Raw genomic sequence first — 71,709 nt, forward strand, 5'->3', positions numbered from 1 at the left:
TATTTTGGTCTGGGATATCCTATTGTCCAATGTGCCGATCCCATGCTATTGGACAGGCTCAAGGATATCTTGCATAGATTCTCTAAATCTACTGGTCTTATGGTTAATTACAACAGATCCCCTTTTGTTCTTATCAACTCTCTTAGGATAGGGCTACAAAACGAGCTCAACACCTAGGTTGCAAAATGAGAGTATGCCATTCACCTATTTAGGGTTTCCTATGGGCATCTACATGCGTAGAGTTGATGATCTATAACCATAGTTACCAAATTGGAGAAGAGGTACTCTAGCATTGCTTCTAGCTATGACGTGTTGGCAAATTAGTGCATTGGAAAACAGTTATATCTGCTCTGCCTATATATGCAATGTTCTCTATCAAAGTGACATTTACTATCACTAGCCATTTTGAAAAATATGGAGGATCTTTATTATGGTATGGCAAGAATATAAACAAACAAGAAAAATGGATGGTTAAATGGGATAATGTTTTATTACCCAAGGTTGCTAGTGGATTAGGTGTATTGGATCTAAGGTGGTAGAACAGAGCTTTGCTGATGAAAAAAGTTTTCAAACTTTCCAACCATCATAATACTCCCTATGTGTAAATCGTATGGAAAGATGTACTATAAAAATGGCTTTGTCCCAACGACCTCATCCAATGTGGGGTCATTCTGGTTGAAGGACTAGTTCAACCTTTTAAACAATTTCAAACAATTAATTGCATGCAAAACTCATAGTGGTGATGCGTCATTGTTATGGAATGATCATTGGCATGACGATACTCTTCAAGATAATTTCTCACAACTTCATTATTTTGCCAAGAATGAAGATATTATTTTTGTTTATGCAAAAAATTATAGAAGATGACAATATATGTGATATGTTCCGCTTGCCTCCTCTACCATTGCTCTTTAGCAATGTGAGGCATTGGATGATATTCTCAATGTAAGTGCTTTGAATGGTAGTATTGATTTTGGAGCTTCTACGGTGTGGGTATAGATATTCCAACAAAAAAGTTATAATGAAATCAACTGGGAATCCTCCTAATTCCATGACACCTTTTAGATAGATTTGGAAATCATGTGGCCTTTCAATATAGAAATTCCATCATCCTCAATGGGGTTCCTGGTATGAAAATCACACGTAAGAGATGGGTCAGACAGGGAGACCCAGCCTCTCTATTGCTATGTGTTTTGGCTATTGAATTGCTTCAGATTATGATTAATGAGGCATGGCATGATGATGAAACAAAACTACCTATTGATGAATGTTTTGGTCTGGGTTATCCTATTGTCTATTATTCTGACCTACTTCAATCAGACAATATCAAAGACATCTTGCATAGATTCTTTGAATCTACCAGTCTTATGGTTAATTACAACAAATTCTCTCTTGCTCCTATCAACATCTCTGATGATACAGCTGCGGAAGTAGTTCAACACCTAGGTTGCAAAAAAGAGAGTATGGCATGCACCTATTTAGGATACTAACTGGTAGTGCTTTGATAAATTCAAGGAGCACACAAATAGACAATGTATAACAATAAACAAATTGTTTAGTTTGAAGACCATAGTATTTTAGAGAACACTAGCAAGCTAGCAGAGATTAACGTTCATGTATAAGATGAGCTATGAGATAGAAGATATAATTAAGGTGATGCATATCATCACATACATAGATCATTTTGCAAAAGCCCGCTCTTGGCAGAAATATCATGGGAAACTAAATTGGAAGCCAAATGTTCATTAGCTATATAGTTAATCAAGGATGAACATGCTAAATTTTGTGGGACTTAGTTGCCCTCTCAAAAATATCAGCTATGATAGCAGGACAGGATCTTTTGAGTTTAGCATACCCTTCACTTGCCACCACATCTTGTACTCTATCTGGAGAAGTGATAAACTCAAGGCAAGCACTTTTGAGTTGGTTGCAATGATAACAGTTGGCTAGATCTAAAGTAGTAGTGACGTTCTGAACATTAAGATTCTTGCAAAGGATGTTCTCACATATCACCTTCATCCTCTCCATGGCATACCTATCTGCGGCCATGACCAAGTGCTTGACCATTTCTTCACCATTATCTCCATAAAGATGTCCCATGGAAGGTAATGAATCTGTGTAGATGAAGTGAAGCAATGCACTGAAAATAGCAGGCTGTATACCTTCTATGATCATGGTCCGCCTTATCCTGTCGCCCATCGGCCCAAAGAGAGCCGCTTTGAAGACCGGTGACCGCATTGCAAGCACAATCTTGTGTGCATGGAAACTCTCCCCTCTAACCTCGAATGTGATATTTGTTTCCTCCCCTGCCTTAAGTAATTCTCCAAGATTATTAGATAGGTTCGAGGGAGGCACTTGAATGTCAATGGAAGTCGTCGTTACTGCCACCTTAGATTCTGCCAGAAATGTGATAGAACATTCAATCATAAGGCTGTCATCCTGTAGGTACAAGGATGGTTGTAGGAAGTCTTTGCCTACATAGGGTGGCGGATGAGAGCGAAACACTATCAGCATCTTTTGGGAGAGCAGCACCAATGGCGGCAGCTTGTTGGCTTGGTCGACCAACCTGATCTCGAAGGACGCCCTCACCTCGGAGTTGGTGCTCACAAAATCTAGGGAAATGTACGCATAGTCCCCAATTTTCATCTCCATCTCCCCGTCGGGGTAGTACTCAATGCGCCAAAAGTATCCGCCGACATCGAAGGTGGCGGACGACAAGTACCTACCAACGCCGATGCTCCTTTGAAGGTTGTAGCTAGAAATCTTGAAAGTGTGCATTCCTCGGACCACGGAAGGGGTGCACAATGATGCCGACGCCCTCATTCTAGGCCTTTGGGGCTCCTCCGAGATTGGAGTTTGTGCAAAGAAATTCATGGGGTGGTTTCTGGATGGGGAGAACTGTTCTCAGGCCATCAAAGTAGGGGAGGTAGGTCCTAATTGGCTAGGGAGGGGTTGATGGTGATGTTAGCACGCATGGGGAAGGAGGTACGGTGGCACTACTCGTGAGGGAAAGGACGCGCGGCTATGGAGTATGCCTACTCTGGTCCAACCCTACCCCTATTTAGGGCTCTCGAGTACTAACGGTCGGTTCACAATCAAAACACGCTTTATCTGTGAATTAATGTTATGTGTTATCCCGAAATGCGCTTTAGTTGTCAATCAATGTCATCCCAAAATAAACTTTACACCCAATGTCCAGAAGGCCAAAATGCACTTTAGTCTCAACTGTCAGATTTGAGGTCACACATGCCTTAGCCATGAATCAATGTTATGTGTTATCTGAAAACACGCTTTAGACACGAATCAATGTTATCCAAAAATAACTTTACTCCCAATGGTCATATTCTCAATCAAAACATGCTTTAGCCATGAATTAATGTTATGTGTTATCCAAAAACGCATTTTAGCTACAAATCAATGTTATCCCAAAATGCACTTTAGTCCCATCGGTCAAAACGCGCTTTAGTCCCCACGGTCATTTTTGTTGCCTAAACGTGCTTTACCATTGTCTCGAAAGTGGTGGTTATGTGTCAAACAAAGCAAGACTGGTGGTTTACTGATAATCTAACCTTGTGATTGTTTCTTGTAATTCACTCGCGTGGATTTGGAGTTAGTGGTCGTTTGCGAGCAATGTTAAATTTCCAAAGTTTCCCAATAGTCTATTTTAAGTGGGAAATACGATAATGGAGTCACTTCTTATATGCAAAGATAGAAAAATTCACGTGGGTTGTTGGATCTCGAATGGATGGCCTGTATTGTGCTTGAGAATTTCTCTACTTGCCTATTTGAGAGTTACTCTTAGGATGTAACAATAGAGAAACTGTATGTGGGCCGATAGATCTTCAATGGATGGTCCAGATTGGCGAAGTGAGAGCTAGTAGGAGGCTAAAAAACCCAGAAAATTGAAAGCCACCGGTTTAATATAGCAGTATTTTTTTGAATGGTCACTTGGGATCAAGTCCCCACCTGAATATTTTCATTCATAGTTGTCTATGGGGATTTGAAGCCTCTACAAGATAGGTTCCAACACTACAAAAAAGACGCATCTATGATGATACGGCTTTGTCACAGTAGATCGTGTTTCTGTCACCTATGTACATCCATGACATTTTTATGACAGAATCAAGATAGTCATATATGTGTTGTCGGGGGTGTGTTCCATGAGAATAATCCCTTTGCTGGGCCGACTCAGGGGATCCTCGTCAATAATGAGACATAGGAGTCAACATGCACATCCATCATCGAATGAAGATGCTCTGTCGGTGAGCCAAACTACGTGCGGGGCGGCTGGCTCTAGCTGGTCCCGCTGTTCACTGCGCCACCTCATGCGGCGCCAGCGACCTTCTTGCATGGCGAACGTGAACCGGAGAGTCGAGGCCTCCACCGCTACGAGGGATCATGCATCGGGAAGGGTCAAGGAGCTCCTAACCGACGCTCCCAGTGTCGGTTTAGCTTACTGGCGCTCGAAGGTGATGCTACTGGGCCAGCCCAGCAAAACTTCAATCGGTCGCACGAGACACGAAGTTCGCTCGCGGATAGCATGCCCCTCCCCCCCCCCAAATAAAGTGGCCCTCCTTGAGGATCAAACTCGCACCATTACACCCACATACAAGTATGGCTAACCATGAGAGTCACTAGATGCTAGTGACCAATTGTAGGGCGAGCTATTTAAGAACAATTATAGCTGCACAATTTATTTCATCGTTCTACCATTAGCGCTTTGATTTTTTAATTATTTGAAAACATTTTGGAAAACATGATTTTTATTTAAACTGGATGTTTTTGAAAGTTCACATATTTCAAAAAAGTTTGCATATTCATAAAAAGAGCACAAATACAAAAAGTTCAGGTATTCACAAAAGTTCACGGATTCAAAAAGCTTGTCAAATTGAAGAAAGTACACTAATTTGGAAAAAAGGTCGTGAGATTTCAAAAAGTTTGCATATTTTACAAAAATTCTTGAAATTTTAAAAAGTCAACAGATTTTAAATAAGTTCATGGATTTTTGAATTAAAGAAGTCACATATTCGGAAAAAGTTCTTCAATTTTGGGGAAAAAGTTCACAAATTCAAAAAAACACTGGATTTTGAAAAAAATCATGGATTTGAAAAAATTTCATTGATTTTGAAAAAAAGTTCACGATATTTTAAAAATAGCAATAATTTTAAAAAAGTTCACTAGATTTTGAAAAAAATTCATTGTTTATGAAAAAAATGTTCATCAATTTTGAGAAAAAGCTCACGAATTTGAAAAAAGTTCATTGATTTCATTGATTTTGGAAAAAAAGATCAAGCTTGAAAAAATGTTCACAAATTTGGAAAAAAATCATTGATTTTTGAAAAAGTTCAACAATTTCGAAAAACAAGTTCACAAAATTTAAAAAAGTTATCCCTTTTGCAAAAGAGTTAATCGATTTTGACAGAAGTCCATCAAGTTTGGAAAAAGTTAGTGCATTTTTAAAGAGTAAAATAAAAGAAAAGCAATAAAGAATAAAGAAAAGATAAAATAAAAATAAAATGATGAATTGATCCCAAATAAAACTTTACAAATCCTTCTTCAGAAAAAAAATCCGACTGAACTGAGCTGCCGTAACACCTTGGATTTTCAGTCCTGAAAAATTATTTTCTCGATTTGGCTTTATATTAGTACGCATAAAACAATATACTAAAAAATAGTACATACCACCTAAAAAGTAGGATATATATTATCCAAATATTCTTATATATACTATATAGTACACGTACATACTCACGGTTTTGACTAATAGTACACATGCAACATACAAAACTCACATGTACTGTGTGTGTTTATTTATATATATATAATGGTTGTTGTTGCTTCTTCCTTATAAAAAACAAAGTTCTTAGCGGAAGTACCTTTCTACACCCAGGAGCAAATGCTCCTGGTATGAATAGTAAAATCAAAAAAATAGAAAAAATGTTCAAAAAATTCTGGAATTATTTTGCGACATACTTTCATAAATGTTTGTCATGCACGCAAAATTTCATCGTGAAATCACATTGGTGGACAGCGTGTAAAAAAACAAAATCAGAGCTCCAAAATGCTTTTGTAAGTAACATTTTTGGAGCATCGATTTTGTTTTTTTACCACGCCTTCGACCAATACGATTTTGCGATGAAATTTTGCAGGCACAACAAACATTTGTGAAAGTATGGCACAAAAAAAATTCAGAATTTTTTGAATTGTTTTTTAGTTTATTTGATTTTACTGTTCACGCTAGGAGCATTTGCTCCTGGGTGTAGAAACTGCACATCCAGTTCTTAGTTGCTCCGTTAGTTTAAGTATTTTGGTCACTTATACACACTTTTTTAACAAAGTAGATCTTCCATATAAACAAGGGTAAATGATTGCTTCTCGGTCGCTTTTCCCATGCTGGCGCATTGGACAGGTTCAATCGCAAAAAACGCGACATATGCACACGAGACCCACTCACCATAAGTGCTACCTTATCTCTTCCCCAATGCACCACATCCACTCTCCTTTTCCTGTGAACAATCTTTCTTCTCCCTCTCAGTCTCTCGCTCGCAGCGGTTGTCAACGCCATTGGTGGTGACGAGGAATGATTCCAGGAAATCGCTAACGGCAAAATCTGGCAGCAAACGCTCGCTCGTTTTGCCTCGTCCACCGGGTGACACGTATCTGCCCCAACCAGTGCCTCCAACGAAGATGGGAGAGCTGCAGCAGCGACAACTGTAGTCACGCGTTGTTTCGACAGGCCATCGGAGTTGTTGGAGACATCGCTGGCACTAGGTCGTCGTTGCCGGAGTCAGCGCATTAAGAGGGTGTTTGGTTGCCATCCTGAGACAAAAATACCTGCCTGTAGTGTGCCTGAAATCTGCCTAGACCCCGTTTGGTTGGTGGCCTGATGAATCTGCTGGTAGCCTGGCCTGGAACACATACGAGGATGATTAGCCTGGCCAGCTGTCCAGGCACATGGTTAGCCTGAACCAGGCCACCCAGATTGGACGCCTGGAGACGCAAATGCACTTGTCTGGCATCGAAAGTCGAGCAAACAGTGCTGATTAAAGAGATCAGAAGCTGGCCCACTTGTCTACTAGTAGTCCAGGCTCTCGCAACAAACCAAACAGTACCTACTGCAGGCAGCTTGGCCAGGCAAAATTTCTTCAATCTTCAGGCACACATCAGGCATCAAATTTTCTCAGGCACATCTTCCAGGGCAGCAACCAAACACCCCCTGAACGTTTGCAGTCGAGGACGACGCGTGCTGGAACTAGTGTCGGTAAGGCCAACTCCACCGCGCGACCCCAAACAGACGTTTGGTTTGGCCGGGTTTTGTCCCTTTAGATAGGATGATGGAGTCGTGACTGGGCCTGTCCTGGGATGCGGTGTCCGTGCGCCCAGCGCGCGGCCGCATCCTTTGGCCCCATCTTGTCCGCCTCCATATTAAAAAGAGAACAACGTTTCAAATACCAGCGGCCCTAGTCACGCCGGCAACAGAGTCAACAGCCTACACGTCCACGCCGGCAACAGAGCCAGCCTCCAAAATGAATAGTTTTGTTCGTCGACAACACAGTCAGCCTCCAAAATGAATGTGTTTCTCGCCGGCACACAGCCAGCGGCTCGCGCGGGCGGGCGGCACCCATGCCAGCCTTCAAAAAGAACGGCCACAGCCGATCGGACGACCTAGTTCAGGCCGCCGGCATCGAACATCTCCTTCTGCCTGGCCTCGAACCAGCTCCTTGTCTTCTCGCTCATCTTGGTCAAGTCCACGCTCATGATCGCAAGGGCCACCTCCTTTGCTTTGGTTGCGGCATTGGTGGCCTCGATGTCGAGCAGCCGCTGCCTGGCCGAGACATTGGCAGCCTCGATGTCGAGCTGCCTTTGCCGGGACGCCTCCTTCATGTCGATTTTCCTCCTCTTGGCAGCCTCCTTCATCTCAAGCTTCTTCCTTTGAAACTCTAGGTATTTGCTTCATTTGCTCGTCCTTGCTTTGCCGCTTTTTCTCGTCCCTCACATCCTTTTGAGACATCATGCCATGCAAAGTCTCATGCAAGGCCATGGATGAGGCATCACGTATGTCGTTCACCTTGGAGTTGGTCTTGCCCCCCTGCCTCTTCAATGCCTCGCCATCTCCACCTCCGGCGAACTTGGCCGTCTTCTTGCTTCTCTTCCTTTGAAGTTCACGGTATTGATCCTTGAACTTGGGGCAATTGTTGATGATCATCCAACAATGCACAAGAGTGAATGGCTTGTCATTGTGCCGTGCCTTGAAGGCTTCCAAAGATTGAAATGCCTACGCCACATGATCAACAACAATTGAACATGCAAACATATACAAGGCCGAAGTCTCATGGACGTAGCAAGAAAAAGACTAGGATAAGGATAGCATCGCGCTCGGCGGCGAACTTGGCCGCGACGGCATTGACCTTGATGACCGCCCTTCGGTTCCTCCTCTTCGCCGATTCCACGTCCAACTTGGCGATCTCCTCCGGTGTGCACTCCGACTGCGGCTTCCTTGGCGCCTTGGCCGCCTTCTTCTTCACCTTTCTGGGCGGGTCGACGGCCAGGCCGTTGGAATCCGGCTGAGCGTCGGCCATGGACGGGGGAGGGAGGGGGCGGCGGGAGGGATGTGGGAGGGTTTGGGGGAAATGGCGCCAAATGGGCGCGGTTTTTTTTTGCTTTGTGGCACTGACAGATGAGCCAGTGGAGGACAAGCGCGCGCGTCCCGCCCGTCCGCGCGTTGTCCGTTTCATCCCAAAATCGGCGCAAACTTGGGCCGGGGATGGGTCGAAAGCGGATAGAAAACAGACAAAAATCTGTTTGCTCCCGCGTGCTGGGCTGTCTGGTTTGTCCCTTTTACCCCAAACGGACGGGGCCGGACAGAATGGGGTCGCGCGGTGGAGTTGGCCTAATACTGGAACCGGCCATCGATGGAGCTGGAATCGGTCGCCAACAATGCTAGAGCCAACAAAAAAAGAATGGTGGGACTGACGGTGATGGGAGTTGCAACCGGTCAGCAATGCTGAAAATGGCAGTGACAAGAGCTGCAACCGACAGCTGAAAAAGCTGCAACCGACGTTTTTGCTGAAGATGCATCCAGCCCTGCTGTTTATGGCGGATTGCAACGTCAGACATGTTGAAACCATGGTCCCGTGATGTTGGAAACCAGCGGGCTGTCGTGCTGGGACGAGCGAGGCATTTTGTTGCAAGCTTCCTACCCGCCACGCTGGAACCGGATATGCGCCCTGCTAGACCTTGGGATGTTGCGACCGTTGTCGCGAGATGCCGGAGCCGACCGACAGAGGAGCTGTAATCGGCCACATGGGGAGACTGCAACCAACAGCAGCCTTGCTATGGCATCTTTTTCGTAGCAAGAGCCGCAATCGTGCTCGATGGAGCTGCAACCGATGAATTGGGGAAGACAGTGAGGGACGATCGTCGTTGCGGTGAGCACGTACCGCAAGGTGATGTCGGTGCTGCCGCTAGCTCAAGGGGTGAGGCAGTGTTGCAGGGCTTCGACAACGATTGATGTGATGTAAGCGGTGGTGGGACAGTGTTGCCGCTATACCCAAGCACATACGTAGGAACTTTGACACGGTGGTTATCTTGCTGCACTGGAGGATATGGAAAGAAAGAAATTCCAGAATTTTTGATCATGTGGCATACTCGCCGATCGGCGTCTTGGAGCGGATACAAGAAGATGTGGCCATGTGGTGGGCCGCCGGATGCATCGTAGATCTGCCAACTTAGCTGTTGCTGGGGCGTTTCTGTTTTGGAAGGCTGGTCCTCCGCAGAGTTGTATTGGGAACTCTGAGTTCAATCTAAGCTTCCTAGACTGTTCATGATGTAACTCTCTTCCCTATCTAATAAAGATCGGCCAACGGCCCTTCGAGATGTAAGCGGTGGCGGGAGGGGGTGCATCCGGCCCGCAAGGGTGCCACGCCCGGCGCGCATGGGAAGCCCTCGAGATGTCTCTCCCCAATGCCTCGATGGGGCGGTGGCAGCTCGTCGGTGCTTCCATGCTAGTGGAAGGATGCGCGGCGGAGCAGTGGGGCCGTATCGTGGCGATTTGGGGCGAGGACGGATGAGGTGGAGAGCAGAGCAAGGCGAAGCGAATGGAGCTGTGGAAAACTACGAGCACGTGGTGAAAGGGCGAAGAGATAATCCAACGATCCATGTTCCATCGTGCGGCGACCGGGCAAAATTTTGGCCGGTCGACCAACTCGACGCTAGTCACCCATAAACAAAACAAGGGGAATGCCAATCACCCAAAGGGCCTCACCGATGCTTCCGAACTCGAGAGCCCGCCACCGGCGCGACCCGAGCAAGCTCCTCTACAAGCCGCGGCCGCCGCCGGAGCCGCACCCGTTCCTGCTCCACCTCAAGTCGCTCCCTTCCCCGGTCGCCGCGGCGGCCGCGCTCCTCTCGGCGCCGCGCCGCCTCCACGACCACCCCTTCGCCTCCTGCGTGCTCTACCGCCTCGCCCGCGCGCGCCTCTTCCCGCTCCTCCTCCCGCTCCTCTCCGCGCTCCGCGCCCGCCGCGCCCCGCTCCGCGCCACCGTCTTCGCGGGGCTCATCGACCGCCTCGGCGCCGCCTCCCGCCCCGACGCGGCTCTCCTCGTCTTCTTCCGCGCCGTGCCCGCCTTCTGCTCCCACTCCAACGCCACCTTCCACGCGCTGATCCACTGCCTCGTCTGCAACGGCCGCGTGGACGCCGCCCGGAACATGCTCCCCCGGGCCGCCAAGCTCGGCGTCCGCCCCAACGCCGTCTCCTACAACATCATCCTCAAGGGGCTGTGCGGCCGGGACGGGTCCGCGGGCGCCCGCGTGGTGCTCGACGAAATGCTCGGCCGCGGCGTCCGGCCCACGGTGGTCACCTTCAACACCCTGGTCGGGGCGGCGTGCCAGGAAGGGGACGTGGGCGCCGCGGAGCGGCTCAAGGAAGAGATGGTGCGCCGGGGCGTCTCGCCGAACGCCGTGACATACTCCCTCCTGATGCGGGGCCTGTGCGACGCCGGTCGGCTGGACGACGCCAAGAAACTGATGTTCGACATGGAGTACCAGGGCTGCCAGACCGAGGCGGTGAACTACGGCGTGCTGATGAGCGCCTACGCGAGGCAGGGTGACGTCGACGCCATCAAGGGGCTGCTCTCCGACATGCGCAAGCGCAAGCTCGGGCCCGACGACGCGAGCTACAACGTCCTGATCAAGTGCCTGTGTGACAGCGGCAGGGTGGAGGAAGCGCACAAGGCGCTCGTCGAGATGCAGCTCAAAGACGGCACGGCGCCAAGCGCGGCGACGTACCGCGTCCTGGCCGACGGGTGCTGCAGAGCCGGCGATTTCGGGTTGGGGCTACGGGTTTTCAACGCCATGCTGTCCAGCGGGCATCGTCCCCTAGGTCACACCTTCAAGCACCTGGCGAAAGGGCTCGGCGAGGACGGCAAGGCGGAGGAAGCCTGCTTCGTCTTGGAGAAGATGGCGGAGAGTGGGATTTGGATGGATGCAGAAGGGTGGCGGTCTCTTGCTACATGCGTCTGCAGCGGCGGTGCAGGTGAGGTGAAGCTCGTCGATGAGCTAGCGTTGTCATCTTGACATTTCCAGTCCATGTGAGGCTTTGACAGCCTTCAGCTGTGGCATTTCCATTTGTCTATTCTCTTTATCTTGCTTCAGTTCCAGAAGCATTTAGTTGTGCAAGGCAAAATGCATAATGATATGGGTATAATGGCAGATAAAAGATGCGAGTCTTACTGCTGAAAGTGAAGTTCGTCAGTTTATTTCAAGTTAGAAATCTGTGTGCAGTTTATCAATCTTTCCATACCACTTTCAGAACTGTCGTTTTTTAAAATGGTCACCGGGGGAGGAATCGCCACCTGTATATCGATCTCATTTCGGAAAGAATGATCCGGTTTATGTAAGAAACCGAATCGAAAACCTTTTTTTCCAACCGGGCTCGCACCCCTTTCCACTAATTTTGCAATCAATGGAAATACATCAGTCTGTTTTGAATCAAAAACCATTGATTCAGTTTACATGAGAAACCGAAACCAAATCAAAAACCTTAACAATGCTGAGGGGCAAGCCTGGCTGGCCGAGCATGCACCAGGGAGAAGCGTCGCTTTAACGCCAGCGAGAACAAGTGATGGTGATTAAGTGATATGATCGTAGAGAATGTGGTGAGTGGACATACCTCCACCAACGGGTGGTCGTAGCCCAAAGAGAAATGTAAGTGAAGGGCACACACAACAGGGAGAGAGATGACAAGAATTGCTACTGAATGGCGTTTTGATGGAGAATCTGGAGAAACCTCGGAGAAGTTCACCGGGGATGGGAGGGGATGAAGACAAGAACAAGGCGAGGGGCTTAGCCTGGCGGCCTCCTCCGGTGACGGCAAGGCCTGGGAGGGTGGCGAGAGAGCAAGCCGGGAGACAGCTGCATGGTGTCGTAAATTCGACGACCATCATCTATCTACCAGCGCAAAATATGCTGTAACCAGCAAAGAACAACACACCCAACCAGTTCAACAGAAGGGCACTTTATATGGCCAGAGATACAAAGTAGACTTTGCACAAAAAATGTTCCTCGTATAAAAGTAGTGTAATCTGAGTATAAGGCAAATTGCCAACTACAGTATTTCTCATACAGAAGAATTCCCCATTAAATACGCTACTGTACAACCAACAAGGGCTCCGGCAAAAACCTGCACAAAAAAGGCATAAGTCAGCACAAACGTACACCTAAAAATAGCTGCGAGTTGCGGGTGTAACAAGTCTGAATGGCAAATTCAGTTTATTAAATTGGCGTGAAATATGAATCGAGCTACCTGAAATGGACTGTGTCCAAGAGGTTCCCGAAGCGGCCGGAAGGTAGAGATAATTGGATGTTCCGGTGATAAATCAGAAACTATTTGATTTAACAACTGCAGCAGAATTTAATAGACTATTAGAGGATGGAAAGGAAACAATAGACCATTAGGAACATGGTAGGTGAAAATATGAAACAATAACACATAAAAAAATATTGCTAGTAGGCAAAAATCACTGATGTGAACAATGGGCGTGCAAAACCATGAGCTTACCGCAGCTTGGCGGCCTGTGTGAAACCTAACTCCTGATGCATCATACATTACCTGTAACGAGAAATATATGCTTAGAAACCCATACTGAGAAAAGAGCTTATGTGAATATGAATACACTCATGACTGATCTTTTTTTTTAAATAAGATTTGAGAAAAGGAAAAACATAAAGTTAAACTGGCAGACGATTATGTTAGAGCACAGCTGCAGACTTGGCATGGCAACAATTAAAGTACATAAGTTACAGACCAGCTTGTGAACTCACAAATACAGTAGCTCCTATCACTTTATTATTCGAAATTAGCTCTTATTCCTAAGCTTTATAGACCTTTATTAATGGAATCACTTTAGGATGAAGATGTGCACATCCAGCGTCACTGCACAACTATAAAAGTTGACCATAAAAGTAGTTAACCACCTCATGAATGACAAGGCCATATTTTTGGAATTTTCTTATTATTCTTTCACTAAATCACTCTATCAAGCTAATAGACAAGACTATCTTTCAGCAAGGTGCCTTTTGGAGAAAATCCATGTCCATCCCCAGCAAAGCAAGAAGCAATCAAATGCCTACTGAATTGGGGTATTGATAAACATGTACTACATTTTAAAAGCAACAAATAATACCAAAAGGGAAGAGAATTCTTAACGGAGATGCAACTAGTCATGAGTATATCAAGTTATGAGAGAAAAAGCACTTTCTTGATTGCGACATTCACTTGCTTGAAAAAGGAAATGCATGGAACCTGGTTGGGTCAAGTACATACAACGGCAGCAAAAACCAATGCAAGGGCAAAAACAGAGCTATCTCCGCCTTCTTGTTGGCCAACCGCCACAGCCAAACTTGCCACGGCCGCAGAAAGAGATGAAATAACTCCGGAAGATGTAAGAAACTTCCTTGCATCCCACTTCTTCTCCTTTAACCTGCATGTCTAGGGCGAACAAAGCACAGCTTAACGAAACAGCAGCGCAACTGTCCAACTTGCTATTCAACTGCAATGGTTCTGAAGATACAGTAATGCGCTTTTCCTTTGAGCAGGATAGTCTTATTCAGTTATCAGCGACGCAATATACATATATGCGATACTGGTGTCCGGTTGTGCGGTGGAAATAGTTCTGGTTCCACTGAGTGATTTTGGAAAAGCAGTACTAATCTCTTGCAAGTTATTTTGGCAGCAAACGGGAAAATGTAACAGCTAACTCAGCCTGATTAACCGATCGCGCATGGGTTTTCCAAGGAATAAGACCATGTACTGAATTTCAGTGCAGACGGCACAACACAGATCGCATAGGCGTGCATCGAACCGATAAATCCTCGTCTGCGTACACAATCCTCCTACTGCAGCCAAGTTCATCCCTCTAGTCTCCGCCGTGAACGGAACCTAAGATTTCTGAAACGCTAAGCAAGCCGCTTGCTTCCACATCAAAAGAGGAAACCCTTTCGCTACGCTTTCTATCAGCAGAAAAAAAAACTACCGGATCGCAGGAGCGACACCCTGAAGAGATCGCACCGACAGCGAAGCGGAGGGCGCGTCGGATCTAGCAGAGCGGGCGGGAGGGGGGAGGAAGGGCGCACCAGATGGAGAGGACGTTGACGAGGTTGGCGAAGGCGAAGGCGAGGAGGGCGGCGCCGAGGGGGAAGTTCCCGCCGGCGCCCGCGGCGGGGACGCCCCCGCTGGCCCCGGCCAGGCCGGCCACCGAGGCCGTGGAGGGCGTCGTCCCGGCGGCAGCCCCCGCCGCGGCGGTCAACATCTCGGTGGCCCTCATGCCCGCCCGTCGGTGGTTGGGACGGTTGTTCACTCTGGCTGGCTTGGCTGGGCTCCCCCTCCGCGGCCGGCTCCGTGTTCCCCCTCTCTGGGTTCGGGATCGTCTGTCGCGCGTATGCTGCTCACTCGTGTGGCGGAGTGGGGCTTGGCTTGGGGCCGCTTCGGGGAAATATCTGGTGCAGGGTGCACCTGTTTTGATTTAGCTATTTTACAAATGTGTAATAGATGTGAATCTTTTTTTAGATAAAAGGTGTGAATCTTTCAGGACATAATAGTAAGAATAATATATCTATATCATACATAATATTAGTGATTAGCCCCACATTATTCTCTCACAAAGTGTGTTGGAGCTCAGGTTGCAGTTGACTATTTACAACCCATCTTTCTTCTCTTTCCTCGCCTATTTCCTCCACCTCATCATAAATCTGAGGTGGTAACTCTTAACTCTTATAACATGTTTATGTCATCTTATTATAGTTGCTCTCATAGTAGGGTACTAGGGTAGGATTTGTTTAAAAATGTAATTAGTTTACACGAGATGTTATAATAGTGTAGAATGTGCCAAAAAAAATCCACATATGGCTAGAAACACGTGGTTGGTATCCGGTTACACATCGTACTTCCTTCCTAAAATGTAATGCCCCTCGAATTCTAATCCTAATTTGGGTGAACAAAGTATGAGTTATATGACACATTATACCATTAGATTCGTATTCAAAAGATGTGTGCATCGCTCACATCGTGCAATTAAAATTTGTCCTACACACGTCTGTAACAGTCCGCTATGTGCACCCTTTTCAATCTTCTCTTGACTTATTTCCGTTGAAACTATTGTCCGCATATACTTCCTCCTCCATTATCCCTTTATCGCTAGCTCTCTCACGCTCATACCCCCCACCCCACCCTGTGTGTTGTGCCTGATGATCTCTCCACACAGTCATGGGTGACCCCTCCCCCCCCCCATCCCCTTGCACATGCATTGCTACCCGACGCTGCTCGCCTTGCATTACCGGGAGGAGGGGGTAGTAGGATGACACAACATGGGCAGGAGTGGTGATGCAAGCCTCTCACGAGCTGTTGCAAGAGACATCCACTTCAAGGGTCGCCATTGCATGGTGATGCAAGGGGCAGATGATGATGCTATGTATGGTGAGGGCGGGTGCTGCAAGCTTTGCGACGGTGACATTGTGTGATGTGACGAGGCGAGCATTGCCTGACAGTGTTGCAAATGACCGTCGTCGATGCTCCGTGCGACAACAGTGAGTGCTACAAGTGACAACGACAGGTGCCACAAGCTTTTGCGATGGTGATGTTGCATCACTAGTAGAAAACATGGCTTTGGTCCAGGCCGGGTAAGCCCATTAGTCCCGATTCACTCATGAACCGGGACCCATGGGGGCATCGGTCCCGGTTCGTGAGGCCAGGGGGCCGGCCGGGCCTCGGGGGCCATTGGTCCCGGTTCGTCTGGCCCCTTTGGTCCCGGTTCGTCTGGCCCCTTTGGTCCCGGTTCCAGACACGAACCGGGAACAATGTGCCTGGAACCGGGACCAATGTGCCCCACAACCATTGGTCCCGGTTGGTAGCTGGAACCGGGACCAAATGGTGTCCTTTAGTCCCGGTTCCAGCCACGAACCAGGACCAAATAGATGCCTATATATACCCCCTTGCCCGCGAGCAGAGCAGTGGAGTGCTCTGTTTTTTTGGCCGGCCGTGGAAGAGCTTTGTGGTGCTCTAGCTCACCTCCTATGCACATGAGGTGTTCGATGAAATGCCCGAGCCACACTTAAGCTTTCTCCTCTCGAATCTCCTTGTCCAATCTTCATTTTTCTCAAGATTTGTCTAGGGTTGGCGGTCCGTCATGTCCCGTCCCCGTCCTCACCGCCGTCGATCGCCCGCGCCGATCTCGCCGCCGGCACCACCTTGGTGAGCCTCTTTATCTTATCTTCTTTCTAAAAGAAAAAGTTCTTACTTGTATGATTTACATAGATACTTGTGTAATTTTCTTACTTTTATTATTGTTTGATATTATATAGTGCGATGGTTTTGGTATCCGCCTCCGTCGGCCCTCGTCCTGTCTCTGATTCGGATGTGGTATATATATTATCTTTTATAACTATTTGTTTCATTTAGTGTTTATGACAATTATGCCGATAAACGTGACATGGATTTTTTTAATCTAGGAGTTATGTGAACCAGAAATTCCAACCGACCCTATTGTCGAGAGGTTAAATTTAGTTGAAGAAGAAAACAATTACTTGAAGGAAAAATTGAAAAAAATTGAGGAGGAGAAGATGATATTGGAGTTGCATGTTGTGGATGTCGTCGATGATCACAAGATCAAGATGGATGCAATGCGCTTGAAGATTAGAAATATTAGAAAATATGCCATTCATACTGTGATAATTGCTAGGCGCGGACGAGCTCGCGCGCTCTCGGAATCTGTATGCGTTCGATCCGCTGGAGGCGCGAGGGGCCCGCTGTATTGTACGCGACGGGTGAGTACAGTTAATGTGCGTACGTAACGGGCAAGAGACGTTGGTGGCTCGGGCATTAGACGAGGATTTCACGGTGTTTATGTAACGCGTCGTCTGTCTACTGTTCTGGACTTGTGTGTACCGGAAGTACGAGACGGCCTGTAACGGTGAGGTACAGTAAGTAGTTGGCGGCCCACTGGATGTATTTAACGCAATCCACGGGCCCTTCTGGATCTGGTCCCCATTCGATCCCCAAATCGCAAGACGAAACCCTAGACTCGCCCCACAGTTTCTTCTAGGTCGCACCAAATTGGAGCAGATAGATCCCTAGGTATCGAAGATGGCGGATCCAGCTGCTCTGCCAATCGTGCCTTGTCCGGATTGCGGCAGGAACGTGGTGACCTACGTTGCTAGGCGCGGGCAGAACGCCTGTCGGTGTTTCTACAAGTGCCGGAATCACAACGTAAGTCTAGTTTCTTGGATTGGGTATGGGTGTTTTTTGAGATGTTTAGCTGGGTAGATTATCACGAGGTACGTGTTCTTGTGGATCCATTGCAGCCTTCAGCGGGCGGATGCGATTTCTACAGGTGGCAGGAAGGCTATGCAGCGCATCTGGCCAATCTTGAAGGAGGAGAAGCTGCTGTGGGTCAAATCGGTCCGGGTCAGATGCAGGGTGGGCAAGCTGTCGAAGCTCAAGTTGTGCAGGCTGATCACGGCCAGCCGGTGCAGCAAAATGGGCCGCCGGAGGCGTCGCAGGCTGCATCGTTTGCTAGTGCGGTCGCATGATATATGCTCGCGGCAGCTCCAGCTGCCGGTCGGCAGGGTGTGACAGTCGCCGACACCGCCTCCATCAACCTGGTGGTATCTGTAGCAAACCTGGTAATTGGGGTGGCAATTCTGCTGTTGTTGGTGGCAGATGTTGTCCTGCGCCTGGTTAATTAGGTGACGTGGCCGTTCTTATCTGGCCGAGACGGTAGAGTGGTTAACTAGGCATAGGCTTAGTGTTATGCAAAATTACGTTATGCTTTTCTAGTTGGTCGATGTGTGGACGTGACGCTGTAACCATGTAGTGCTAAGTGTGGACGAGCTGCAGATGTAATGTCCTGTGTGATACTATGAATGATGATGCCTACGGTATGTGAAATATGTCTTTTTTTATCCTGTCAGAATGGGAGTTTCGAGAGAAGGCTTTTCAGCATTAATTTCATTTTTCCTTTTTGCATTTTAAGCCTTGATTTTTAGGAGCTGGCGTGCATGTATGAAACGGATGGTCACCAACATGGTTAACCATTGTTTGTATGCAGATATTCAGGCATAATTTTTTTTATTCCTTTTGTGTTACTTAGATTTAGTTTTTACATTTATTCCTGTACGGCAAAGATATATTTGTTAAAATACAAGTTTATATTTTTTATATATGTCCATATTTTTTTAGATGCATATTTTTTAGTATGCTTTTAAATTGACTGATAATGATTTTTTTTGAAAATAAAAGAATTACATCTTTTATTATGGCAACATTTTCTATAAACACATATAAATATTTTAAACAGAAGTGTTGCTTTTTCATGGGTGGTCGTTCTTTTTTTATGCATTTACATTTTTTAAATTGGCCGATAATATTTTTTTAATACTTGTTTTCACCATTATTCAAATGCTTGATAATTTTTATAAGTAATGATTAACTCCTTTCACACATGCTGTATATAATTGGTATACACTCTTAGGCAAGAGAAACATTTTATTTATACACTTTTGAACATTTTTTTGCACATGCTGCTTAATTTTTTTTGCACACGCTGCTTAATTTCATATACATTATTAAGATTTTCTATACAAAATTGTTGTACTGTCAGATGCTTGTTTAACATTCGTCAAGCACAAGTTTTTTTGATTTTTAATATCCGGTCAGTAATATTAACGCATAGGAGGTGAAACAAGCGTGTAACAGTAGTACTCCTCATCCCTCAAAGTGATTGGGCTGTCCGTTCTGGTGGGCTGGCCCGTCGTGCGTAGACTGGCCTGGCCCGTGCATCCCTTGGCATCTAAATCGGCCAGAGCCTTGTCCGATGTGCTTGACCACCTACCCCCTTATCCGCATCTGAATGGCTATCCAGTCAGAGACGTCACAGCCGGAGCTTTAGTTCAAAGAAAGGTCGCTAGATCTGGATCTCGTGAAGCAGGTATCTTCTCCGTCGGCTCTGAAGGGAGGTTTGCAGTAGCTGCTCGGGTGCGGCGCTTGGTGCCTCGTTGCCCGGGTATTCGCTGGTACGTTTTTCATGGCGTCAGATCTAATTTCGGCTGTGGCATGTAATTTTGCATATAGATTTTGTAGCTTGGAATTGAGGAGTAGATCCATGTAGTGATTCAGTTACAATATTGTAGATGGACGAAGAGTTTGAGGAACATGATTTTTCTGATGGAGCGGTGGGTGAGGGAGAGCCTTCACTTGATCCGACAGAAGAACATCAGCCAGTTATTACTTCTCGTTTGTCAGTTAAGCGTGTTGTAGAGATGGTTGCAAAATTTGACGAATACAAGAGATGGCTTGTAACCGAAATTGGTTTTGGTGCAATTCTGAAGCTCCCAATGCTTGTCAAGTTGGACCTGAGGATGAGTGCTTGGGTTATGAGGAAGGTGAATGCTCGGTGTCGTGCAATCGCCATTGATAATGACAATACGATTGGTTTCACAGCAGAAGATTTCCACAAGGTTTTTGGCATCCCATGCGGGAATGGGTGGCAGGGATGCACAAATTTCTCAGTCTGCAATCAATTTCATCAAGCAGTCAATTGGGATGGACAGTACAGTTGCTCATAATCTGAAGGTGGCTGAAGGTTTTATAAGTAGAGATATTTCAGAGGATTCGAGTAAAATTGAAAATGATTGTTTTCAAATTGCATTCGTCATCTTTGTCATGGGCTATTTGATAGCACCGTGTACCAAGCATGACACCATGACCATTGATTTCTGGGGTGCTCTGGCCAATCCAGAATTGATCCCGCAGTTCAATTGGTGTGAGTATGCTATGCAGAAATTGATGTCAGCTGTTGTGAAGTTGCAGAATGATTATCAAAGCAAAGCGGCAACGGTTCATATGTTTGCGTGCCACCTTTTTTTCCAGGTGAACACATTTTTAGGTTTTCATAGTTTGGGTGTGGATTTTCAGGAAGCGATGTGTGTGTACTATTGAATTCTTGTTGCTTACTTGATTATAATCCATGGCAGCTTTTCTTGCTAGACAACATTGACCTTGGATTGTTCAATATGCTGCCATTTTTTATTGCCCTGCGTGCAGTACTTCGAACAGAAAAGGTTTCGGCAGATGATCATAATGGCTTATGGCATGAAGCAGGGGAAGTGGGGTTATGTCCCTGCAGGGGTATCTTTTTTGTAGTTGTTGGTCTAAAAATTCATTTCGGTCGAGGTTGAGAAGTGATTGTGTTTGTCTAAGTTTTTTTGTTCCATGCTTGTAGGTGCGGCCTGCGGAGCTAGTTATGTACACGCGGCCAGACACGACGCGCCAAGGATGCATTGACTACCATGTATCATCAGGTTCAGTGAAGCAATCAGTTCCAAGGGTGCCTAATAGAGTGGACCAACGGACTCCGGATTTGGGTGTGCATGCAACGACGGCACCAGATGACTATTTGGGTGATGTGAGGTCGGCATATCATTCACTTGGGCCAAGCGATTTTGCAAATCATTTGCGCCAGACTTGCTACGGTGATCCGGTAAGTTTTGTTCATCTAATTAGGTGGGGTTCTGGGTGGGTAATGCAATGACTTTTTATTGTTGAAATGTTGATGGATATCGGTTTTTAAGACAAGCATTGTGCAATCTGCAGGTCCTTGAAGAGCTGAGCCTGATGCTGAAGCAGCAGAATGCAAAGTGCATGCTGAGCATGTCATTGCTGCGGAGTAGGATGCAGTCTGACATGCTTAGCTTTGCTGATAGAATTGTATCACTTGTGTAAACTTGTATGTGGTATGCACACACCGATTTGCTTTTTGCACACCTTGCTCGTAGGCAGCAGGATGTAGAGGGCTTGGGGGGATTGGGGTGGCAAGTGGTGGAGGTTGGTGTGAGAGTCAGGGGTGCTGGATGAGAGGCAAGGTATCGGTATTTAAGCACAGCGTGGTGCCCCGAGCGCGCCCGATCAGTACAAAATTCAAACGGCGGGCGGTTCGCGCTCAGCGCACACATCATGGCTTGTGTTCACAGCTGTCATCCACACCCGCGATAGGATTTTAATGCTGCATGCGAGGACTAAGGTAGAAGTGAATATATACACTCGGGGAAATGAATTTATAGAAAAATAAACTTCCATTTTGAAAATACAGAGCAGAAAAATTGTTCAGACCACAATAAGTTACAAGATTTGTGCCGCACAGCAACAAATGCCATGTCTTATTACAGAGAGTTATCATCTACTGGCTGCAAAGCCCTCAACATCGTCTATCACATGAGTTCAAACCAAAGCACTAATTCTATTTGCGTCTATATCAGTGTTGGCAGCAATATGGAGAACAACTCTTGGCTTGTTGTAGGTGTTTCTCCTATGGCCACCGACTCCACAATTTGAGCATTTTGCCTCCTTCCTTTCCTTCTGAGGAAGATCACCTCTTTGCGGACAAGTTGTGCTCTTGTGTCCAGGTTCGCAGCATATGCTGCAGAAACGAGTGCGCTTGCTCGTGCCGCACTTGTCACCATCTTCAGTAGGTCTGCATTGTTTTAACCTTTTGCTTTTTGCACCCCAATCATCGTATGGAGGTTTATCTCTGCTGTTGGTAGGTCGCCCAGCTTTCCTTTTCTGCTCCGGTGCTTTCAGCCCTACAAAATCACCGATAGCGCTGCCTTCTGCATCACTTGCATTACCGCTGGTGTATGCGATTGCTGGAACGGGTTCCTTGTCTTTAAGTTGCATCCGATGAGTTCTATCCTCCAATCCCATGCCATCACGGGCAGCAGCTACAGGTATTAACTTATCCATTGTTATCTTGAGCATTTCCATTGCAATCCCATATGCCTCTGGATTTGCATCCCCTAACCTCACGACTTCAAGTGCATGGCTGTAGAGATTTGAATGTCTGAATGTTACTGACTTTACAGAAATGCTATCCTTCTGAAGGTGTGACAGATGGGCTGGCAGTATATCTCGTGCATCTTTCGTCCAACGTTTGAGAATATGCTTCTCTGGTATGTGATCTATGCCAATGAAATCCAGTACCTGTCACACATAGGTGGTGTTTCATCATACATGCATTCAAAAGAGAACTTTTCAGATTTTTTAGCAGCAGGATGTGGCAGTGCATTACCTTGACAGCATGGCAGCAGAGCAGGCCAGTGTGCTCGAAATTGCCACATTCACAAAACACTTGTGGTCCATCATCAACAAGTTCTACCTTATATAGAACCCTACACCACATTTCATGTTTTTCTGGATGGTGTCGTCTGACAAAGTATGTTTTACCTTTTTCAACTTCTTCAACTCTGTACTGTGATGCTTCATATGTGATTTGGCCAAACATGTCAAATATAGCTCGAGTGTACACCTTGCTAGCATGATGCTCCAAGGGTGTGTTCATTCTCATTACAAGGGACACCTGAAAAAGCAGACATTATATTTATAAGATGACATGACATCACACACTAACAAAATCCGAATAACAATTTCTGAAAAACTTACTATTTTGGTTCTCCTCTCTTCATAGTTCTCACTTGCCTCTCTATCAAAAAGAAGCCACATGTACTGATGAACAAATAGATGCATTGGACAACTAGCTGGAACATAAGTCTTCAACATGTGGTTGGCACTTTCACTGCGCTGCGTACTGGTCATCTTAGCACAAAACTTTCCATGGAAATATGGCTTCGCCCATTTCTCTCTTGTCTCATATATCTGGGTGAGGTAATTGTTCTTTTGCAGACCATATGTTTCAATCATCTGCTCCCATGCTGATTCAAATTCGTCTACTGTCAACATGTGCTGTACTATTTTATGGAAATCTGACTTGAATTTGCTGCGTTTCGTGTAATACGACCCAAGATATTCCTTTGCTTTTTTGAGCACATGCCATTTGCACCATCGATGTGTTGTGTCAGACATAACTTTCTCAATAGCTAATTCCATTGCTCTGCATTGGTCTACAAGAAAAATCGAAAGTCATCATATTATGTCAGTACTCTGACAACACAGTGTTCGACAATACGAGAGATTAAGCAAAATATCTTATTGCATTCCTCACCAGTTAGTATTGTTTGTGGATGCTTCCCACCCATCATGTGGATGAATTCACTAAAGACCCACTTGAAACTTTCCTCTGTCTCATCCCTGATGAGCACACCACCAAATATCACACTCTGGAAGTGATTGTTGACTCCAACGAACAGTCCAAATGGCGTGTCATACATGTTTGTGCGGTAAGTTGTATCAAAGGTTATTGCATCTCCAAAGTAGTAGTATTGTGCTCTGCTGGCACCAGTTGACCATAACAGATTGCGTATGCGGCTTTCTTCGTCAGGCTGTACTCTATAGTACAACCCAGAATCTTTTGCTCCTAGTTCTGCAAAAACATCCATTGTCTTCTTTACATCATTATCAGCTTGTTCACGACTGATCTTGCCACACAACCCTCGGAGAGCTCTTTTGGTGAATGGTACATTGCTCATTGAACCGAAGAAACTTCCGATTATATTGTAAACTTTGCCAACGCTAATGTTGTTTTCACGGAGTTGTTTAATCACATCACGTGTGTATATATCAATATGCTTGTGTGAAGGCCAGTAAACTTTCTCACCACATTTTTCAGTGAGAGCATGGTTGTGATCTGTCCTGCACTCATTTATATACCCGCCATTATTGGCTGAACGCAGCAGCCATATCATAGCAGGGCATCTACATCGGCATGTACGTTTGTTATCCTTCTTTGGTATTCCCTGAAAATGTACAAAAAAACGAACATCACAGTATTTGTCAATAACATCTTCACTCATAGGCAGCGATACGTATCACAGTAAATGACTACTCACCGAACATCCACAAACTATCTCCTGCATGCATTTGGTTCTTTCGACATTTAGCCGGCTTTTGCCTCTTACTCCAAACCCAACCTCCCATGAATATAGATTGTAGTAATCACAAGCTTCACCGAGTGTATCAAAGTTCCTTCCCACAGCAGGAACTATGACAGTTTCAGTTTTGTTTTCTGCATAGCTTTGCAGTGTTAGTTCCAGCGTACTCATCCTAGAAGCACATGGGGGTCTTTCCTCAGGTACATGCCCAACCCGGATTCTGCATGTATAGAGATGTATATTTTCAGAATTTTTTTTCACTTAGGTGTTTTAGCACACGGCATGCACATGGAGGAACAATTAGTGCACATATCAAACGCAGTAAAGCTAATGTCGTGCAGATGTACCTCTTCGTCCAGCTAGGGGATTTAGGGTTGTCTTTCCCTGTAGACTGCTCTGAAGCTACTGCAGACAACACTACTGCTTCGCAAGTGCTGTTCAGATCAGTTTCCATGGCTACTATGGCATCTCCCGCTTTAGCAATGCTGGATTCAGCAGGCCCGCACACTGGCGCTTGGTTCGCACCATGTTTCAACAGCGGCTCTGCTCCGTCCAGATCCAGCAGTGGAAATCTATTTTTCAAGCGGGACGAGTATGAAAGTAAGGAACTGCTCTATCCTACCATAGAGAACATAAAGTGGGAGCGGCAAGGTTCTGTCGACCGGATCGGACAAGAAATCAATTTCCTCCTCTCCGGCGGTCGCGACCTCCATAGCCATGAGCTCCTCGCTATCGCCACCGCCCCAGGGGTAGAAGACAGATCTGCTTTTACTTTCCAGCCCCGAACAGATGACGGTGCCCTACATTATAGTATTCACCTAGGCATCCCGCATGCGGCGTTTATGCAACGGAATCACGAGACAGAATTGTAACGTGAGCAGTCACAACCCATCTGTACCAACGGAACAATAATATCCTGTACCGATTCTCCCTCGTTAGATTTGCCGTCACCGTCTTTGTCAACTCGCTTGCGAACGTATGTAACGATGCTTTTACATACAATTGCATTTAATACTATACGCCACGCGTCGCCACTCCGTCCTTGCCGGATAGCAGGAGCGTGCGAGCCCGTCCGTGCCATCGCCGCTCTCATTCATACTGAGGCTTGGTATCATTATGCCGTTGGATCAATTGTTACCTTAGTTGCGATTATGATCGCATTTGTTGTTGCATTGAAATGTTTTAGATAGTTTCAATGTATGGTTTAATTAGATGCTCTGGAGAGCTATATGTTGTTCAATGAGAACTATGTATGTACTTTGGTTTTAATGTGATGATGAACTTCTATTAATTTGGTCATTTCTGTATTCATGATGTTCTGTAATGGTTTTTGACACACTTACTTATATATAATGCACGTAGATGAACCATCAATGGATGTACGGTAACAGACGCACCTCTGAGTACATTAAGGGCGTGCATAATTTTTTCGAAGTGGCTGAGGCAAACAAGCAGAATGGTTTTATGTGTTGTCCATGCCCTATATTTGGGAATACGAAGTCTTACTCTGACCGGAAAATCCTTCACACCCACCTGCTTTATAAGGGTTTCATGCCACACTATAATGTTTGGACCAAGCACGGAGAAAGAGGGGTTATGATGGAAGACACCGAAGAAGAAGAGGATGATGACAACTATGTGCCCCCTGAATATGGTGATGCTACAATGGGGGGAAGCTGAAGATCAAGAGGAACCAGATGATGTGCCTAATGATGATCTTCGCGGGGTCATTGTTGATGCAAAGAGACAATGCGAAAGTGAAAAAGGAGAAGTTGAAGTTCGATCGCATGTTAGAGGATCACAAAAAGGGTTGTACCCCAATTGCGAAGATGGCAACACAAAGCTCGGTACAACACTGAAATTGTTGCAGCGGAAGGTAGAGAATGGTGTACCTGATAAAGGATTTGAGAAACTACTGAAAATATTGAAGAAGAAGCTTCCAAAGGATAACGAATTGCCCGATAGTACGTATGCAACAAAGAAGGTTGTATGCCCTCTAGGATTGGAGGTTCAGAAGATACATGCATGCCCTAATGACTGCATCCTCTACCGCGGTGCGTACGAGGATTTGAATGCATGCCCGGTATGTAGTGCATTATGATATAAGATCAGACGAGATGACCCTGGTGATGTTGACAGCGAGCGCCCCATGAAGAGGGTTCCTGCCAAGGTGATGTGGTATGCTCCTATAATACCACAGTTGAAACATCTATTCAGAAACAAAGAGCATGCCAAGTTGATGCGATGACACAGAGAGGACCGTAAGAAAGACGGGAAGTTAAGAGCACCTGCTGATGGGTCGCAGTGGAGAAAAATTGAGAGAAAGTACTGGGAGTACTTTGTAGGTGACGCAAGGAACGTATGGTTTGGTTTAAGTGCGGATGACATTAATCCTTTTTGGGAGCAGAGCAACAATCACAGCATCTGACCCGTGACTCTATGTATCTATAGCATTCCTCCTTGGCTGTGCATGAAGCGGAAGTTCATTATGATGCCAGTTCTCATCCAAGGCCCTAAGCAACCCGGCAACGACATTGATGTGTACTTAAGGACATTAGTTGAAGAACTTTTACAGCTGTGGAATGGAAACGGTGTACGTGTGTGGGATGAGCACAAACAACAGGAATTTGACCTACATGTGTTGTTGTTTGTAACCATCAATGATTGGCATGCTCTCACTAACCTTTCAGGACAGACAAACAAGGGATACCATGCATGCACGCACTGTTTAGATGACACCAAAATTATATATCTGGACAAATGCAGGAAGCACAGAGAGTACCGCAAGAAAGACGGGAAGTTGAGAGCACCCGCTGACGGGTTGCAGTGGAGAAAAATCAAGAGAAAGTACTGGGAGGACTTTGTAGGTGAAGCAAGGAACGTATGGTTTGGTTTAAGCGTGGATGACATTAATCCTTTTTGGGAGCAGAGCAACAATCACATCACCTGGCCCGTGACTCTATGTATCTATAACCTTCCTCCTTGGCTGTGCATGAAGCGGAAGTTCATTATGATGTCAGTTCTCATCCAAGGCCCTAAGCAACCCGGCAACGACATTGATGTGTACCTAAGGCCATTAGTTGAAGAACTTTTACAGCTGTGGAATGGAAATGGTGTACGTGTGTGGGATGAGCACAAACAACAAGAATTTGACCTACATGCGTTGTTGTTTGTAACTGATACGTCAATTTTGCATCATGCTTTTATATCGATATTTATTGCATTATGAGTTGCTATTACACATTATGTCACAATACTTATGCCTATTCTCTTTTATTTTACAAGGTTTACATGAAGAGGGGGGAATGCCGGCAGCTGGAATTCTGGGCTGGAAAAGGAGCAAATATTAGAGACCTATTCTGCATATCTCCAGAAGTCCTGAAACTTCACGGGAGCACGTTTCAGAATATATATAAAATATTGAGAGAAAGAAGTACCAGAGGGGGGCCACCCACCGTCCACGAGGGTGGGGGGCGCGCCCTACCCCCTGGGCGCGCCCTACCCCCTGCCTCGTGGGCCCCCTGGTAGCCCTCTGATGCCCATCTTTGTCTATATGGAGTCTTTCGTCGAGGAAAAAAATCATAACCAAGATTTTGGGAAGAAACTCCGCTGCCATGAGGGGGAACCTTGGCAGAACCAATCTAGGGCTTCGGCGGAGCTGTTATGCCGGCGAAACTTCCCTCCGGGAGGGGGAAATCATCACCATCGTCATCACCAACGATCCTCTCATCGGGAGGGGGTCAATCTCCATCAACATCTTCACCAGCACCATCTCATCTCAAACTAGTTCATCTCTTGTATCCAATCTTTGTCCCAAAGCCTCAGATTGGTACTTGTGGGTTGCTAGTAGTGTTGATTACTCCTTGTAGTTGATGCTAGTTGGTTTACTTGGTGGAAGATCATATGTTAAGATCCATTATGCATATTAATACCCCTCTCATTATGAACATGAATATGATTTGTGAGTAGTTACATTTGTTCCTGAGGACATGGGAGAAGTCTTGCTATAAGTAGTCATGTGAATTTGGTATTCGGTCGATATTTTGTTGAGATGTATGTTGTCTCTCCTCTAGTGGTGTCATGTGAACGTCGACTACATGACACTTTACCATTGTTTGGGCCTAGAGGAAGGCATTGGGAAGTAATAAGTAGATGATGGGTTGCTAGAGTGACAGAAGCTTAAACCCTAGTTTATGCGTTGCTTCGTAAGGGGCTGATTTGGATCCATATATTTCATGCTATGATTAGGTTTACCTTAATACTTCTGTTGTAGTTGCAGATGCTTGCAATAGGGGTTAATCATAAGTGGGATGCTTGTCCAAGGAAGGACAGTACCCAAGCACCGGTCCACCCACATATCAAATTATCAAAGTACCGAACACGAATCATATGAGCGTGATGAAAACTAGCTTGACGATAATTCCCATGTGTCCTCGGGAGCGCTTTCCTTTATATAAGAGTTTGTCCAGGCTTATCCTTTGCTACAAAAAGGATTGGGCCATATTTCTGCACCTTATTTACTTCTATTACTTGTTACCCGTTACAAATTACCTTATCACAAAACTATATGTTACTGATAATTTCAGTGCTTGCAGAGAATACCTTGCTGAAAACCGCTTATCATTTCCTTCTGCTCCTCGTTGGGTTCGACACTCTTACTTATCGAAAAGGCTACGATAGATCCCCTACACTTGTGGGTCATCAGTAACCATCAACGATTGGCCTGCTCTCACTAACCTTTCAGGACAGACAAACAAGGGATATCACGCATGCACGCACTGTTTAGATGACACCGACATTATATATCTAGACAAATGCAGGAAGCATGTGTACCCAGGGCATCATCGATTTCTTCCGACCAACCATCAGTGTTGAAAGAAAGGCAAACATTTCAAAGGCGAGGCAGATCACCGGAAGAAGCCCGCCGTCTGTACCGGTGATCACATACTTGCTATGGTCAATGATTTACAAGTAATCTTTGGAAAGGGTCCCAGCGGACTATCTGTTTCGAATGACGCTAAGGGACACGCACCCATGTGGAAGAAGAAATCTATAATTTGGGACCTACCCTACTTGAAAGACCTAGAGGTCCGCTCTTCAATAGACGTGATGCACGTGATGAAGAACCTTTGCATGAACCTGCTAGGCTTCTTGGGCGTGTATGGGAAGACAAAAGATACGTCAGAGGCACCGGAGGACCAGTAACGTGTGCGCGAAAAAGACGGCATGCCTCCAAAGCAATATGAAGGTCCTGCCAGCTACGCTCTTACCAAAGAAGAGAAGGAAATCTTTGAATGCCTGCTCAGTATGAAGGTCCCGTCTAGCTTCTCGTAGAATATAAAGGGAATAATAAATATGCCAAAGAAAAAGTTCCAGAACCTAAAGTCTCATGACTGCCATGTGATTATGACGCAACTGCTTCCGGTTGCATTGAGGGGGCTTCTACCGGAAAACGTTCGATTAGCCATTGTGAAGCTATGTGCATTCCTCAATGCAATCTCTCAGATGGTGATCGATCCAGAAATCCTACCAAGGTTAAGGAGTGATGTGGTGCAATGTCTTGTTAGTTTCGAGCTGGTGTTCCCACCATCCTTCTTCAATATCATGACACACGTCCTAGTTCATCTAGGCGGCCGTCGGCTCTGTTGCACCTCCTCAACCTGACGGAAGTTTTCACTGCCGTTCGATTCCACATGGCTATGTTGTTGTGATGGTGGATGAAGTAACGGAGGGATTTGAGGAGCTCGAGCTTGACCACCCTATAGGTGAAGCGGAGAATCAGCTGGGTCATGCTCTGAGGACTACATGTCTATGTCGGAAGGAGTACATCAAGCTTCCAAACTGGACGCCTCCGCCTCCTCCTCCTCCTCCTCCTCCGGTGAGTGATCAGGGCACTCCGCCTCCTTCTCTGCCTCCTTCGGTGCGTGAGGCCACTCCGCCTCCTCCTTCGTCTACTCCGGCACGTCGGAGCACTTCGCCTCCTCCTCCGCCTTGTCAGCAACGGTGGAAGCCAGACGTCGCCGCTCCGGCTCCTCTGGCACATCGGAGCACTCTACCTCCTTCTGCGCCTCATAAGCAACAACGGAAGAGAGACGCCGCCACTCCGGCGGCTAGCAGTACAAGCAAAGGCGGGAGGCGGCAATTCAGATACGGTCCATCTCTCAAGACTCTGGAAAAGTTACCATACGAGAGGACCGAGAAGGAAAACACGAAGATCTGTGAAGCCCAAGTGAGGGATTTTTTGCAAAGAAACCTCCACCTCTGAAGGAGAATATAGATCCGGTGAAAGCTCAACGTACTATCGATGCCCTGAAGCGACCACCACCGCCTTCGCTGTATTCCAATTATGTCCGCACTCTTAAAATGACATATGAAGATGCGTGGCGGTCAGGAACTACTTCCAGTGATAAAAGGTTAGCAAAACAAAGAAGTGGGAAAAAATACCCCAGCTCGGCGAACAGGCGAACCAATAGTGGCCCCCGCTCAAGGTGTCTAGCGATCTCGTCGCTAATCTGCCGGGGATGATGCCCGGTACCGATCCTGCTGATTGCCTGGGCGATGATGTATAGTTTGAAACAATGGAGGTGTACGAATTCAGATACCATTACGGGAAGCCTCTCCTCAAAGATGGAAGTCCTCCTCTAACAATGATGATGCGAAGATTCCATCAATGGTACATGAAAACCTACATCGAGTCTGGAAAGGATGTTTTGACAATGAGAATTAAAGAGGAGCACGACCGCGTTGGAACTGGCCTGTTCACTGTTGAATTTGACGAGTTATTCCAATTATACAATCAAAAGGCCCTCGACAAAACACTCGTGACATGCTACTATGTGTAAGTACTACTTCTGTAATTAAGTCTCTATATATAGCTCATACGTCTCCAACGTATCTATAATTTTTGATTGTTCCATGCTATTATATTATTTGTTTTGGATGTTAATGGGCTTATTTATACACTTTTATATTATTTATGGGACTAGCCTACTAACCCAAGGCCCAGTGCAAATTGCTGTTTTTTGCCTATTTCAGTGTTTCGCAGAAAAGGAATATCAAACGGAATCCAAACGAAATAAAACCTTCGGGAGAGTTATTTTTGGAACAAACGTGATCCAGGGGACTTGGAGTGGATGTCAAGCAACCAACGAGGAGGCCACGAGGCAGGGGGCGCACCTACCCCCTGGGCGCGTCCTCCACCCTCATGGGCCCCTTGTGGCACCACCGACCTACTTATTCCTCTTATATATATTCATATACCCCGAAAACATCCAGGAGCACCACGAAACCCTATTTCCACCATCGCAACCTTCTGTACCCAAGAGATCCCATCCTGGGGCCTTCTCCGGAGCTCCGCTGGAGGGGGAATCAATCACGGAGGGCCTCTACATCAACTCCATGGCCCCTCTAATGATGTGTGAGTAGTTTACCTCAGACCTTCGGGTCCATAGTTATTAGATAGATGGCTTCTTCTCTCTCTTTGGATCTCAATACAATGTTCTCCTCGATCTTCTTGGAGATCTATTTGATGTAACTCTTTTTGCTGTGTGTTTGTCGAGATCCGATGAATTGTGGATTTATGATCAAGTTTATCTATGAACAATATTTGATTCTTCTCTAAAATCTTTTATGTATGATTGGTTATCTTTGCAAGTCTCTTCGAATTATCAGTTTGGTTTGGCCTACTAGATTGATATTTCTTGCAATGGGAGAAGTGCTTTGCTTTGGGTTCAATGTTGCGGTGTCCTTTCCCAGTGACAGCAGGGGCAGCAAGGCACGTATTGTATTGTTGCCATCGAGGATAAAAGATGGAGTTTATATCATATCGCTTGAGTTTATTCCTCTACATCATGTCATCTTGCCTAATGCATTACTCTGTTCTTATGAACTTAATACTCTAGATGCATGCCGGATAGCGGTCGATGTGTGGAGTAATAGTAGTAGATGCAGAATCGTTTCGGTCTACTTGTCACGGACGTGATGCCTATATACATGATCATGCCTAGATATTCTCATAATTATGCACTTTTCTATCAATTGCTCGATAGTAATTTGTTCACCCACCGTAATACTTATGCTATCTTGAGAGAAGCCATTAGTGAAACCTATGGCCCCCAAGTCTATTCTCCTTTATATTAATCTCCCATCAACAAGCTATTTCTGGCACCGTTTATTTTGCAATCTTTACTTTCAATCTATATCATAAAAATACCAAAAATATTTATCTTATTATTATTATCTCTATCAGATCTCACTCTCATAAGTGACCGTGAAGGGATTGACAACCCCTTTATCGCGTTGGTTGCGAGGTTCTTATTTGTTTGTGTAGGTACGAGGGACTTGCGTGTAGTCTCCTACTGGATTGATACCTTGGTTCTAAAAAACTGAGGGAAATACTTACGCTACTTTGCTGCATCACCCTTTCCTCTTCAAGGGAAAACCAACGCAGTGCTCAAGAGGTAGCAAGAAGGATTTCTGGCGTCGTTGCCGGGGAGATCTACCACAAGTCAATACATACCAAGTACCCATCACAAACTCTTATCCCTCGCATTACATTATTTGCCATTTGCCTCTCGTTTTCCTCTCCCCCACTTCACCCTTGCCGTTTTATTCGCCCTCTTTTTCCGTTCCCCTTCTCTTTTCTAGTTCGTCTCTTTTCTTGCATCGCCGTGTGTCATCATGGCTAGTCCCTTATCTACCACTTTGTCTCCCGAGTTTGAAGTTCTTCACTTCAAACAAAGACAAGGATAAAATTTAAAATATGCCTGGTTTAGGATGATGGAATCTTATCGTAATTGCACCCTAGAGGTGAATTTTAGAATTTTACTTCACAATTTTTATGTTGGGCTGAATATGTTGAATAGACAACTCTTGGATTGCGTTGCCAAAGGGAATTTTATCGAAATTGATCCTAGTATTGCTCATGAAATCATAGAGGGAATAGTGGGAGCACTACCTCAACAAAAGGGGTCACATCATACCCAGGAAGAGACACAAGTTTTTGAAAAGATTTGCGAAGTAACGAAAATCTTAAAAAAGTCTCTTGAACCTCTTAAGAGTGTTAGTGGAAACCTTTACCGCATGAATATGTTGATTACCCTTTGCAATAAGCGGTTGGATTCTTTATATCTAAAAATTTCTGAATATGAAGGGAAACGTCACTACTAGGAAAAGGGCTATAGCTGATATGGACATTAATGGCACACCATGTATGTGGTGCGCCACTGCTATATAGTAGTGGCGCACCAGATACAGGTGCGCCATTAGTGTCCTCATTACTAATGGCGCACCAGACACACGGTGCGCCATTACTAGCAAAAACATTTATTTTATTTTTCCAAAACTATTAATGGCGTACCAGGGCACAGTGCGCCATTACTAGTTTTAACCAGTAAAGGCGCACCACACGCTCTGTGCACCACTACTGACAATTTTTTTTTACTTTTTTTAAAAGTAGTAATGGGGCACCTGGGCGAAGTGCGCCATTACTAGCTCAAACTACTAATGGCGCACCACACCCATGGTGTGCCACTACTAAGATTATTTTTTTTGCAAAAGTAGTAATGGTGCACCCCTGGCAGGTGCGCCATTAGTAACCACAGTTACTAATGGCACATTTTTAGGTGGTGCGCCATTAGTAACCTGGGACCAGCTAGATATTTTGGACAGCCACCTACCACACTCACTGTCCCCACTTCATTCTCTCCTCCTCCTCCTCCTCCTCCAAGCTTGTCTCGGCTACCTCCTCCTCCTCACCTCATTTGCACCATAGATTCACCCAAATTAAGTGGTTAAATTACCTTTTTTGATAGGTAAGTAAGGGGAAAGCTTTCTTTATGTTGTAGATCTACTTTTTTCTCCCTCCAACAACGTGCACATGCACTTTTTATGGCCTAGCTAGATGTACGTATGTTTGTTGTTGCATATATTTGTGGTGTTGCATATATGTTTGTGTTTGCAGGTACCGGTATTTGAAATGCGATAGTTGCCAATATTTTGCCGGAATGTTGATTCATTTCCGTTTCGGCGAGAATTTGGCACTATGCATTCTTTTTGGTCCTATTTTAGGCAAAGTCATGCCAAATTTTTTCTTGGTTCTAAAATATCGTTTTGCTCTACCCCGCAGGCGACCATGGTCCGCACGATGACCGAAGGCATCGTGAATAGGTTTTTGAGCTCCGCGAAGCCCGAGATGCTTCAAAAGAACGAGACGGAGATAAGATGTCCGTGTCGAAGATGCAAGCTGAAGAGCCTTATTGCGGACCCGGATTCTGGGTAGGTGCGGGACCACCTGCTCTTGTGTGGTTTCATGGATGGCTATCGGTGGCAAGGTGATGAAGATGACCATGAAGTTGTCCATGGGGGTCGGGCAAGAAATGAGGAAGGGCAGCAAGACAACCACCACGACGAGGGCGGGCGAGAAGACAAAGAATCTCTAGGACATGATCACGACGGTGATGCTGGACATGATGATGAGGAAGATCAAGACGAAGGGCATGATCATGAAGATGAAGATGCCGGAGCAGACGACGATGGACCATCGATGGGTTGGGTGCATGACCCTCATATTCAAGAGCTGCTTCTCAAGCAGACGGATAACGCAAGAGCTGCCGTCCGAGAGAAAGCCAAGCTGGATCAACTAGAGATAGATGCGGTTACTCCATTGTATGAAGGATGCAGGCCCGAGGATACCCGCCTAAAAGTAACGCTCATGGCTCTGGAGATGAAGGTAAAACACAAAATGACCGACGCATGCTTCAACGAGAACATGTCATTCTGGCACGAACGTCTTCCCAAGGGGAACAAGTGCCCGACCAGTTTCGAGGAGGCGAAGAAAATCGTGTGTCCTCTAGATTTACCACATGTGAAGTACCATCTGTGCATGAACAATTGCATCATTTATCGGGACAAGCACATGGAGTCTACCATATGTCCGGTGTGCGGCGTCACTCGATACAAGAGGAAGAAAGCTCCTCGAAAAGTGGTGTGGTACTTTCCGATCACTCCTCGTCTGCAGCGGTATTTCGCGAACCCTAAGCTAGCAAAGCTCCTGCGTTGGCACGCGGATAGGTAGGAGAAGAAGCGAGAAGATGACGAAAATGATCCGGAGATAAATAAAAAAGACAAGATGCTAAGTCACCCTAAGGATGCGAGCCAGTGGCAAGCGTTGAACTTCGAACACCCAGAATTTGGGGACGATCCAAGGAACATCATGCTGGGCACGAGCACCGATGGAGTCAATCCGTTTGGTAGCCAGAGAAGCACACATAGCACCTGGCATGTGTTTGTGTGGATGTACAACCTTCCCCCTGGTTGTGCATGAAGAGGAAGTACATTCACATGAGTATGCTAATTGAAGGGCCGAAACAACCAGGGAACGACATCAATCTGTATCTGGGGCTGCTGAAAGAGGAGCTAGACACGCTGTGGAAAACGCCAGCCAATACGTGGGACGCCGCAGAGAAAGAATATTTCCCTATGAGAGCCGCACTGCTCACGACGGTGCACAACTATCTCGGTTACAGATATCTCGCGGGGCAGGTGGTCCACGTATTTTCTGGATGCGTCAGGTGCATGGATGACACAATGTATCGCCAGCTAGATAGAGATCCCAGGTCTTATAAAACCGTGTTCATGGGATATCGAAGGTGGCTTCGCGACAATGACCCATGGAGAAAACGCAAGGATCTGTTCAATGGTGAAACCGAACCCTGAAGACACCCACGTACGAGGAGCGGCGAGGAAATAGACGAGCTGTTGAAAATTTGGAAAGATTGCCCACTGCTGGGAAAGAAGCAAAAGGCGCCAGAGCTGGGAAAGAAGCGAAAGGCGCCAGAGCCGCTGCTGAAGGTATGGAAAACGAGGTCTGTTTTTTGGGACTTGCCGTACTGGAAGATCCACCGTGTGCCTCACAGCCTTGATGTCATGCATATCATGAAGAACGTGTGCGAGAGTCTGCTTGGTACCCTGCTCAACATGCCAGAGAGGACCAAAGATGGGCCGAAAGCAAGGGTAGACTTGAAATCAATGGGCATCAGGGAGGAGCTTCACGCTAATGATGATGATGAGGCGAAGCAGGACACGGAAATTCGTCGCAAAGGCAAAAAGGCCAAGAAGACCGGAAATGACTACCCTCCTGCGTGCTTCACTCTAAGTCAGGAGGAGATCGAGCAGTTTTTCACCTGCCTCGTAGGAGTAAAACTTCCTTATGGTTACGCGGGGAAGATAAGCAGATACCTAGACTCAGCGAAGCAGAAGTTCAGCAGGATGAAGTCTCACGACTGTCATGTGCTGATGACGCAGATACTTCCAGTTGCAATCTGTGGGATCATGGACGCGCACGTCCGTGAAATGCTATTTGGCCTATGCAACTTTTTTGACGTCATCTCTCGGAAGTCGATTGGCGTGACGCAACTCAGAAGGCTATAGGAATATATCATGGTGATACTATACGAGCTTCAGATGTACTTCCCGCCCACATTCTTCGATGTTATGGTGCATCTGCTGGTCCATATCATGGAGGATATCATCCAACTCGGGTCGACATTCCTACACAGCATGATGCCGTTCGAAAGGATGAATGGTGTCATCAAAGGATACGTTCGCAACATGTCACGTCCAGAGGGAAGCATAGCCAGGGGCTTTCTGACCGAAGAGTGCATCTCCTACTCTATGAATTATCTAGGCATCGAGAACCCCGTTGGTCTGCCCATCAACAGGCACCTCGGCAGGCTCGCTAGATGGGGTCACCACGAGGGTCGCCGCGAAATGCATGTCAACTTCGAGGGTCGACTCGCCGATTTTGAAATAGCAAACCTAGTCGCGCTACAACACATAGACGTGGTCGATCCTTGGGTGGTATAGCACAAAACCTTTATTGAGAAGACGTACAATGACCGAGGCCAACAGAGGACGGATGGAGATATAATCAAAGAGCACAACTCATGTTTCACGCGTTGGGTTCAAGGAGAAGCTTCTGTCGTACCCTTTACATGAGGATTATTCCGCGGAAGAAAAACTCATATTCGCCTTGTCACAGGGCGCCGAGCACAACCTGATGACCTATGAGGTGTACGATATCAACGGCTACACATTCTACACCGAGGACAAGGACATGAAGAGCGATGGTTATCAGAACTCCGGGGTAACGATGGAATCCTACACCGGTAACGACAAGGACAGATACTACAGAAGGATCGAGGAGATCTGGGAGCTGAGCTACGCTGGAGAGAAGGTCCCGATGTTTCGTGTCAGATGGGCCAAGAGCGTCATAAAAGAAGACCGGTATTTCACCACCATGGTTATACCCGAAGCCAAATCCAAGACCGCGGGTGCAAAGTCACCGCGAAAAATGAGACATGGGTACTGGCTTCCCAAGTGGACCAATGCTTCTTCATTACCGACCCGTCAAAGCCTAGTCGTGTTGTCGTGAGGAGAGGCAAAAGGAAGATCATCGGAATGGATGGATTCGCCAATGAGCAAGACTTCGACAAGTACGGCGACCCGAAGATGGAACATGACGATGACGATGAAATTCCATACACCACAAGAAGAAGCAGGACCACCCTACCTAAAGCACGTCCATTCAACAGAAGAACTCCATTTGCGAAAAGAAGGGCAAGAAGATTGTGAAAAGATAGCTAGCTAAGATCGATTGTATTTAAATCATAGTCTTCATTTCTCGATTGTATTTTGACATTTTGAAATGATATTTCTTCTGTTCTAGTCCTCATGAATATTGAATTTGTTAATATTTTTTGAACTCATGAATATTTTTAAATTTCATGGGCACGTTTTGAATTCATGAATATTCTTCAAATTTGATGATATTTTTTCATATTCATAAATGTTTTACCAATTCACAAATGAATGCAACTAAAAATCCAAAAAAAATATTGATGATATTTTTAAATAACAAATTTGATGATATTTTCAAATAACAAATTTGATGATATTTTCAATTAAAAATAAAAAAATTGATGATATTTTCAAAAAAATGATGATATTTGATGATATCTTCTGTTCTAGTCCTCATGAAAATAACAAATTTGATAAGAAACAAATTATTAGATGCAACAAAAAATAATGAAAAAAAAGTTACTAATGGCGCACCAGAGGAGGGTGCACCATTGGTATCAGAAAAAAAGTTACTAATGGCGCACCAGAGGATGGTGCGCCATTGCTATCAGTGTTTTTATGGCGCACCCCTAGATGGTGCGCCATTACTAACATTCCCCCCTCTAGCTGGATACCCCTTCGCCCGATCCCCCTTCCCTCTCCCTCGCCAGATCCTCCTTCCCTCCCTCGCCACACCCGCTTCGACGACCCCCCGCGCCCGCTCCAATGACCCCCGCGCCCGCTCCGATGACCCCCGCGCCCGGTCCACACCCGCTCCGGCTCCCCTGTTGGATAAGGCCGAGCCACACCCCTGTGCAAACCCTAGCACCTCCCCACTTCTCCTCCCCTCGCGCTGCTTCACCCGACTAGGTCGTCGCCGTCACCGCATCGTCCCCGCGACCACCGTCATCCCCGCACCCCACCAAGGAGTCCAGGAGCTTTGCAGTGTTCTTCTATGTCACCTACGGCCACCCGTTCGAGCTCGACGACTCTACATCATGCGGATCGAGGCCTTCTTCCACCTCTGGCCACTGCGGCCTCACCGTCGATCCGCGTCACCTCATCAACCCCGGCCCTGCATGAGCTCTCCATCATCTTCCTCTCGGTGAGCTGCATCGGTTACCTTCCCCCCCTTTGATTTCGTCGCCGTAGACTGTCGCACCACCGTGCCCCAGCTCCTGGTTGCCGCCCCCCGTGGCCGTGCTCCCCTCGGCCCCTGGCCACGCCCTGGCCCCGCCCAGGCGCGCTCACCGCACCGCAACCGCGCCTCCACTACGCCCGGGTCGCGCCCAACCGTATCGCATGTGTTCTAGATGAGCTGCTGCTAGTTAGTCCCCCTTAGACTACATTCTAGATTGCATAGCATAACTCCAGAATTTTGTCATTGCACACCTGCGCATATATTTCTATTGTGAGCATAACTCCAGAATTTATTTATCTATGATTCGTATTGGGTTAAAAACTGGGGTGACTCTGGCTGTAAACTAAACTTGGTTCGGTTAAAAACTGCACTGTCAAATCTGGACAGCAAGCTTATATCTGAAAAATGAGTTAGCTAGGCTCAGAATTTTGAGTTGGCCCCTTTACATAAGTTTTAGATAAAGTTTCAAGGTTTCTTTAGAGTATTTATTTGTGTCGTTTGGATGTACGGTTTGAGAGCAGCTATCAGTTTAGTTTGCTGTCCCGAAATATATGTTCCTGGGTACAATATTTTGAGGTGGTATTAAAATAAAGTTACAACATGAAAATTTTAGAGGCTGTTCTGTAGATACTTAAAACACATATCACTTGTCAGGTTTCGTTTGGTATATTAAATCCTATGAAATTATCAAAGTGGGTTGTACTATGTTGGACATAATTTTATATTTGGACTTGGGTGAATGTAACCAGACTTATACTCTCAGATTTTGTCATAGTTGATGGTGTGAGACTTATAATGTGATAAAGTATATACGTTGTTGCAACACCTCCATATGAAAGTAGAGGCACATTGTGGTGCTAGTTTGCTGGGTTTTGTCTCCGACCATCGTGTCGTGATGATTTTGCAGGTACCCTGAGAGGCCCTTGAGTTTGCCGGAATGTCGATTAACTTCCGTTCCGGCAAATTCGGGTACTCCATATGTCCTATTTTCAGCAAAGGTCATGCTGAAATTTTTCGTGAATTTTAGCACGACTTTGCTAAAAATAGGACATATGGGGTACTTGCGACTAATGCATGGGCCGGGGTATCTTAGTACTTAATTAAGTAGGATCAACTGCCTCTTGTGTTATGCATGGGCCTCAGCATCGACAAACCCTAAATGATAAAACATTGGCTTTTAGGGTGCCTCGGTGTTGATAAAAACCTAAATGATGAAAGCTTAGGCTTTTAGGGTGCCTCGGCGTCGACAAACCCTAAATGATAAAAGCTTAGCTTTTAGGATGCCTCGGTGTCGACAAACCCTAAATGATGAGACCATGATCTTGTTCCTTGACAATAACCAACTTTTTGACCAATTTTTTTCCTATTTAGAGAGAAACATGGCCCACAACGATGAGGCCGACGGTTCGGGCAAGGCATTCTGGGAGCTGTCCCAGGAGATGGAGGAAGAACCTCATCGCTATGAGGACGCTGCAGAAGACACCAATCCCGACTACACAACCCCTAGTGGCGTCGGGGATGACACCACTGATGGTGCCGCCGAGGATGCCACCACTGATGATGGTGGCGCACACACAGATGGCAGACAACCAAAGAAGCAACGGAAGGACCGGCGCCCGAACGTGCTCGGCACCATCAAGGAGGAATTTACTGAAGTGTCCTCCGAGGGGAATCCAACGGCACCCAAAGAAATAGTCAAGGGGTATGCGGGACAGCTCGGGTGCATTCTTCGGAGCACCGTCTCGATCAACACCGAGAACCTAAGGCATCATGACCGAGGGAATTTGCGCAACCTCCTCTTCACGAAGTTGCACGAACGATACAAGTTCCCCGGTGACTTTGCAAACACACGCCTCTCAGGGAATAAAGTGAACAGTGCCGCCCTCATGAAGATGAGCACGTCCCTGGCTACTTGGAGAGTCTCGGTGAAGAGCATGATTGAAAAAGGTGATAGTTATGAGAAGATCAAGGAGAAAAATCCTTCGATCAGCGAAGATGACTACCGGGAGTTCAAGATCAAGTGCGAGAGCAACACATCTGCGAAATCAAGTCAGTGGGGGAAAGAGATGCAGGACTTGAACTTAGGGGTCCACAAACTCGGTCCCGGCGGTTATAGAGTGGCAGAACCTATATGGGACAAGGAGGACGCAGAGCATGCCGAGCAAGGCCTACCGCCCCTCTTCAAGAAATACCGTGACAAGCAGACCAGGAACTATGTCAGGGCCCGGTACAAGATTGACCCGGTAACCAAGGAGCTTACCACGGATCTGAAGACCAAGGCTCTTGAGCGTGTTCTAGTAAGGAATACAACCCCGCGTAATTAGCTCCATATGGTTGCATTCTAATTAATGAAGCCAAATTCCTAAATGGTTCATGTTCCTTCCGCAGGACACTAAAAGCAGTAGCGCGGGGTCGTCTCAGAGCTCCTGAAAGTGCGTTATATCGACTAGAGGGGGGTGAATAGGCGATTTTTATGAAAGTCTTCAAAACGTGGGAGTTATGAAGACAAACAGCGAAGATTATGCCTATTACTATGCAGCGGAAGTTAGATTACACTAGGCCAGCCATAGTCAGGTATTCAATAGAGTGAAAGCACAACGACAAATAGCTGCAGTGTAATAAGGATCAGGTAGGAAGAAGTTATGAAGCCAAACAGATCATACATTCACGTTGTGAAGACAAAAGATAAAGCAAGCATGCAATGGCTTCACAATGAGTAACAGTAAGAAAAGGAAGTGAAGATGAAACCAGTGACTCGTTGAAGACAATGATATGTTGGACCAGTTCCAGTTGCTGTGACAACTGTACGTCTGGTTGGAGCGGCTAGGTATTTAAACCTTAGGACACACAGTCCCGGACACCCAGTCCTAAACACACAGTTCAGGACACCAAGTCCTCACCGTATTCTCCTTGAGCTAAGGTCACTTAGTCCTCGCCCAATCACTCTGGTAAGTCTTCAAGGTAGACTCCCAAACCTTCACAAACTTCGTTCACTGGCAATCCACAATGTCTCTTGGATGCTCTGAACGCGACGCCTAACCGTCTGGAGGATTCACAGTCCTCAAGTGTAATAAGTCTTCAGATCACACAGACAAGAAGACTTAAGTGATGCCCAATTTACTCTGGCTCTGGGTGGTTAGGGCTTTTCTCCTCACTAGAAATTTTCTCTCAAAGGCTTCGAGGTAGGTTGCTCTCAAACGACAAAAGCCGTGCACTGAAATCTGAGCAGCCAACCGTTTATGGTTGTGGGGGTGGGCTATTTATAGCCACTTGGCAACCTGACCTGATTTGTCCGAAATGACCCTGGGTCACTAAGGAACTGACACGTGTCTCAACGGTCAGATTTCGAACTCTCATGGCAACTTTACTTGGGCTACAAGCAAAGCTGACTTGTTCGGCTCTGGACAAGATTCGCTCTCATTGTCTTCACTCGAAGACATAGGTTTTTGATTTAGGCATCACTTCAGTCATTCTGACTGGTTCTCCTGGACCCCACTTAACAGTACGGTGGTTCCTATGACTCAACACAAAAGAAAAAGAACTACGAAAGATCTAAGTCTTCGAGCTCCATATGCTTCATAACGTGTCTTCTTTTGTCATAGTCTTCAAAGTGAATATCTTCATGTACCACCTTTGTCTTCAATGTCTTCATACATTTTAGGGGTCATCTCTGGTAGTAAAACCGAATCAATGAGGGACTTCTACCTGTATTATCCTGCAATTCTCACAAACACATTAGTCCCTCAACTAGGTTTGTCGTCAATACTCCAAAACCAACTAGGGGTGGCACTAGATGCACTTACAATCTCCCCCTTTTTGGTGATTGATGACAAACTAGTTGAAGTTTTCAACGGGGAATATAATGTGTGAAATTTGTAAAGGATAGGGAATTGTCTTCATAAGTTGCAAGGGCTCCCCCTGAAGATGTGCATATAAGTTGATTTGCTTTTGGAATGCAAATGCACATGGCAGGTTGTACTTGTGGAGATCCACTTCAGCTTATGATGACAATCCACTACGCATGTGAAAGTATATGAAGATAATGACATGCATAATGGAAATGGACGTCTGCAGAATGAGATAAGTGTGGAATTTATCATCACACATGCGGAATTTATCTTCGCAAACAGGGTGGCAAACGACCATCGAGTCTTAGTGTTACAACTCAAAGAACCAAATGAAGCAAAAACGAGAGTTGTAAGCACGAAGCAAAATGTAGCAAAAATATAGCACCCGCCCATATGGACCAGCTTGAAGACTATCAACTCATATACTTCTCCCCCTTTTGTCAGCAAGGACTAAAAAGGTTCGGAGACATAGAGTGTCTACTCGTTTCCAAGAGCAGCAGGGTCGTTGGAGGTGTTTGGCTGTGCAGAGGAGCTTGGAGGTGCTGAAGCAGGTGGCGGTGATGTAGCATCGTCGTCTTCATCAATGATCCTTGCAGTAACTGTGGCAGCAGATGAAGAAAACTCAGGGTCTTCAAGTGATGGTGTGTTGCGCATCACAGCCCTTCTGGGAGGTGTGGTGTCAAACTTGAAGCGCTCAGTGAAGCCATCCTCTTCAAGTTCAGCTTCAGTGCATATCATTGAGAGCCCTTTCCATGTACGACGGCAAGTATCATGTGTAACGAAGGCATTCTTGGTGGCAAGGTTTCGAAGACGATTGACATCCACCAAGAGGCTTTTCATCTAACGCTTTAGCCAGTCATGATGCCTATCTTGCTTTTGGTGAAGGGCCACAAGAAGCTCTCGATCAGTAAGGGCACGAGCGCGCTTCTTGGGTCTTTGAGCACTTGTGCTGTCTGTGGCTTCAGTAGATGCTGGGCGTGGTGCACGTGTAGTGCCAGCCAATGGATACACCCTGGATATGGCTTCAACACCTTCAACGTTCTGCGTGAAGCTCTGGTGTTCTGCATTCTGAAGACTTATCGGTTGCTTGGCAGGTTCGGGATATATGGCTTCAGCAGAGGTATCCACATCTGGCAGGAAGATCCGATGGTTTCGGGCAGAGGGCTGATACGAGATCGTAGAGTGCAGTTTGATCAGCCTCATCACCCAAGGAGCATAGAACTTCAAACCAAATAATTCTGAGCCTGACGCTGCAAGTTGGCGTATGAAGAGATCCTGTGTGTTGAAGCATTTGCCATGCAGGAAATAGAATAGGAGAGTCTTCATTGCACCCTCAATCTTGGCATGTGGAGAGTGTCCCTTAATGGGCCAGAGAGTCCGTCGGATGATGTGATATATGGTCATGGGCAGGTACTCAAGGTCTTCAACGAAGAACTCAGTTGGATAGGGTGCATCCTGAGGTAATGGCTTCATCATTGAGAGCATCTGACTCATATTTGGTTCAGGCCTCTGGAATATGCTCTCAATAGCTTTAGAATGTAGTTGACAACCTTCCTCGAAGAATTCGCCAGGAGTGGGCAGGCCGGTGAGCTCAATGATATCAAATGCATTGGCTTCATGATGAACATTGCTGGTCATCCACTCCAGGACCCAAGTCTTCGGATCTCTGTTGTATCCTTTTATATGGAGAGTGGCATAGAACTGAAGCAGAAGCTCTTCATTCCAGTGCTCTTCATCAGTCACAAACGGCAGCAGACCCACTTGCTTGAAGCAATCCAAGGCTTCCTCAAGACATGGCAGACCAGCAATGGCTTCAACCTCAAGGCGCTTGTGCGGGAAGATGCGACCTTGGTTGTATAGGATGCTTGAGTAGTAGCTGCGCTGAGGATAGCTCCAGAACCTATCTGACACAATCCTTTCCCTTGAATAGGGGTTCTTGGAGCTATTGAAAAATGTATTGTCTGCCTTGAAGCTATTTATGTCAAAGGAGCCAGGTGCTGATGCAGGACCTGGGAACCTTGGAAGCCTTGGGACTGGCTTCTGGACATGAGGCCTGTGCTCAACATGATAATCAAATTGAGGACCTGCAGCAGACTCAGGAACAGAAGTGTCTGGCTCAGTAGCTTCGCTGTCTGCTGAAGCATTTGGTGGGGCGGGCTCCACATTGGCTTCAGTGTTTGTGGTGGCAGCCTCAACATTTTCTTCCTCCGCTTGTGTAGTTGGAGGGACAACCTCAGGCACGTTCTCCTGGAGAACTGCATCTTGATGGAGCGGGGGAGTGGGTTCTGGTGGTGCTTCTTCATTGTCTTCGGCTGATGCAGCCGGAATTTCTTCAGTATGGACTTGAGGCCTTGGACCTTTGCGAAGCCTACAGAACACAGACGATGCTTGTGGGGTTGGAGTGGGCTGGGCCTCAAAGTCTTCTTCCTCCTGAGGGCGATCTGCCCATGACTCATCTTGTGCCATTGGTGTCAGAGGACAACCAATGCTGATGAGTTCGCTTGTTTCAAGCTGAGGAAGGACTGCATCATCTTGTACATTGTCCTTGTGACCAATGTCTTCAGCAGTGATGGGGTCGGCTGCTGGAATGTCTTCAGCTTGAGGAGCCTCTATGGGAGCAGGCTCATGAACTGTCAGCTGACGTTCTGCATTGGGGTGAATGACAGAGAGGGGTTCAACCATCAAGGGCTCTGTGGGAGCAGCCCGAGCTTTCTTGATCTTACGCTTCTTCTTGGTGGGGTCAGAAGGAGAGGCTTCAGAGTGTTTCCTCTTCCTAGCTTCAGCCTCTGCATTCGGTGTCTTCTTAAGCTCGGAAGCAGTTGACCGGCTCTTTGGCTTCGAGCCAGTCGTGGCGGTTGGGAAGACAATCGGAATAGCTTCTTGTCTTGGTGCCTCTGGTTCATTCACAGCAGGCTGCTTCTTCTTCTTCGCGGCCATCTTGGGGTCGATGCCAGAACGCCCAAGTGCCTTGCGCTTCTCGGCCTCATTGTAGGCCTGCACACATCGTTCTGCCAGAGACTTCATCCGCTCACGCGAGCCTTGAGCTTCTGCACGCTTCTTCAGAAAATTTTCCTTTAGCTCATGCAGCATGATTTTGAAGATCTTCACTTCCTGCACGCTGAGCCTGGCCATGTGCTTCTTGAACTGAGCCTTTTCATGATCAATTTTCTGCTTCAGCTCAACAATGCGCTGAGCAATGGCCAGTTCTGAAGCAATTGTGCCTTGGAAGGCGACGCTGAGGCCAACGGGCAGCTGCAGATCTTCGAAGCTTATGTCCAGTGAGGCAAACCATTCATCGATGAAGTGGATGATGGCAACATCAAAGAGAGGTAGGTTGTTGAAGATTTTTGCTTCTTCCTTGCTTTTGATGAGCTGCTCAAGAGCGTCATCTCCAAGATCTTCATCGTTTGATAGATCAATGGCTTCGCTGCGCAGAATGGCAGCAGAAGTGAGCTCTTTGCCGGTGTGTTGCTGGGGCTCTTTTTCCTTCTGGGGCTTGGAGACGCGGGATACGTCTTCAGACTGCACACTGACTTCAGGAGGTGCAGTTTTCAATGGCTTCGCCCTTGAGATTTTTGAGGCAGGGGCCGGCTTTGAAGCTTTTGGTTTCTTCGTCTGCTTTGGCTTCGGCACAGCAGGGGCTTCATCAGACTCAGAGTCAGCTAGAGGGTCATTCACGGCAGTCCCTTGGACTAAGATGTGGGTGATCAGGCCCTCAAGATTGGCAAACGGACCAATGACATTGGGTTCTGCGTCGCGTGTGCCATCTGCCCTTGGTGCGGAGGGACCAGGGTTGAAGTCTAACCCAAATTTCTTCTTATTCAGCTTCGCTGACTGTTGGGAAAACTGAAAGTTGCGCTTGAAGAGATTGTCGTCACGGCACCAGAGGAGTGACGATGGATGCGCATCATCAGGCTGTGGTCCTCAGACCATGCATGGGTAGAAGCCTTGAGCAATGGCTTCATCTCTGGTCCTGGGTACAAGGTTCTTGTATAAGATATCCCCCCATGGTCTCTTGATGGCACTCTTTTCAGCATACTCCTGGGTGACGAAGCGGTATTTGAACCATTGTTCTGCCCAATAGCGTCGAATCCATTGGATTCGAGTCTTGCGCTGCCCATAACTCTCTTCCGGATCTGTTTTATACATTTCTGCCAGGTCTTCAGGCAGATCTTTGGAAGTCCCTTCACGTCTCTGTCTGCCCCCCTTCCTTGCTGCTGCTTTTGAAGCCATAAATTTTAACTTGAAAGGCTTTAAAGCTTTCAAAGGCTTCAAGGGCTTTCTTTTGCTTGACCAACAGGAGCTGGCTTCAGGAGAGTTTATGTGATGCTGTAGGAATTCTGCAAATAATGCAGACTATGAGAACCGAAGGATTCTACCACGGACATGTACCTGTGACAGCATTAAGGTGCGAGGGAAGGGGAAGAGGTCATATGCATTCTCAGAAGGTTTTGAAGATTAATCAGTTTAGAAGACATTGACCTCATCGTGTGAAGACATTCACTCATAGATAAGAAGTTGGTTCCAGATTTGTACGAACCCACGGATCAGTACAAGTGAGGAATCTAACTACTTTATGAAGCACAAGTGAATATACTAGGCATATTATGAGATGCAGCGAGAGATCTAACTAGTTTGAAGAGAAACTTCTTATGGTAGAAAGTGACAGAACCATGAGATCAAAGGGGCTGTAAAAAGAAGTTTTATTTACCACACTGGAACTGCTAGACAGAAGTGGGAGGTGATGCCGAGCAGTTCAGTCCTCCGTGCCCTAACTTGGCGACGGAAAACACCTACGGCGACGGTGAAGAGAACGATGTCCGCAGTCGGCATGAGGACGGCGTCGGAGAGGTTGCAGCAGCGAAGCGCTTCGTCGCCGGCGTCGTCGAGTGCTAGCGGTGGCGCTAGGGTTCTTGCGAGGGTGGAAGAAGGAGATAATGACTGTGGTAAGTGTGAATTTATAGGCTCAGGGGCGGCACTGTGCTATTACACAGGTGCCCCTGGCGGTTCGCATCTGAGGAACGTGTGGCCAGTTTGCGGGGGTTTGTTCCACGTCCCACGCATGCCTGAATTGTCGGGCGGTCGTTCCTGCTTCTCCGGATTTTATGTGGAGGAATGAGCATTGAAAACGGACTTTATGGTTGTCTCTGTATCTTCTGCTGACATGGACGCAGTGAAGACATTCGACAGTTTCAATAGAATGCATATGACTCGGAGAGACAGAGTTTAAGATAGAAAGCATAGAGAGATTAGGGTCCGATCACATTCACTTAGTTCAAAAGATTCAACCAAGAAGACATAGCTATAAGTGAATGCTGTAGAGGACAGAACACTAGTATGTATATATCTATATAATCAACGTAGTGAAGATAATCATGAAGACATGTTGAGTTTGAAGCCAAATCAAATGTGAAGATATTGGAAGGTAACGCCATGAGTGAAACACTTCAAAATGGAACGTTTGGTGGCGGCGTTACCCACCGTATAGGAAGTATTAGACCCAGACACGGCGCACAATTATCGTGGCGCTCCGAAGTCAAATTCCACATTAATGTATTCACACTCAGAATGTATGTCTTCATTGATTGAAGATATACTTTACTTTGTGTGTTGCACATCTAAGTCATCATATGCATAAGTGTTAGGATGTGTGCCTGATCACAGGACATTTGAGGATTCCAGGATATTTAGCTCACACCGTAACTTGCAAAATCTCTTCTCATCCAAGGGCTTGGTGAAGATATCTGCCAATTGTTCTTCAGTGTTGACGTGTATGATATCAATTTCTTCCTTCACAACATGATCTCTGAGAAAGTGATGACGAATTTCAATGTGCTTTGTCTTCGAGTGCTGAACTGGGTTGTTGGCAATCTTGATGGCGCTTTCGTTATCGCAGTAAAGTGGCACTTGCTTTAGATGAATGCCATAGTCCTTGAGTGTTTGCTTCATCCACAGAAGCTGAGCGCAGCAAGATCCAGCAGCAATGTATTCAGATTCAGCAGTGGAGAGAGATACACAGTTCTACTTCTTTGAAGACCAACAGACAAGTGATCGTCCCAGAAAGTGACATGTGCCTGATGTAGATTTGCGATCAACTTTGTCACCAGCATAATCAACATCCGAAAATCCAACCAAATCAAACTCTGAGCCCTTTGGATACCATAATCCTAGAGTTGGGGTGTGAGCCAAATATCGAAGAATTCGCTTCATAGCTAAGTGATGCGACTCCTTTGGTGCCGCTTGAAATCGAGCACACATGCAAACACTAAGCATAATATCTGGCCTAGATGCACATAAATAAAGCAAGGACCCAATCATGGAGCGGTATACCTTTTGATCGAACTCTTTACCATTGTCGTCAGGACCTAGATGATGTTTGGCTGGCATTGGTGTTGTGAAGCCTTTCTAGTCTTGCATACCGAACTTCTTCAGGCAATCTTTGAGATACTTCTCTTGAGATATGAAGATGCCATTGCGTTGTTGTCGAAAAGACCAAGGAAGAACTTCAGCTCCCCCATCATGGACATCTGATATTGCTCTTGCATCATATATCCAAACTCTTCACTGTACTTCTGATTGGTGCAGCCGAAGATAATGTCATCCACATATATTTGGCACACAAACAGTTCACCATCATATGTCTTCGTGAAAAGAGTGGGATCCAGGGAACCAGGTATGAAGCCTTTGCTCTTCAGGAAGTATTTGAGTGTGTCATACCAGGCCCTGGGGGCTTGTTTGAGGCCATATAGTGCGTTGTTGAGCTTGTATACCATGTCAGGATGTTTTGGATTTTCAAAGCCAGGCGGTTGTGCAACATACACTTCTTCTTCAATCTTGCCATTGAGAAAAGCACTTTTCACATCCATTTGATATAGAAGTATGTTATGATGATTTGCATAGGCCAGCAGTATGCGTATGGCTTCAAGCCTGCCACAGGAGCAAATATTTCATCGAAGTCAATGCCCTCCACTTGAGTATATCCTTGAGCAACGAGACGAGCTTTGTTTCTGACAACTTGACCATGCTCATCTTGTTTGTTGCGGTATATCCATTTGGTGCCTATTATGTTGTGCTTCCGTGGATCAGGACGCTTAACCAGTTCCCATACATTATTCAGCTCAAACTGTTGAAGCTCTTCTTGCATAGCTTGAATCCATTCAGGTTCCATGAAGGCTTCTTCAACTTTCTTGGGTTCTGATATTGATACGAATGCGAAGTGCCCACAGAAATTTGCCAGTTGAGTTGCCCTTGAACGAGTGAGTGGACCAGGTGCATTGATGCTGTCAATTATTCTGTCAATTTGCACTTCATTGGCAACACGAGGGTGTACAGGGCGAATACTTTGCTCTTGCTGGTCTGTGTTGGTGTTGGGAGGAATGTCTTCAGGCCGAGCATTGTCTTCATGTTGATCAGGTGCTGAGATGATAAGTTCTTCTTCAGGATGAGCTTCAGAAGGTATAATCTCTCCAGTTCCCATAAGCTTGATTGATTCATCAGCTGGAACTTCATCTAGCACATTTGGCAGTTGCTCTCTTTGTGAACCATTTGTCTCATCGAACCGCACATCCACTGTTTCAACCACTTTGTAATGAAAGAGATTGAAGACTCTGTAGGAGTGCGAATCCTTTCCATATCCAAGCATAAAGCCCTCATGTGCTTTTGGTGCAAACTTTGAGGTGTGGTGTGGGTCCTTGATCCAGAAACTTGCCCCAAATACTCTGAAGTAACTGACATTTGGCTTCTTGCCAGTTAGGAGTTCATAAGATGTCTTGTTCAGAAGCTTGTGAAGATAAACACGATTGATTGTATGGCATGCAGTGTCAATGGCTTCAGTCCAGAATTTTCTTGGAGTCTTGTATTCATCTAGCATAGTTCTGGCCATCTCAATGAGTGTTCTGTTCTTGCGTTCGACGATGCCATTCTGCTGTGGCGTGTACGGAGCTGAGAATTCATGTGTGATGCCCAAGGTATCAAGATATGTATCAAGGCCAGTGTTCTTGAATTCAGTGCCATTGTCACTTCTGATGTGCTTTATTTTGGCGCCAAAATTGTTCATAGCTCGATTGGCGAAGCGTCTGAAAACATCCTGCACTTCAATCTTTTAAAGGATTATGTGCACCCATGTATATCTAGAGTAATCATCAACGATGACGAAGCCATAGAGGCAAGCAGAAGTAGTAAAAGTTGAGTAGTGAGTGGGACCGAAAAGATCCATGTGGAGCAGTTCGAAGGGTTGAGTAGTAGTCATGATTGTCTTCGAAGGATGTTTTGCCCTTGTCATCTTCCCTGCTGCACAGGCACCGCATAAGTGATCTTTCTTGAACTTGACGCCCTCGATGCCTATGACATGCTTCTTCTTCGCAAGGGTGTGGAGGTTCCTCATGCCAGCATGCCCAAGCCTCCGATGCCAAAGCCAGCATTCTGAAGCTTTTGCAAGAAGACATACTGCAAGTTGTGGCCCTGCTGAGAAATCTACCACGTACAGATCATCTTTTCGATACCCTTAAAACACTAGAGACTTGTCAGATTCCATTAGTACTAGGCAACGATATTTTCCAAACATTACGATCATGTCCAAATCGCAAAGCATTGAGACAGACATTAAGTTGAAGCCAAGGGATTCAACAAGCATGACTTTATCCATGTGTTGATCCTTTGAGATTGCAACTCTACCTAGACCCAATACCTTACTTTTACCAGTGTCAGCAAATGTGATGTGGCTCTTGTCGGATGGATGTAAGGTTGAGTCCATAAGAAGGCTTCTTTTGCCAGTCATGTGATTTGTACACCCACTGTCAATAATCCATTCTGAAGACTTTGAAGTCGCTGGTGTCGTACCCTACAGTGCAGTTAGGGGGATAGGCTTCACGAAGAGAATTGTGAAGCAAAAACATTTGACGAACCAGTGGGTTATGAAAACTTAGATCCAGGTTAGGACTAATAGGGAGAGTAGCATGCGATTCAGGAATGAAGTACATAATGATGCCATTTGGGCATTTTATCTTGCGCCCTACAAGATTTTTAAGGTCCCCAGCAACAGCGTCAGAAGATTTTGTTTTTCTGCTGGAGACCTTTCCCTGCAAAAGAGAGTTAAGCTTTCTTAACCACCCACATCTTCAAGGGTGGCTTAGAAGCAATATGTCTAAGTGCAGCATCTGAGAATTTTGGCTTTGAAGCCTTAGCAAATAGTCTAGCAGGTGGACAATAATACTCATAGGAATAAGCAGAATAGTTTTTGGTCATATGAACATGACGGTTCGATGAACCGCTCTCATATTCATATGCCTGAGTATGGTTTCCCTGCAAAACATTTGCGTTAGTGTGACTCAGGTGAGTCCTCTGTTTGTATGAAGCCATTGGACCGTATGAAGCCTTTGGTCTGAGGTTTGTCTTCTTCAAGTGAGGTGTCATGAAGACATTCACAGGAAGATTTTCCAGACACTTTTTCGGAACCCAGATCTTCTTCATAGGAGGTCCATTCCTGCAGTTAGTACCAATGTACCTGGCAAACACTTCACCATTCTGATTCTTAAACAGTTTATAGTTTGCATCAAAGGATTCATCAATGATAATGGGGTTAGCACAAGTGAAGCCAGATAAATTGGATGGATCTGCTGAAAGTTCCTTTGCAGCAACCCATGTGGTTTTAGGCTACTGCTCAGGTTTCCAGTAAGAGCCATCTGCATTTATTTTCCTCACGAACCCAACACCCTCTTTCCTGGGGTTTCAGTTCAGAATCTGCTTCTTGAGGACATCACATAATGTCTGATGTCCTTTAAGACTTTTGTACATCCCTGTTTCAAGCAATGTCTTCAACCTAGCATTCTCATCAGCAATAGCAGTGGTATCCTCAGCAGAGGGGTTAGTTACCACATCAACAGTTGAAGATATTGCAACAGCAGTAGCAGTGGAACATTCAGCAACAGAAGTAGCATTATCACGCTCAATGCATTTAAGACATGGTGGTTCAAATCCTTCCTGAGCGGAACTGATTTGTTCGGAGCGAAGTGACTCGTTTTCCTTTTGAAGATCTTCATGAGCCGCTCTCAATTTCTCAAGCTCTTGCTTCCTTTGAAGATAATCATAAGAAAGCTTTTCATGAGTTGTTGAGAGAGTATCAAGACGATCTTCAAGTTCCTGATACTTAACGTGAAGATTTTTTATGTCTTCAATTAAGGATTCAGATCGAGTCATTTCAGCACCCAACAGATCATCGCTTCTGTCTAACAGTTTTTGAATATGTTCCATAGCTTTCTGTTGTTCAGTTGCAATTTTAGCAAGTGTTTTGTAGCTGGGTTTTGAATCACAGTCAGAGTCATCGTCACTAGATGTTTGATAGCGAGTAGTGCATGTGTTTACCTTGGCACCGTGTGCCATGAAGCAGTAGGTAGGAGTGGAGTCGTTCTTGTCATTTGCATTGGTGTCGGTGATGCAGTCATTGTCTTCAGTGTTGAAGATGGAATTGGCGACGTATGCTGTAGCCAGACTCGCAATGCCAGAATCAGACTCCTCCTCAGATTCCACCTCCGCCTCCTCAGAAGCGGACTCCTCCTCTGAATCCATTTCCTTGCCAACAAACGCACGTGCCTTGCCAGATGAGCTCTTCTTGTGTGATGAAGACTTTGAGGAAGACTTGGAAGAAGACTTTGAGTATTTCTTCTTCTTTTTGTCGTCGGAATCATATTCCTTGCTCTTCTTCTTCCTTCTGTTCTCATTGTCCCACTGTGGACACTCAAAGATGAAGTGTCCAATTTTCTTGCACTTGTGACATGTTTTCTTCTTGTAGTCATGAGCAGAAACTTCATCATTCCTTGAGCTTGATCGTGAAGATTTTCTGAAGCCTTTCTTCTTGGTGAATTTTTGGAACTTCTTCACTAGCATTGCAAGTTCTCTTCAAATGTCTTCAGGATCATCAGAACTGCTGTCAGATTCTTCTTCAGATGAGGAAACAGCTTTTGCCTTCAAGGCACGAGTTCGCCCATAGTTTGGACCGTAGATATCTCTTTTCTTAGAAAGCTGAAACTCATGTGTGTTGAGCCTCTCAAGTATGTCCGACGGATCGAGTGTCTTGAAATCAGGACGTTCTTGAATCATCAGGGCCAGGATGTCAAACGAACTATCAAGTGATCTCAGCAGCGTCTTGACGATTTCATGTTTGGTGATCTCAGTGGCGCCGAGGGCTTGAAGCTCATTTGTGATGTCAGTGAGCCGGTCAAATGTGTGCTGGACATTCTCATTGTCATTTCGCTTGAAGCGGTTGAAGAGGTTGCGAAGAACACTGATTCTTTGATCTCTCTGGGTTGAGACGCCTTCATTGACCTTGGAGAGCCAGTCCCAGACCAGCTTGGATGTCTTCAAGGCACTCACATGGCCATACTGTCCTTTTGTCAGATGACCACAGATGATATTTTTGGCAGTAGAGTCCAGTTGAGTGAACTTCTTGACATCAGCAGCAGTGACACCTTCTCCAGCCTTGGGAACGCCGTTCTCGACGACATACCATAGGTCGACGTCAATAGCTTCAAGATGCATGCGCATCTTATTCTTCTAGTAGGGATATTCAGTTCCATCGAAGACGGCGCAAGCAGTGGAGACTTTGATTATCCCTGCAGTCGACATAGCTAAAACTCCAGGTGGTTAAACCGAATCACACAGAACAAGGGAGCACCTTGCTCTGATACCAATTAAAAGTGCGTTATATCGACTAGAGGGGGGGTGAATAGGCGATTTTTATGAAAGTCTTCAAAATGTGGGAGTTATGAAGACAAACAGCGAAGATTATGCCATTACTATGCAGCGGAAGTTAGATTACACTAGGCCAGCCATAGTCAGGTATTCAATAGAGTGAAAGCACAACGACAAACAACTGCAGTGTAATAAGGATCAGGTAGGAAGAAGTTATGAAGCCAAACAGATCATACATTCACGTTGTGAAGACAAAAGATAAAGCAAGCATGCAATGGCTTCACAATGAGTAACAGTAAGAAAAGGAAGTGAAGATGAAACTAGTGACTCGTTGAAGACAATGATATGTTGGACCAGTTCCAGTTGCTGTGACAACTGTACGTCTGGTTGGAGCGGCTAGGTATTTAAACCTTAGGACACACAGTTCAGGACACCAAGTCCTCACTGTATTGTCCTTGAGCTAAGGTCACTTAGTCCTCGCCCAATCACTCTGGTAAGTCTTCAAGGTAGACTCCCAAACCTTCACAAACTTCGTTCACTGGCAATCCACAATGTCTCTTGGATGCTCTGAACGCGACGCCTAACCGTCTGGAGGATTCACAGTCCTCAAGTGTAATAAGTCTTCAGATCACACAGACAAGAAGACTTAAGTGATGCCCAATTTACTCTAGCTCTGGGTGGTTAGGGCTTTTCTCCTCACTAGAAATTTTCTCTCAAAGGCTTCGAGGTGGGTTGCTCTCAAACGACAAAAGCCGTGCACTGAAATCGGAGCAGCCAACCGTTTATGGTTGTGGGGGTGGGCTATTTATAGCCACTTGGCAACCTGACCTGATTTGTCCGAAATGACCCTGGGTCACTAAGGAACTCACACGTGTCTCAACGGTCAGATTTCGAACTCTCATGGCAACTTTACTTGGGCTACAAGCAAAGCTGACTTGTCCGGCTCTGGACAAGATTCGCTCTCATTGTCTTCACTCGAAGACATAGGTTTTTGATTTAGGCATCACTTCAGTATTCTGACTGGTTCTCCTGGACCCCACTTAACAGTACGGTGGTTCCTATGACTCAACACAAAAAAAAGAACTACTAAAGATCTAAGTCTTCGAGCTCCATATGCTTCATAACGTGTCTTCTTTTGTCATAGTCTTCCAAGTGAATATCTTCATGTACCACCTTTGTCTTCAATGTCTTCATACATTTTAGGGGTCATCTCTGGTAGTAAAACCGAATCAATGAGGGACTTCTACCTGTATTATCCTGCAATTCTCACAAACACATTAGTCCCTCAACTAGGTTTGTCGTCAATACTCCAAAACCAACTAGGGGTGGCACTAGATGCACTTACAGCTCCCCTTTCGTCACCCCTTTAAATAGGGCATTGAACATAATGAAAAACAAGGATAAGCTTAGTAAGCCGACGTCAGCTGGTCGTGTGGCCGGCAAAGGCTTGTCCGAAATGGTCGGAGTACTATACCGCTGGGCGAAAGGAGAGAAAGACCAGCTCGGAAAGCCAAGAGCGTGAGGTTCAACAACTCAAGGCACAAGTGGCACGGATTCCAGAGATCATCGAAGAGCACGTGCGAGACCAACTGGGAGCGGCGATCACTGCCATTATGCCTACCTTGGTTTCTGGGCTGCAGGCGTGGATTGCGGGCGGCCAACAGGGGCCGCCCCCGATTCCCAGCTTCACGGGCAGCAACTCGCGCAACGCACCGGCGGCACCATTGGTGTCTCCCGCGGCGGCACCGACATTGCAGCTTAATACACCCGGGTATGGGAAGAATACGCCGGCCGACACCTCAGCAGCAAGCGGCCCCTCCGCACTTGCACGCCCGCCGTTGGCGGTGCCTCGACATTAGCCGAGCTCGACGCCATCACGGTAACTAACTAAGCCTCTCGGCCAATGACTTCATCTCCTTGCCTTTGACTAGGCATCCCTGACACCATACATGTTTTCGCAGGGCGCCGGCGATGTTCCGTGCACTCTCCTGCACTTCGTGAACGACGAGTTGGTCGATGTCGCCAAGGGCGGAATCGTTCAACCGGCAGCCGCGTGTTCCATGGTAATCAGATGCCTCCCACCATTTATAGGGTTCAACTGGTTCGGGTGCTGCCGAGCTTCGATGACATGTTACCTCCGTATCGACCCCATGGGGCCGATGAATATGATGTGATGACCCTCAGCGCCTGCATAAGCTGGCCCATGCTTTGGCCGAAGGGCCAGATTCGTTTGAGGGCGGGGGACACCACCCCACAGACAACACCGCCAGCCGTGCCGGCGCCAAGCCATGGCAAGACCCCCGCAACACTACCGGACATGCCAGACATGGATATGGCACAAGATCCAGACGACGACGACGACGGTACATTTACCAACGTCGATAAGTACTTCAACGAACATGGGTACGATGATGAATTCTTGGGGCCTCCTTCTCAAGAACCCAACCCTGCAAAAGACGATCTAGCTGGTACCATGGAGAAACCCAGTTGCAACAGGCATCGTCTAGCGTTCAGTTCTCAGGAGATGCCTCCAGCTGCCGCCTTCACCGAGCCTCAGATAGACAAGGTGCAAAATATTATCAGCCCCAACACACTCAAGAAGGTTGTCTGTGAGCAGAACTCGATCCCATTACAATAGAAGAAGAAGGGACGGAAAATAAAGAGTAACAAGGGTGCGAGCCAGCCGGCACCGAGTACGATCCGTGCTCAAGACGGGCCACCTTAACCTAAGGATATCTTGAGGAGGGTGCATGTGGCGGGTAGGCCGATGCTACCGACTAATCTGCTCAATGCTGCAACCGGTGCTATGCGGAGTCTGCATGATAGTGTTCTTTCTTTGGAGAAGCGGCGTTTCCGAGGGAATGATGTGGCATACCCGGTTTTCATGGCCAAGGTGCCAGAGGGCAAGGGCTTTGTGGATAGCGCCATCGGGGGTATGATTGTCCTGCGGTTTGATGACATCTTCGCTATGTTTAAGCTTCATCCGCTGCACTACACCTTCGTTCGGCTATTTTCGCTGAGTATGGAGATGCGAATCATTAGAGACAAGACCCCGGACATCGTAATAGTCGACCCCTTCTACATGCGTGCTAAGATCTTGGGCAGCGCTGGGGACCGGCAAGTCGCGAGTTCATACCTCGAAGGTGTCATTCGGGCAAACCCAGATAAGGATAACTTCCTCGTGCCTTACTTTCCCGAGTAAGTCATCCCCTCACCGCCCCGTAACATATGATTTCTTATTCGATCGTTCTTTTTTTCTAACATTCCGTGTTTTGTGCAGTGACACACATTGCACACTCATCCTCTTAAGCCTGAAATATTCCATGACCACGTATTTCGACTCGGACTGTTAGTCGAAGAAAGACTACACAAATATAAAGAAAGTTCTTGATGATGTTCTCCCCGCCTACGCCAGATCTGGGGGCATCTTCAGCAGGCCAATTCGTAGGTATGGCAAGCACGTGTTCACCCATAAAACAACGTTCCCCTGCGTCAAGCAGTCGCCTGGTGGTCCGAAGGATGCCTACTACGCCCTCCATCACATGCGGGTGATTGTACGGGACCATAATCACCTTCTGCTACCAAATAATCTCAAAGATTGGGCCGCAAGATTGTCGGCAATCCAGGACGCGGATATCAGACAAGAATTCTTTCGCATCCAGTCGGAGTTTGCGGAAATCATCCATCAAGATGTCCTTCATACCTCGGGCAGTTCTACCTCAGATATCAACCGTCCAACAGTGAGATAGAAACAACGCTACAAATGCAGACTGGCAACGCCCGCGGTTTCATGACCATCACGACAAACGGCGGCTTCATCCACGTTCCGGTCCCTGAGTCGTGTCGAAAGTAGTGATGCTATGTGTGGTTCTGAAATATCGATTAGCTCATGTTGTAATTAAACTTTAATGGACTTGTATGTCTCTTTGGTTTGGACAGTCGCTCAACTTATATGTAATCGATGCTATTTATTAGTAGGACCATGAATCGTGCTATTAATGTCTTGCTTTTCTCTTCCGATCCTTTTGTTGCATACTTATATATTGCTTATGTATTGTTTGTGAATTGCTACTAACATTTTGTTTGGCTAGTGCATAGAGATGCCGTCGTATGTCGTGTACAAGGGTAAGGTTCTCGGAGTCTACGACGACTGGGAGGAGTGTCGGAGACAGGTTCACCATTTCAGCGGTAACAGTTACAAAGGGTACACCACTAGGGCGGAGGCGGAAGCTAGATACGTGCGCTATCTAGCGGGAGAGAGGAGGGAGCGGAGGAGGAACCGGATGAAGATCAGTTTCATCGCGATGATGCTAATCGTGATGACCGCAGCTCTCTCTTCTATGTGATGGTAGTTTAGATGATCGATATCGACTTGTAATGTGAAGACAAACTCGCTACTCGCGGTCTCGAGACTTGTAATGTTCTAACTTTGTTCGTTATTTTGAATTCGGAGACTAGCTAATATGATGAATTGTATTCAGAGACTAATCTTCTATTGTATTCGATAAATCTGATGTTGCTGTGTGGTGCTGTCTATATTCTGTGCAGTAATATATTTTGTAACCTGTGCAAATATCAAAAAAGAAAAAAAATTCTAATATTCATACTAGTGGCGTACCATACAGCACATTAGTGGCGCACTGCTCTAAAAATACTAGTGGTGCATTGTCTGTTAGTGCGCCATTAGTAACCCAGAGCAGAAGGTAAATATGCCCCCCTGGGAGGCATACTAATGGCGCACCATGGGACATACTAATGGCGCACTGCCTGGTGCGCCACTACTATCTGATATACTAATGGCATGATGATAGTGGCGCACCTGTAGTGCGCCATTAATGGCCAAAACAGGTGCGCCACTAACAGGCCTTTTCCTAGTAGTGCGTAAAGAACCTCCTGGATTCGAGCATGACTCCGCTAAAAAAATTAAAACCAAAGATGATAATACATAGATCTATCCTTGCTTTTATGCCTAGCTAGGGGCGTTAAACGATAGCGCTTGTTGGGAGGCAACCCAATTTATTTTTGTTTCTTGCCTTTTGGTTCTGTTTAGTAATAAATAATTCATCTAGCCTCTGTTTAGATGTGGTTTTATGCTTTTAATTAGTGTTTGTGCCAAGTAGAACCTTTGGGAAGACTTGGGGAAAGTCTTTGCGATCTTGCTGTAAAAAAACAGAAACTTTAGCGCTCACGATATTTGCTGCCATCTTTTACTGGAGAGTGCGATTAAGTTGATTATTTTTGCAGATGATTAATAGATAAATTCCTTACGTCCAGAAAGTTATTTTTGAATTTTTGGGGTTACATAAGTATTCGAAACCTACCGATTACTACAGACTGTTCTGTTTTTGACAGATTCTGTTTTTCGTGTGTTGTTTGCTTATTTTGATGAATCTATGGCTAGTATCGGAGGTTATGAAACATAGAGAAGTTGGAATACAGTAGGTTTAACACCAATATAAATAAATAATGAGTTCATTACAGTACCTTATGTTGGTGGTTTGTTTTCTTATACTAACGGAGCTCGTGAGATTTTCTGTTTAAGTTTTGTGTTGTGAAGTTTCCAAGTTTTGGGTAAGGATTTGATGGATTATGAAACAAGGAGTGGCAAGAGCCTAAGATTGGGGATGCCCATGGCACCCCAAGGTAAAATTCAAGGATAACCAAAAGCCTAAACTTGAGGATCCCCCGGAAGGCATCCCCTCTTTCGTCTTCTTCTATCGGTAACTTTACTTGAGGCTATATTTTTATTCACCACATGATATGTGTTTTGCTTGGAGCGTCTTGTATGATTTGAGTCTTTGCTTTTTAGTTTACCACAATCATCCTTGCTGTACACACCTTTTGGGAGACACACATGTGAATTAGTATTTATTAGAATACTCTATGTGCTTCACTTATATCTTTTGAGCTAGATAATTTTGCTCTAGTGCTTAACTTATATCTTTTAGAGCACGGTGGTGGTTTTATTTTATAGAAATTATTGATCTCTCATGATTCACTTATATCATTTTGAGAGTCCCTTAGAACAGCATGGTAATTTTCTTTGATTATGAAACTAGTCCTAATATGATAGGCATCCAAGATGGGTATAATAAAAACTATCATAGAAAGTGCATTGAATACTATGAGAAGTTTGATACTTGATAATTGTTTTGAGATATAAAGGTGGTGATATTAGAGTTGTGCTAGTTGAGTAGTTGTGAATTTGAGAAATACTTGTGTTGAAGTTTGCAAGTCCCGTAGCATGCACGTATGGTAACTTTTGTGTAACAAATTTGAAACATGAGGTGTTCTTTGATTGTCTTCCTTATGAGTGGCGTCGGGGATGAGCGATGGTCTTTTCCTACCAATCTATCCCACTAGGAGCATGCATGTAGTGCTTGGTTTTTGATGACTTGTAGATTTTTGCAATAAGTATGTGAGTTCTTTATGACTAATGTTGAATCCATGGATTAGACGCACTCTCACCCTTCCATCATTGCTAGCCTCTTCGGTACCGTGCATTGCCCTTTCTCACCTTGAGAGTTGGTGCAAACTTCACCGGTGCATCCAAATCCCGTGATATGATACGCTCTGTCACGCATAAACCTCCTTATATCTTCCTCAAAACAGTCACCATACCTACCTATTATGGCATTTCCATAGCCATTCCGAGATATATTGCGATGTAACTTTCCACCATTTCATTTATGACACGCTTCATCATTGTCATATTGCTTTGCATGATCATGTAGTTGACATCGTATTTGTGGCAAAGCCACCATGCATAATTTATCATACATGTCACTCTTGATTCATTGCCCTTCCCGGTACACCGTCGAAGGCATTCATATAGAGTCTTATTTTGTTCTAGTATTGAGTTGTAATCATTGAGTTGTAAATAGATAGAAGTGTGATGATCATCATTAATACATTGTCCCAAAAAAAAGGTGAAAAAAGGCCCAAAAAATAAAATAAATAAAAAGGGGCAATGCTACTACCCTTTTTTCCACACTTGTGCTTCAAAACAGCACCATGATCTTTATGATAGAGAGTCTCTTGTTTTGTCACTTTCATATACTAGTGGGAATTTTTCATTATAGAACTTGGCTTGTATATTCCAACAATGTGTCACAGCCCCAGTTCAGCCCTTGCTTGACTTTGCTTGTTCATCATGCCATCATGTTTAAATTCCAAAGAAACTTGAAATGGGGATTGCCTAAACCCCTAGCATCAAAGGAAGTCACTAGGCAACTAAAATATTTTCAGTAAATCCAAATGGCTTAAAAAAATTTCATCATTTATGGAAAATGCTGTAAATAGTAACCAGAGGTGATGCACATTTTTCCATGACATATTTGGGCTCTGAATTAAATTATACTCTATTTGCATTTGGGCATTTAAAAGCTATAAAATATTTTAAATGCCCAAATAATCATAAACTAAAATGTTTACTGTTGGATATATTATAAACAGTAGCCATGATTAGTTTCATGATTTTTGGAAATGTCCTAGCATTTTAATCAAGTCAAAACAATTGCAGAAAAAATAGAAAACAGAAACTAAATTAGAAAGAGAGAGAGAGAGAGTAACCTCACCTGGCCTCCCTGTAGTCTGGCCCAGTTTCTGCCGGCCCAGCCCACCTCCTCCTCCCTCCTACTGTATTCAGCTTCCTGCCAGTGGGCAGGAGGGCGTGTGGTCGCCGCGCGCGCGCCAGCTCCTGCTTCCACCGCGACGCCCCGGATCTTCTGGATGCGCGACGGAGACGCCCGAGACCTTCTCCCCCTGTTCCCCTCGCAGCTCTCTCTTCCCCCTCCTCTGACTCTCTCTCCCGTGACCGACCGTACGCACCTGAGACCGCCGACAAGAACCACAATGGCCACAGTTAGTCCCTCGCCCCTCTGTTGTGCCCACGAGCTCCGCATCGTCTTCCTCATCATCTCCACCGAGCCAAGCCAACCGGGACGCTCCGTAGCGTCATCATCACCACCATCTTCAACCTCGGGAGCCGGTCACCGCCGACGTCGATTCACCGTCGCCAAGCCGTCCCCGACCAAGCTGAGCCCCTCTTCGTGATCGCCGTGAGCCCCTCCATCTTTCCCCCCTCTCCCATGTTCATTTGCGTACTATAGGCGTGCTAGCCACCGGACCCGAGAGCTCACCGCCGCCGCGCTCGTCGTCGCCGGCAAATAGGCTAGCAACCTTCGCGTCCGAGCACTGCTACATGTTTAGCATGCTCCCAGAAACCCAACACCACCATCAGCTAGTCCTCCCGTGCACCGCAACGTCGACCCCGAGCTTGACCGAACTCCGGCCGCCGCGGACTTGCTCGCCGTCATTGGCTCCGGCCACCATAGGCCCGGCCTCCACCACCACTAGACGCGCGCCTGCAAGAGCTCTCCAACGAGCCCAAGAACAGCCTCGCCCATGCCCTGTGGGCGTTTTCCGAGCCGCGCCACCATCTCGGGCCTCGCCGGCGTCGATTCGCCGGTGGGTTTGACCCCCGCTGACCATTGACCGGGTGGGCCCAGTTTGACCCCCTGGGTCACTGACATGTGGGCCCCAGGCCACTAACTAAACTAGGATTAGTATTAGTTTAACGCTAGCTAAATTTAGTTAGTTAACTAACTACTGACAAACGGGACCCACAGGTCAGGGTTGACCTGGACCGCGCCTGTTGACCACTGACATCACAGTGACGCAATGCTGACGCAATAACTCTTTTCTGGATTTATTCTTATTCAGGAAATTCAAAAAAATAGTATAAACTTCTAAAATTTATATAAATTCAACCGTAACTCCAAATGAAATAATTTATATATGAAAAATGATAAGAAAAATCCAATCTATCCATCTGTACCATTTGCATGTATGTTAGAGCAACCTATGTCCTCTGTTTAGGACAATTCAATTAAATGGCATTTAAGAAAGCACATATGGAGTTTGAATTTGAACCTAGTGTTCAAACCATCTCCATTTAACTTGTGGCTAGTTGCATTAGGCAAATCAACAGCATATTGCCATGTCACATTCATGCATCATATTGTTGCATGGCATTGATTGTGTTTCTCCTTTGTTTGTCGGTGGTTGTTCCCTCTCGATAGACATGGTTTCGACGATGAGATCGATGACACCGATGAAGAGTTATACTATCTTCTGAAGTGCCAGGCAAGCAAAACCCCCTTGCTCATTCCGATACAATCCCACTCCCTCGCTCCTACTCTCTTTTACTGCATTAGGACAACAACGATTCATCTGTTACTTGCTGCGGTAGTTGAACCCCTTATGCTCTGCATGACCTGTCATTGCCACAGTAAATAGATGAAACCCACTAGCATGAGTAGGAGTTGTTTGAGCCCTGATGTGCCTACTCATTCATGCTTGGTTGTCATGCCTGCTATTGCATAGAGTTGTGTCAGGTCTGATTCATCAGGGATGAATCGTAGGTGTGTGAACATGTCCTACTGTTGAGAGCTAAGTGTGTGAACATGATTTGGTAAAGGTATCAATGAGAGGCCATGTAGGAGTACATGGTGGGTTGTTTCATTGAAGCCGTCCTCAGGAACTGAGTTCTGTGTTTGTGATCCATGAAACAGCTACTACCACACATTGGGCCCTAAAATATGACCCCACTCGACTTACTGACCTCTCTCGTCCTCTGTCCAGGAGTTGCAACTAGTTTCTTGTGTTTATAGGTTATGTGTTGGCGGCCGTGCGTAGCGCTGATCCTAGGGGTGGGCTATGATGTGGTAGATACACCGTGGCCGGGTATGTCGGGCGCCCTTTTGGCGTCTCAGGATCCTGTACACATCGTTTGGGGCCGTTGAGGACACCCCAGCCGGATTTCCTTGCGGATGGAACCCGAATAGGCGATAAACCTGGACTAGAGACTTGTACGGTTAGTCAAGTCGTGGTCTACACCCACGTCGGCTTTCGCTTGAAGTCTGCCGAGCACATGTCGTGTGCAGACGCTAAGTGGTGGAAACATGTGTGACGAAGTACACCCCTGCAGGGTATAAAACTATTCGAATAGCCGCATCCGCGGTAAAGGACTTCTGGGTTGCCTATAACAGTTCATAGACAAGTGGAAGTGGATACTCTAAAATGCGCAAGATATGCGTGAGTGCTATGGATGGCGTTCTTGTAGGTAGACGGGAGCGGATCCATAGTGGTGTATTAATTGGTGAATATGTGGACTCGTGTGCGCCACCTCAAAAGAGTTACTTGCAGTCGTAGTTCAAGTTAGCCACTGAGTCAAAGTTGGCTTGCTGCAGTTAAACTCCACCACCCCCTTTGTTGATACTGATGCATATGTAGCTAGTTCTGATGTAAGTCTTGCTGGGTACATTTGTACTCGCGTTTGCCTATTTTATGTTTTGCAGAGAGATGTCAGTCTCGCTAGTAGTTGCGTGTGGACTTCGATGTTTAGCTTGATACCTCAACTACGATCTCGTGCCCTCGGCAGGATCGGGTAGATAGTCAGGCTTCTCAGCCTTTTTCATTTGTAGATGTCTGTACTCAGACATGCTAATCTTCCGCATGTGTTTGTCTTGTATGCTCTAAATGTTGGGTCATGAGACCCATGTTTGTAATATCTCACTCCTCGGAGCCTAATGAATAAATACTTGAGTCGTAGAGTTATGTTGTGATGCCATGTTGTATTTGAACATATCAGGTATATTGTGTGTATGATTGAAATGCTTGGTATGTGTAGGATCCGACAATCTAGTTGTTTATCCTTGGCAGCCTCTCTTATGGGGAAATGTAGTCTAGTGCTTCCTTGAGCCATAGTAGTCCGCTACAGCCCGGTTCACCGGAGTCCTGCTAGCCCAGCACTACTGTTCAGGACACTTGACTGGCCGACATGTGTTTCATTTCATTCCTGTGTCTGTCCCTTTGGGGAAATGTCACGCGGTGACATCCGGAGTCCTGCCTAGCCTGCTACATCCCGGGTTACCGGAGTCCTGTTAGCCCAGTGCTACAGCCCGGATTCACACGCTGCTGACCGACATGCTCGAAGTCGATTCATGTATGCCTGTCCCCATAGGTTAGTGCCGCTTTGGGTTCATGACTAGCCATGTCGGCCCGGGTTCCCTGTCATATGGATGCTAGCGACACTATCATATACGTGAGCCAAAAGGCGCAAACGGTCCCGGGCCATGGTAAGGCGACACCCGTGGGAATACCGTGCGTGAGGCCGCAAAGTGATATGAGGTGCTACCGGCTAGATCGATGTGACTTGGAATCAGGGTCCTGACAGCTTTGGTATCAGAGCCTGACTGCCTGTAGGATTACCAAGCCAAACTGGTCGAAGTTGAGTCTACAAATGCTTTAGTTATATAGTAGGACAAATGCCCGTGCGTTGCAACGGGCTAACAATATCGTAAAACCTGCTCTATGTGAGAGTACACATCATTTTTTATATCTAGTTCTGATAAACATCGGTAATAAGTTTATAATCTTATTGCCTTTCAGAGTATGACACATGGACGTAAAGAAGCCACCCTAACATCTTTCATCTGATGGAAGAGTAGTGGTGCACGTAATAGCCTAGTAATCGGTTTTATTTTTTACTTTTTGGAAAATGCAAATATTTCTTTATTTTAAATTAATTAAAGAATCTTTAATTTTTTATCCTTTTATTATAATTGAAACATGTTTTGAAATCAACATTTTTTGAACATGTGTTTTTAAATTTGAATTTTGTGATCAATTTTAAATGATTTTGTTAAAAAAAATTGGAACATTTATTGGTATTTCAATGCATTTTTAAAGCATGATTTTTTAAAAGCAAAAAGAATTTGAAACACTGTTTATCTCACATGCTCGGTGACCGCAATTTAAAAAAGGATTGTTGGTGTCTAGACCATGTAGTATAAAGTTGAGAAAGCCGTCGAGATGTGCTTTGATGGTCCTCCTTCATCTTAGCAGTTAGCACTAAAATCGGATGGAAGAGGAATGGTATAAGTGTTTCTAACGGGATATACAGACGGTGGAATTACTTATACTATTTGAGAGTTTAATCACTAATCTAAAAGTTTTTCTTAGAATTTTTAAAAGTTTTGAATGCAAACGAATCTATTTCAAATGCAAGTGTAGTGGTGCATCTAAGTAGGGTTGTTTATATATAGTTTTGTGTGTGTTAAGAGCAACTCCAACGACCCATTTCATCCGCGGCTATTCGTTTGGGTCGGCGCGAACAGAAAAGTCGGCCCAACGCGCCGACCCAAACGGATGCGCGTCCGCTTTCATCCGCCCGCCGACCCATTCCCGGCCCATTTTTGAGTCGGATTTGCGTCGGTGCGGACACAAGACGGAAGCGCGCGCTCGCCCTCTTTCTTCACCGAGCCCGCTGATCGGTGCCACATTGGCCTCTTCACATCAAACATCACACCCTCGCCCGCCTGCTTCGTCGCCGACACCGCCGGCCATTTTTTCCGATAAAAAGATAGTTCTAGCGTACACAGATAAAGAAAAGACCAACTACTCGTCGCTTTCCGACTCCGACTCGGTAATGTCCTCCTCCGACGTCTGAATGTAGGCGTCAGCATGCTGCTTGTCTTCGAAGTCCCAACCTGACATTTCTTGTAGCTTCAGTTTCAATTGAGCGGCCTGCTTCCACGAACACTTGTCCTGCCGATAGGCAGCTCGCTCCGTCCTCCTCGCGTCCCTCTCCGTCCTCCTTTGCTTGTAGAACTGGCGCTTGTCGACGATGTCCTGCGGGAAGCGTTCACTCCGCACCACCATGGCTTCCATGTCCATCTCGGCGATAGCGAGGCGACGCTGCCACCTCCGGTGGACACAAACGATCCTCGTCGGTGAAAAGCCGCGGGAGAGGCGCGAGATCCTGTGCCCGCTGGCTCGACACATCGGGAAAATTCATATCCCGACGAGGCCTCAGGAGGTGCCACGCCGCCGCATCGTGCGCGTGGGCCGCCTCCTCTGCGGTGTCGAAGGTGCCGAGGATGAGGTGTTTCTCGCGAAATCAGATCTCGGAGGAGAAGGCCCCGGAGCGGTGCTCGCGGACTCTGCGAAAATCCGAAGCGCCCAGGCGGCGCATCGACATGATGGCGCAGAGGCGACGAGGCTAGTGAGAGGGGGCGAGACGAGTGGGCGGCGGTTAAAGCGTGGAGGGAGCGCCTTCTTATAACGAGCGTCGGTCGCGGCGCGCGTGAACCTTTCCCGCGCGCTGGAGCGCCAAAACCAATGCGTGCTAGGCCGCTTTTCTCCGTGCGCGCGAACCTTTCCCGCGCGCTAGAGCGCCAAAACCAGCGTGCTAGGCCGCTTTTCCCCGTGCACGCGAACCTTTCCCGCGCACTGGAGCGCCAAAACCAGTGCGACGGCATGGCCGCTGGCATGATCTAAAACACGCACGGTCATGAAATGGGTTGACCCGTTGGATGCACCACTAACCCAAATTTAAAAGAGGACGGACGGCGGACGGGCGGCCGACCCAAACGGACAAAAACATCTTCCGTTTGGGTCGGCCCGTTGGAATTGCTCTAACATTCAAAAGCAAATAGGTTTTTACTATGTTGTTTGTTTTTTAGAAAATGTTGGTTGTTTGGTTGCAAGATCTCCATTTGTTTTTTGTACTATTCGAAAGACCGCACGCACTCCCTGTCAACATAAGTAAAAAAAGCAAACTTTGTTGGTAAATTTCAGATGGAGGCCACGTACAACATCACGTGTACGCCTCGTCCAATCTAGTCAAATTCGCTGGCAAGCCTATCCTCGCGCGGCGCCGCTAGCTCGTCCGGGATCCTCTACTCCAGAGGATCCCACGGCCGATGGCGGTTGCCGATTGTGCTAATCCCGATCCCGATTTCCCAAATCTTTCTTCGTTTGTGGGATTAATTCCTTTGTTCTGCTCCCTTCATACTTTTGTTGATTTCTGATACGGCAAAATCGCTAGCGAATATAAATTGAGTGGATTATACGCAAAGGAGCGAGGTGGGACTATTTCTGAGTTCTAATAATAGTATTTTTCGCTACTCGTCTAATCATCGTTTAAAAAAAAGTGCGGGCCATGGTGACGAGCAAACTCACGTCTCGGTCCAGCGACGGACGGGACCTACTCCATACGGCAAAAGGAGTGCGGGTTCTATTATGAAAAATTACAAGGACTTTTTATAAAAACACCGCGACGGTGAATTCGGAGACTCAATCTGTGCTTTATTATTAGAGATAGAAGGGAATTGATTGTGGAAGGGAACGTAAGGCTCTTTTTACTCCTTTACCTTATGCCCTTCTGATCTGAGTCAACATCTTCCTTTCTACGGGGATTAAGAACTAGGCCTTCTCATCTATCTACCAGGATGACGAGTTACTATGATAGAGACTTATAGGATTGGTGGATTTAAGCCCCAGTTAAGTTTCTACTACTTTCGTGTTCATAGTTGGTCCCGAAACCTTGATATGATGATGCTAAGTGGTTATGCCACCTTTTTGCAGGATGTCTAAAATCTTTTGAGCATTTACAACCGTTATGCTGTCTGAGTCATCCCAGGTCTCTAACTAGTCTGATGCATTTGCAAATCCCTTCTTCACGTTTCCGATGTCCTTTTGGGCCAGATTAAGCACACTAACGGTTTGTTGAGGTACTCTACTACCTCGACATATATGCTGGAGATATTATTATGACCATAGGTGTTTTAGGGAGTCACCTAGTAATCTAGCCATGTTTTGTGTTCCCAGTGTGATGATTCTGGCCACCATTCTCGAAAGCATCCCGATGCCATTTAGTAGTAGGTATTCTATTTCTGGGTTCTTGAGCCCAAGATTTACTCTACTTACCTCGTGTTGATAGTGTTTGCTCGTTCCTTTAGGTTATTAGTAATCTTTTGATAGTCCTCAAGGTCTATGGTACATCGTTCTTACAATACCATGAGCCAATATGGCAGAAGTTATTTGAAACAAGAGATCACAATCAGAGTACTCTTGAGGAGTTCTCCATTCATAATTGTGACTCTGCCAGTCCTACCTCTCTGCATGGGTTATCCGGAAGAAACATGTTGAACTTGATTCGACATACTAATCTATGCATCCACAACTCAGAAAGTTATATGTTCCTTGAGTTGACCCTCCTTAGCTGTATCCCGGCTCTAGTCTATCACTTGATAGTCAGGAATAGTTGTGCATTCGTGTTAATCGATGCCTATTATTCTTATGGTCCATCAAGCCATTCTATTCTAGAATGACTAGGAGAAACAAACCCCAGTACCTCATCCATATCTAGGATTGGGTCAAAGTAGTTGTATTCCATGGATCAAAATGCCAATCCAGCTTTTGCTCTGTTATACCTTGAAGTGTTACCATATTTATGTCAAGGATATTATAGGAATTGCACCATCTCTTATGAATTCTTGATGCAGTGATACTTCTCACCATCATCATTCATTCCTCAGTCCTCGTGTTGTTGTAACCGGAATGCCGACAAGTGAATTGTGATGTGTGAAATCAATACTCCGAGCAACTCGTTGCTTGGTAGTAAATGGACAACATTCTCATTCTTAGCTTGTTGGTTATTAAATCATCATCCTAAGATTGATCGTGCTACCTAATCCTTATTTCTGGTGCACTCTTTGATCCATGAGTTAGGATTGTGTCAATCCCTCACTCTTTTGATCATATCATCTTGCCCTGAGAAGCAAGGTTGTTCTCGAGCTTAGTAACATATCAGTGGTTCGTGATTTTCCGAATATCTTCTCGGAAGTGTTACCAGGTTGTCACCTGACCGCTATATTGAGTTCGTGATCAAGTTGGTTTCTTGTAGCCACGCCTTTTCTCCAAGAATTGGTGTTGGATACCCCTAAGCTAGTTGGTTAAGCTAAACAACAACTTGGAGAGTTGGAAGATAAAAGCTTGTCTGACCTAGTTCATGTTAAGGGATATCTTTTTGTGTGTGCGTGTGTTGAAGAAAGATGATATCTTCACCAATTGGTCCTCGTGATCAGTTGTTGGATTTATTGTCTTGTCAAAACTTTGACTTGAGTATGGGCTATCGCCAAGTCAAATCATAACCAACGATGTTCATAATGTTGTCTTACTCGTGGTTGATCCCTCGAGCATACACCATTACATCTTTTGGTCTGACCAATGATATCACCGTGTTCACATGATGGTGGAAGTCCAGTGATATGGAAACTCCAATGAGTTGCTGTTGAGCCCATCAGCAACATTTTCTCTCCCCCATGATTCATGTTGAACATGAAGCTAGTATTGGGAACTTTGTAACCATTGCCTTCATGTTGCGTTCATGAGGTATATGTTTGGTGCAAGAAGTGGCTTTCTCCAAGTTCACGTGCATTAGGTGCAAGTTGCCGTCGTGAATTCGAGAAAGTTAGTTTTGTTTCCTCGGGAATCATCCCAAGTCAGTCATGCACGTGCGAAGTATATTATGGCTTGAGAGGTTATCTACCTCCATCCCATCAGTATTTCCTAGCACACCAAGCCACTGATTGATTTGTTCAAAGAAAAGAAGTTCATGCGCTAACCCTGAAGGGCCCGGACGGATATGCACAAGACTTCATTATCCCAATGATGGTTCCCAACCAGAACTCGATAGTCCTTTTATTATAAGACTACTACGTGGTCATTCTTGTCTTCGACAACACGCTCACATGTATGTAGCAGAACCGACTCATGTTTTGGAGCCTGCTATCGTAGTTCATATCCCGAGAATCTCGCAACGTCATCTCGTCGATTTGTGTTGCAAACTTTCTTTCGGACATGTTGAGTCTGGAATATCCTGACACCAACCAGATCTGAGTCTCAGGCAGATACGATGGTTGGAACTTTCCCAACAGTTGCATTTTGTTCCCAGTTTGCACCGCCATTGTGCCAATTCCCCATGGGATGCCCTTCTCGGTAGTTGCTATCCAGGATCATCTTCAAGAGTGGTCCTGTCATGGCTCCCATCCATTTCCGGTGATAAGCAAAAGTCATCCATTGCGTTGTCTTCAACAAGGTAGTCCACATCATCCATCCTAGTCCGAGTATGCAATTTCTTCGAGCTCTTTCAAACAATCAATTGTAATTTGCCTTAAGCTGGTATGAAGAGTTTCAATG

General features: G+C 46.0%; 4 protein-coding genes across 4 annotated transcripts; 2 read left to right on the plus strand and 2 right to left on the minus strand.

Moving 5' to 3' along the window:
- Positions 1–1,776: 1,776 nt before the first annotated feature.
- LOC123180420 (BTB/POZ and MATH domain-containing protein 1-like) lies at positions 1,777–2,874 on the minus strand. Its single transcript, XM_044592478.1, has 2 exons — positions 2,727–2,874; positions 1,777–2,612 (listed from the first exon to the last, which is right to left on the minus strand). The coding sequence occupies exons 1-2, from the start codon at positions 2,872–2,874 to the stop codon at positions 1,777–1,779; spliced, it is 984 nt and encodes a 327-aa protein (XP_044448413.1).
- A 7,355-nt stretch (positions 2,875–10,229) lies between these two features.
- Positions 10,230–11,791, plus strand: LOC123180427 (pentatricopeptide repeat-containing protein At1g07740, mitochondrial). Its single transcript, XM_044592487.1, has one exon. It carries the CDS (start codon positions 10,240–10,242, stop codon positions 11,572–11,574), a length of 1,335 nt encoding a protein of 444 aa, XP_044448422.1. The 5' UTR covers positions 10,230–10,239; the 3' UTR covers positions 11,575–11,791.
- A 707-nt stretch (positions 11,792–12,498) lies between these two features.
- On the minus strand, positions 12,499–14,981 carry LOC123065838 (uncharacterized membrane protein YuiD). The gene is made up of 5 exons (XM_044489048.1): positions 14,632–14,981; positions 13,823–13,979; positions 13,058–13,108; positions 12,803–12,898; positions 12,499–12,679 (listed from the first exon to the last, which is right to left on the minus strand). Exons 1-5 carry the CDS (start codon positions 14,820–14,822, stop codon positions 12,617–12,619), a joined length of 558 nt encoding a protein of 185 aa, XP_044344983.1. The 5' UTR covers positions 14,823–14,981; the 3' UTR covers positions 12,499–12,616.
- A 2,541-nt stretch (positions 14,982–17,522) lies between these two features.
- Positions 17,523–18,160, plus strand: LOC123180437 (uncharacterized). The gene is made up of 2 exons (XM_044592494.1): positions 17,523–17,758; positions 17,854–18,160. The coding sequence occupies exons 1-2, from the start codon at positions 17,636–17,638 to the stop codon at positions 18,079–18,081; spliced, it is 351 nt and encodes a 116-aa protein (XP_044448429.1). The 5' UTR covers positions 17,523–17,635; the 3' UTR covers positions 18,082–18,160.
- The last annotated feature ends 53,549 nt before the right edge of the window (positions 18,161–71,709 follow it).

This window comes from Triticum aestivum, chromosome 1A (genome assembly GCF_018294505.1).
Source record: "Triticum aestivum cultivar Chinese Spring chromosome 1A, IWGSC CS RefSeq v2.1, whole genome shotgun sequence".
Classification (NCBI taxonomy): domain Eukaryota; kingdom Viridiplantae; phylum Streptophyta; class Magnoliopsida; order Poales; family Poaceae; genus Triticum; species Triticum aestivum.

Excerpts from the sequence above, each read along its gene's own strand:
- LOC123180420 (XM_044592478.1), bottom strand. The coding sequence starts at position 2,874 with ATGAATTTCTTTGCACAAACTCCAATCTCGGAGGAGCCCCAAAGGCCT. Across the intron at positions 2,613-2,726 it reads TCAAAGGAGCATCGGCGTTG|ATTTTGTGAGCACCAACTCC; the intron begins GTAGGTACTTGT and ends ACATTTCCCTAG.
- LOC123180427 (XM_044592487.1), top strand. The coding sequence starts at position 10,240 with ATGCCAATCACCCAAAGGGCCTCACCGATGCTTCCGAACTCGAGAGCC.
- LOC123065838 (XM_044489048.1), bottom strand. The coding sequence starts at position 14,822 with ATGAGGGCCACCGAGATGTTGACCGCCGCGGCGGGGGCTGCCGCCGGG. Across the intron at positions 13,109-13,822 it reads CATTGGTTTTTGCTGCCGTT|GTAATGTATGATGCATCAGG; the intron begins GTATGTACTTGA and ends TTCTCGTTACAG. Across the intron at positions 12,680-12,802 it reads TTGGACACAGTCCATTTCAG|GTTTTTGCCGGAGCCCTTGT; the intron begins GTAGCTCGATTC and ends TTTTTTGTGCAG.
- LOC123180437 (XM_044592494.1), top strand. The coding sequence starts at position 17,636 with ATGGCGGATCCAGCTGCTCTGCCAATCGTGCCTTGTCCGGATTGCGGC. Across the intron at positions 17,759-17,853 it reads ACAAGTGCCGGAATCACAAC|CCTTCAGCGGGCGGATGCGA; the intron begins GTAAGTCTAGTT and ends GATCCATTGCAG.